At 29.3% G+C, this 72,089-nt stretch overlaps 1 protein-coding gene across 1 annotated transcript; it reads left to right on the top strand.

The window, feature by feature from the left end:
• The first annotated feature begins 16,408 nt into the window (after positions 1-16,408).
• LOC129959853 (homeobox protein HMX3-like) lies at positions 16,409-41,784 on the top strand. The gene is made up of 2 exons (XM_056072746.1): positions 16,409-16,772; positions 41,126-41,784. The coding sequence occupies exons 1-2, from the start codon at positions 16,409-16,411 to the stop codon at positions 41,782-41,784; spliced, it is 1,023 nt and encodes a 340-aa protein (XP_055928721.1).
• The last annotated feature ends 30,305 nt before the right edge of the window (positions 41,785-72,089 follow it).

The following is a 72,089-nucleotide window of genomic DNA, read 5'->3' as shown; positions in this document are numbered from 1 at the left end:
TTTTGGCTGAATATGTGTGTGCGCACAATTTCACTTTAAGCACGTTCATAAAATTATCTTCTACCCATTTTAATTCAAACTTGAAAATACTTCAATTTCTGGGTTGAAATAATTTCCCATTTACTTTCAGGATGAATTAACGATAATTTTAACTGTTTTAAACGTTTGCCCAGCAATTCTTTAGTTTCAGTAATAGTAATAAAGATCACAAATATCTCGTGGCAGATTTTGAGTTCAATAATCGTTTAACTCTACTTTAGCTATCATACGCTTGATATTAGGTGTGGCGACCACACCTGCTTTTTTGTCTACTGTCTTGCTACTTATTTTATATAATTAAATATTTAAAATATATCTATTGTATATATATTAAAATATTTGCAAAATGTTGCAAAAACGTCTCCGCAGATTTCTTGCAACTTGTTTACATCACAATGATTGAGCTCTGTGGAAGCCGATATGAAACTAGAAAAAAAAAATTAGAAGATATTAGTATAATATTCAAGATTTTTGCAAGCGTTTACAGAAATCCCGAATTACTTACATATTTACTGAAATATTTACCTATTAAAATATTTAAATGTGGAATAAGAAATAAAGAAGAAACCTGCGACTTTGCACCCGGCGTTTAAGAGATCGGATTTGTAGTTTCTGGCCTTTGACAGTGGATAACTGAAAAAAAAAAAAAAAAAAAAAAAAAAACTTCTTTCAATTTCACTCCTTTAAGGTCCAAGCTGATAGCTAAAAGGGCACGAAACCATGTCCAACTGGTTTCAAGGAGAAACACAGAATATATCTAAGCAATCTAAGAGATCATTCGTGCTTAACAAACAGTTCACGGAGTTTAAATCTAGAGATTTAAATATCATTGGATTTGTGTGGTGCAGAAACTCAGAGTGTGTAGAGTGCATTCTCAAGTGCTTCTCTTTGCCTGACTATAGATAAAACAAACCCATGCTCTGACTAAATCATGAAATTATAGTCTCAAGTCTAATAATACAAATATATACAATACAAATCCATTCCAATAAACATGAGGTACTGCAAAATATTTCAATTCGCTCTTTTTCCAAAATCGGAATACATGTTAGAAATAGAAACATCTCAAAAAAAAAAAAAAAAAAAAAAAAAAAAGAAAGAAAGAAAGAAAGAAAGAAAAGAAAAGAAAAAAGAAAGAAAGAAAAAAAATCTTTGAAATCCTTAATATAAGGAGTTTCATAAGAAAATTCCAAAACATCTCTTCAAAACCCTAGAGGATACAGCTAACTTCATCAAACACTTCGATCTCTAGATATAATCAATTCATTCAATAAAGGCTCCGAAACATTAAATTTCTTAAATAATTTCGGTAAATCTAATATTTATCCCATTAATAGACCCCTACCAAAAGAATATTTTAACAAAGCTCCCCCCTCCTCAAAAAAAAAAAAAAAAAAAGGATAGATAGAAAGAAAGGAAAAAAAAAAAAAAAAAACTCACAAACTTCGCTCTTCCTTCCGAGTCTCTTTAAGGAACGGATATTATTTCTGTTGCTAATGATCGGATCAAATTCAATTCTCTTTTGATCAGTTTATTATTAAATGGACTACAGTGCTGGGTCCTTTTATATTCTCATTAATTTTAGGTTTATGACAGATTCTAGAAAATATGGGCGAATGTAGACTGTTTACTTTGAAGACTTTTATTACGTTTTCTTTTATTCCCTTCATTATTATTTTTTTTTCCTTCTTCTTTTTCTTTTCGAATGCAAAAGCTCTTCCTATAAAAGTTGTTGTCCATCGGTATTTGAAATTGTTGACATGCAGTTTTCTTTATTTATGGATATACTAACATTGGGTACTCCTGGCACCACTTAATATTCCCAAGCGATCTAGAAGATTGTTGACGCCTAATGAAGAAGTAACAGTACTTAAATCTAGAAATTTAAATAACTTTATATTTAGTGATATAGAAATGCAGAGTGTATCCTCAAGTATTTCGCTTTGTCTGATTACGGATTAAAATTACGAATTTCGCGCCTAGTAGAATTTGAATAATTTTTAAAATGATTGAAATCGAACAAAGAAAATAAATTATTATTGTTATTTTTTATCATACACTTTTAAGGTGATTTATATCCAAAATAAATACCTATGAAATAAAATATTTCAATTCAAGCATGCTATCATTGCTATCTGCAGAAACATGGGGTTGGCAACTAGTGATGTGGAATTTAAATAAAAAGGAAGTTGGAAGTTTTTATTTGAAAATATAGCTTTACTAAATTAGGTACTGTCTTTTTTCTATTTTTTGGTAGTAAAAAACAAGATTCAATGAGATTTTTCATCATTAGCATCACCAAAAATTTTACCATTTAAGGAGTTTTGCATGGAATGAAATAAATGGAAATTTGAAGGTGCAACGTCAGAGCTATATGTTGGATATGACTAACCTAGCTCCAATAATTTTTTGGCGACTGACCAAATATGTGTGTGGGTTTGCATTATCATGTTGGAAAACACCTTTACGATTTGCAAATTCTGTCCGTTTTCTTGAACTGTATCGCTCAATTCGGTGGGTTGAACGTAGACATTTGAATTAAGCGTTTGGTTTCTTGGTAAAAGTTCAAAGTATAGAATTTCTTTATAATCCCACCAAACTGATCGCACTTTCTTGTGTGTGTGAATCTGAGCTTTTGATGTTCTCTGGACCGGTTCATCCTGATTCACTTAAGATCTTTTTCAATTAAAGTTGTTATAAACTATCCACTTTTCGCCGCCAGTAATCAGTCTTACAGAAATAGACCACTTCAATTGCGTTTTCGAAGCGAATTATAGATTCTATTGCTTTGCATCAAATGAATTTTCTTAAATTGATCAGGGACCCATAAATTGAGTTTCATACCGTAGTCAAGCTATTTCAATTCTTTTTGATGCATATATGAAATACATTGAGCTTTTCAGCAATCTCGTGTGTCGTGCTATGATGATCTGAATAGATAATGGTTTTCATATGACTCACATCAACTTTAATTAGATATTCAGATCGATCAATTTTGAATGAAAAATCACCAGAACGAAATTTGGAAAACCAATTTTGACACTGCTTTTCTTTCAAGACTTTATTCCCATATATGGCACATAATTTCTTATACTCTTTTGAGGCGTTCCTGCCTTTTCGGAAATAATACAATAAAATGTGCCTGAAATGCTCACTTTGTTTTTCTGTTTTTAAATTGGAATAAAAACGAAACTAAATAAAGAATCGGTATAATTTTTTTACGAATTAAAAATTAAAGCTGAAGCAAGGAAACCGTATAGATTATGTGCTTCAAATTCGTTGGCAAAGCAAAAGAATGTACTAAAATCATGATCCATAAAATCCGCAAACATTTAATTCCCAAATAGTATATTATTACTCACTTCTGCATTTGTAACATGAATTGAGAAGTATCGCATGAATAATTCTAAAGAAAAATTTTTGAAAGCTGTAATATTTCGGTAAGAATGCATGTTGATACTTGAGTTAGGTTTCTTTGGGTTAAATCTAGCGAGAGCTATTTCTGATTATTTGAGTGGCCTAGGGCACGTTAATTGGTTTAAAGCGATTCTGAGCTTTGATTAAATGGTCGTTTAGTAGCGGAAGTAAATGATTTAAGAGCCATTGTGCAGTGACTAAACCACTCAACTTCTTTCAAAAAGACTCAATTTCGGCTTCATTTGTTGTGTATTTTTAACCCCCCCACCACCACCACCAGGTCCCCTTTTTCCACAACCATCAAAACCTCATTCCTCGAACTTGGGCTTTTAAGCAAATGAATGCACACCCCTCCTCTATCCCAAACCCCTCTTCGAGGGTCCCCATCAGATTGAACTAAACGGTAAGCGAGATGTGATCATTGACTGGGGCTTACTGGAAAACCAACCAATTTTACGCCCCCGGGCAAGCTTCACTGTCCCCTCCCCATCATAAAGGCGAGGAGACAGTTTTAAGAGGAGAATACTTCCTTTTCATTCTTTTTTTCGTCACCAAATTTTTTTTGTTGACAAATTCTCTTTACAAAAGCTCTTCCTCTCGCCCGAAATCACACGAATCAGAAAATTTTGAGGCATCTAATCGCCCGCGAATGCTCTTTAAAGTGGTAAAAGTAAGATATCTCGATAAGAAACAGGGTGACAAAGATTAGTTCGACGACTCATTTTAGTTTGTCTTTTATCTTATTTTTTCTCTTCCCCTCCTTTCCCCCTTTTTCAAATGTTGTTGATGGACTAGTACTTGGACAATGCAGCCGTACTTTCGTAGCCCTCAGCGGTTTTTGTGTTATTGTAAGAGACGGGTAAATGGATCGGGTTGTTTTTTCTTTTGTGTCCCCCTCTTTCCCAAAGGGGAAAGGTTACGCACCTTCGAGCCTAGGTTAAAAGATGATTCAGTGTACAATGATATAAGTGCCCATCAGCACAGCCAGTTGATTCCAACTTAGACGTTTTAATAGGTTATTCTTATCGACGCATGCTCTGAGTTTTAAGAAAGGAAAGGCGGAAAAATAAAATAACCCTGCTACACCCAGGAACAGGAGATGGTTTTCAAATATTTAGAAAGGAGTTTCTCAAAATAAGAATAAGTACTTTTTCTTACAAACAAGAAAATAAAATATCAATAAAGAATTAATTAAAGAAAACTAAGAGAAATTTAGCTGAATATATTTATGAAATATATTTTAATGAAAATGGCAGTTTGATAATTTTAATATGTTCATAATGGAGAATCTATTAGAAAGAAATATTATCGGTATTTCCGGTTAGGTAACTTTTTTCTTGCTGCTTTCTTCTTTCCCCCAAAGGGGAAAGATTATGTATCTTCAAGCATAGTTTCAGTGAGTATTCGATATGCAACGATATAAATGCCCATCGGCAGAATCAGTCGATTCGAGCATAGATGCATTAAAAGACGCATTACAAGAATCAGCGTTTTTAAAAGTGGGAACTTAAAGCAACCCTGCTACACTTATGGAGCGGGTTGCTGGCCTCAATTATGTTATCGAGATTTTTAGAAACTCTTTAAAGCAGAGTTTGTTAAATTTATTCCACCAGAGACCCTTATTCAGTTTAAAAAAAAAATAATAATAATAAATAAAAGATTGTTTTTCGAACTCATGTGCACATTCAAGTAATCAGTGAGTCATTAGTCAATGAAAACGAAGGAAAATTTAATTTAATATAATTATTTCGTAAATTTTAATCAAAATTAGTTTTTGAAATTATTTTTTCATTTTAAATTAAAAAATCTGCTAGAAAATAGTGTTGTCAATGGTTTCACTACACCAGAATTCATTCACATGGTCCCACTTTGGTACGGACTCGGAATAAATAATCCCAATTTAAAATAGAAAATTATCTGCGCACCACTCTTTTTGGAAAGCAATTTTCCAGATGTTTTTGAAGCAAAGGGATAAAATATTGACCTTTGTTTGAATAGCATGCTAAGCTAATTGACAATAATTATACAAAATTGATTGACAAACAATTATACAGAAAATATGATAATTTAACTTATTTTTTGGTGCATTCTAAGAGAAAAAAATACTTGAGAAGGAAGAGTTTGACTATCACATGAATGGATGGAGAGCATGTCTCTTAAACTGGATGCACTAATTTTCAATAAGCAAAATACCTAACAGATAGAGCATGATTAAAGTTGCTAATTTTTACTTTTTCTGTGTGGTACGCAAACAGAAATTATTGTAATTGTCAAAAAATTTGAACTCAGGGTTTTGACAAATCTCCACATTTCAGACTTCCCTGACATTTTTGGAATTACACCTGACTATCTGAGAACGTGATATCTCAAAAATGCTTTGAGATAGATGAATGAAATTGGATATAGGATCTCTGTTTCAAATTTGTAAATATCTGTTAAATATCTTAAACGAAATCTATTCAGTGAAGGTATGTCTGTAAATTGAGAAGTAGTTCATTCCAAAGATCTATCAAAATTTGTGTGGAGGTACAGAGTTTTATCGTTTTTATGATGGATGTGTTGTGCTTATTAAAATTTGTTAATCTATCAACTTTTGCAATTTGCAGAAGTTTTGCAAGATCCATCACTAATGTTTCAAGAAAGCAATGCGACAAAAATGATTTTTTTTAAGTGAATCTCCTTAAAATTATTGATAAATTGTTAATAGTTAAAAATATGAATGCTCTGAAAAGAGTTGTAGTTATATGCTAAAATATCTTCGCTGCTCCGTTTTCAAATTTTTTTACCCTAAGTTTAATTCAGTATAAGAAATAAGCAAAATAAAAAAAATAAAAAAATGGAATTTGAAATATTTCAGAATTTCAAAATTGCTTCATCGCGATGATTAATTTGAGAAGAGGAAATGCACATCTTAGAGTTATTAACGTGAGATTGCCATTTCATATGATTTAAGAGAAATTCCATCAAGCCGGGAAATCTGACATTTTTTCATATGTGGAATAATATATAAAATATAATCCTGCTTTAAAAATATATGCAATGTAGAATTCATGCATTAAAAAATTCTTTTCCTACAATTTTATCCAGATTAAGAAATTTTTCTAATGATATTGAAAATAGTTTTTATCATAAAAATTCAGAAGTAAATGAATACAGGCAACTTTAAACTTAAAAATGTACGTAAGTTTACTATTAAAATATGTTATTAACTGTAAGATCCTTTATAAATACGTTTTCGTTATATGTAAGATTCGCTGACACTAGATTTAATATTAAAAATGGCCTAATTTTGCAGGCTAAAGATATATTACTCAATGTATCAGGGGAAATGTACATAATATCCAATAGATAGAGTGGTAAGATTTTCTGAAAGGTGGTAAATAATTGATACGGACTCCCTGTATCCGCTCCCACAATTTCAATCGCCGAAAAATAAGAAATAAAAAGCTAAATATTGAAGAAAGTTATTTGATAAGTCTGAAAACTCCGTGAACTTTCCGCGACATGATTTAAACTTTGATTTATAAGCCTTTCTAATCAGAGTAGAAAGTCCTCAGTAGTATTTTGACGCCTTACTTACTCGAATGCTCCCCACAGCGTCATTAGCAGCAATGAAACCCAAAAAGAGAAAGAAGGTATGCATTCCTGTCATTAGCTCATTACAAGCAATCAAGCGAAATAGGCTGGGGAAAAAAAGGCTCCTTCCTTTCCTATCAAGGCCGTGTTGTATTTCGGAAGGTTTCCCTTTCACCCTTTAATAAAAGAGCTGAAAATTAAAACTGGGCCATCTGTAAAATGGAGTCCCAGTCTTTCGATGTCTCACTTAACCGTTCACATTAGCGTATAACAATGTGATTGTGGAATATTAGGCCCTTTTTCATGAAAACTTCTAGGGCCATTATCTCTGGTTTCATAGGATAGGGTGGAACTAATCCTCTTTCATTTTCTCTCCCCCTCCTGCTTTTAAACATGCTTTATTGTACAGAGGTTGGATTGATTCTATCCCCCGGTCCCTTTTTGCCCTACCTCTTCTTGAATTCCCCGGTCCCTCACGGGTCCCATCCAGCCATGATGGATTCATTAATTACAATCGACACACAGGAACATCCAGGAGTCAGCCACCATTCAATACAAATCTTCTCCCTACTTCAGATAATCAATATACAGAAGTCAAATTTACCTTTTGGTTTGACTATGGAAGCTAAAATGATGTTTATATGTTACATTCGGGCTAATTCGAATGAGAAATAAACCATTTAAAACAAATATTTTGTCGACTCCAGATAATCAGTACACAGAAGCCAATTTTATCTCTTGGCCTGTCTGTGGACGAACACTGGAACGACCTTTAGACGCTACATTCGGACTAATTCAAATAACTGTTATACCACTAAAAATAATTCTTTTCTTTGCCCCGATTAATCAATATACAGAAGTTTACTTTTTCGCTTGTCACTGGATGTATGAATAACGATTAGCAGTTAAATTTGGGCTGGTCTGAATGACGAATGAATCACTCATTAAAGGACTGTCTCCTGATACAGAAGGAACAAAGCAAATTTGCCTTCTGGTATGTTTTGGGGCTTGGAAGGATTTTAAAACTTAGAGTTGGATTTATTCATTTGGATAATGGATGCACAAGTGTCTAGTGAATGAGTGAAGTTTATGAAATAAATTACTTTCACAGACTCTGTGTTAAATATTTAAAAATAAAGAAATTATAAATTTTAAATATCGTTCCATATCCAGAAATATGAATAGAGAAATTTTATTTACACAATTCAATTCAGTAATCATTTAATTGTTTGACTATCACCTAATTAGCAATTTTCTCTCACACTTTAAATTTATCGTTTTCTGTTCATTAACAAAATTTAAAGTCTAATAACATCGTAAAATATACATACTGGAGGCTAAAAACAAGAAATTGCATCCATTCATCAACATTGCATTTGCAAAGAGTTGCTACTTGTAAAGAATATATATATATATTTAAAAAAAATGTATAAAAGGTTAGATTTAATCCTATATTGTTTATTATAGCATTATTGCAGTTTATTTAAATTAATTTTATATAATTTAAAGATTGATTAATAAAATAAAATGATTATTACACTCCTAATTTGAAATATGGAAGTCTTTTATTGAAAAATTACAATCAAAAATTAAAATTCCTTGATTAATTAAAAAATTTTTAAAAAATGGTAGCTCAAAATAAATTTTTAAAACTGTTTGTCATATGTTTTTAACAGTCATTTATATGGATTTACTCAACGGCATTCAATAAATTGAAAATTACGCAACAAAAATTACATCATATTAAGTAAATATGGCGTTTCCGAAGCCCGTTGAAATTTAATCACTTCTACGTGCTTGTGTTTAAATTGCATACCTCAGCTACAAATGAGTACAATATTTCGCTCTTTTTTAATTGGCTAACTTGATGTAACTCTCCGTGAAGTTATTAGAATGATACTTTTTTAATCTTTTTTGATTTATTTGCTCATTCTGTAGTCTTTTCTCTTCTCACCCTTTTGCCCCTAATCCTTTTATTAAAGGGAAATCACGCACGCAGTCTGTTCTACTGCGGCAGTCCATGAGGTTATTAAATAATGTGTTTAACAGGTTAATAGGCACGCAGTAATTTACAGTGTAGGGTAAAATATATTGGATTTTGTTCCCTTCTTAATCTACTTCAAAATAATAATGGCGATACATTAGTAATGGAAAATAATCTTGTTTGAAGCCGACATTTTCCTTTCCATTTTCCCACTTCCTTCTTACTTTTCATTATGCCTTAACTTTTCCCCTCCTAAAATATATCTATATATACACAAATACAGACACCCTTTTTTTTTTTAATTCACACTTTAAATGGAGTGATTTGCATCTTCCCTACTGTGCCTTCTATACACAGCGCACCGGTTCCGCATGCTTCCTCCAGGACTTTCACATCCGAAGAGGTGAAAATTATCAGCTTTTTCTCCATCTCAGCTGTTTAATGTGGCCTCTATATTATCTTCAAGCAGATGTCTAAAAAAATCCTCCTATAAAGATCAAAGCTCGGAAATATGATCCGGTTTTCTACCGGCATCAATTCCATTGGATTTCTGATTCTTTTTCCCCTCATTCCTCCTTTGCGGAAGGGAAATTCCCCCTCACCCCATATTTAGGGTTAGTCAATGCTTGTCGATAAATTGAGCGCCGCTTGAAAGACCGACGGAAAAATCAGAAATGGGCTTCTAGTTCTGTATTTCAATGGATTTGAGACAAGTCGACAAAAAAAAAAGTGTTTTTTTTTTTTTTTTGACAAAATAACATATAAGTCCGCTATTAAAGTAGAGATACTGCTCATATTTCCAATATTGCGTTTCTTTTACTGGTGAAAGGGTTGATAAATTTCTTTATGAAGTTGAGAAAGTTTGAGTATTACTTTTTTTTACGTTACTGAACAAATTAATTATTGATTCAATAAGGAAGAAAAGTAATCTTCAGCCTTAGAGAAATTATTAGTTATAATACTTACATGTAGTAATAAATATTTGTAAAAACGATGTACAGCAAAAGAAAATGAACTATTAACTTTGAAAAGGATGAAATTTCACAGGAAAGAAAAATGTGCACACTTTTCAGATAAAGTTATATTAAAATGTCTTTTTCTTTAGAATTATTTCTGCTTATATTTATACATTCTAATCAAATGGTTGATAGCTTTCAGATCAATAGAACTTTGTTTGTCTGTGTTCATTTTGTTATATGTTACAGAGTTAAAGAAATATTTTTTTTTTTAAATAAAAATCATCCTTTGTAAAAATATGAATGATATTCACACTTTCCGATGCCAATAATTTATTTTTCATTTAGAAAAAAAAGGAGGGGGGGATCAAAAATTAGTTCAAAAATCCTCCTTTTTTTGGCGGAGGGAGGAGAAAAAAGTAAAATTAGAAAAAATTTTAAGTACAGTAACAAATGAAATATAAAGCCTTAAAATATTTCTGAAGGAGAATTGTATTTTGAAATGCAAAATAATCTGTGATCTCTTCGTTTCAATTAATGATGAAAATATATGAAGTGAAACCAGAAAATGTTTAATGCCCGCTTAAGATCTGAATTAAGACGTAATTTCCTTTTTTTCTCCGCGGTGATAATTAGCAAAAGCCAGCTTAAATTTTGTTGATGATAAATCATTTTTGGACTGATATCTGAAGAACCAGAGAAAATTCGAAGGAAAGGTATAACACTGAATTATGAGCACCTGAACGAGCTAATATACATTCATTCTCACTGACTAGTTGAGTTTTGATCAGATGAAAAGGAAGCCGCGTTAGTAGGCCCTCCACTCTCCATAATTCGGTACAACGTCAAACTTTCTTCATTGCAACTTCGCGATCCGTTATTCTCTGTCATGCATACAATCTTTCATTACATCTTCCCAATGTTCAAAAAGCATCTAATTCAAAGAGACTGATGGGGTTCTACTTCTAATTTTGATTGCATCGTTTTTTTTTTTTTTGATAATATTTATCTTGATCTCAATAATTTTTCTTAAATAATTATCCTAGTAATATTGATTTTCTTAAATTACTTATCCTTACAGCATCGACTTTCCTAAAATAATTGTTCTTATTAGTTGACTTGAACTAGAAGGACAAGCCTTTATACAAATATGTCGTTTTATTTCGAAAAAATATAATAAAAATATGAATAATGTAGCTTTGTGCCACCAACAATTTTTTAAATCGAAAAAATTGTTGGTGCTGTTTTTGCTGTTGCCATTAACAAAAAAAAAGTAAGTTCATAAGTAAAACAAAATGACCTCGGAATTTGTTGCTCGCTATGATAATAGTATATTGATAATAATAAGAAATGCAATAGTCAGTGAAAACTAATAAGGGGAAAAAAAAGCAATTCACATCAAGAAACATAAATAAACAAAATCACTCCTTTTTTACATTAGTTCTATATAAGTTATTTTCAAATATATTTATCCATAAAAAATGAATTTTTCTCCAATAATTATATAAAAACATTATTGAAGCGCCTTCATTATAATCTTATAGATTAATTACTAATTTTTTATAGTATTTTATTAAACACTAGATATAATAATTATTAATTTCCTTCCTTCAAACTCTCAGTATTAAAAAAAAATTCTTGGAGCAAACAAAACAAATATCATTTTTCTAAGAGGCGAGTTTGGAAATTTCTTTTCTTTGCCACCCTCTTCTCCATTAACGATTTTGTTTCGCACCTTCCACTGGATCTTTGTTTCATATCAGATCACAGAAAATTTTCTGTGATTGATATGTATGAAAAATGCAGACAAATCATTCATTTAGAAAAGGTAAATCAATTAACTGGATTCACGGTAAATCTTAGTGATTTTATACTTGTATGGCTATCAGTATATTATTTGATTAAATACAAATGAATAGAATCAGATGGGCGCATATACTCTCAAAGCTTTCAGGAAACCCGGCATTTTGATGTGGAACCTTTTATAAAGGTCTCGCAGTAAAACTTTACATTATGAAACCATGCTTGAATACTTAATAGAGCAAAACTAAGTTGTCTCATTTTTGAATGTGTATATATTAAAAGATATTCATAGAATCGATAAAAAAGATTAAGAATGATAGAAACAAGAAAAAAATTGTTACATCAGCATTATGTACATCACACTCATAGGCAAATATGACTGCGGTTGTCAAATACTATTCGACTGCATTATGACGTCATGTCATTTTTTTCCTCTCTGCAAGCTGCGTAATGGATTTCAAAATTATACAGGCCTAGTAGATTTGACTTGTATTACCTAAGCAAGAATTGATTTCATCACTTTTTAACTAAGCTGGTTCCCAAAAATTAAGAAAATTTTTTTTAAAATATTGTGATTGTAAAATTTTAATATGTTAAAATTGTAATGAATTTCGGCAAAGGAATTAGGGAAACTGTGTGTCATGAATTAAGCGTAACAGAAAAATGATTAGCATAGCTTTTGTTTTGAAAATGCATAAAATTGAAACATACCAAGCAAATGAAACATGAGTAAAATGCTTGATCGATATGAAAAGAAATAATCTCCTGTAGATACATAGACATGACATTAATGTTGATGTTAAAATATAAACGACGGTGTGTATTAATTCAGTTGGTAGTAAAGCCACTGCTATGTCACTGCAGTTCTAATACTTTGACGGGTTTCATCCAATTGTTAATTATTCGCGTCGGCCCTGGCAACCTAGAATGTGTAAGATTAAAGTGTAAGATGTGTTCAAGGAGAGACTCTGGAAGATTTTATGGTGTAAATTAAGCTCAGCAATAATATGCCTCACTACAACATCTCAGAGTTGTTCAATCAGAATAAAGTTAGAAGGACTTGCCGTCAACCCATATGTTTTATATTCCATCCCATATCCACACCTTTAAAACCTTAATTCTTCGCCAACCGGTCTCTGTGTGTCTATCATTAGTGTTTTGTAAGATGAAAGTTTTCCTCTGCAACTGTGCAAGGATGAACAGTTAGATTAAGAATATCATTTCTTTTTAACTGAACATTAAAGGTGCCATTTAGGACAATATAAAAGTCGGCGCGGCCATACAAAGAGATATTTGCCCACAAACATACATTGGACCAATAAAATCTATCTCATTTATAGATCTGACTAAGATGATAGCGAATTCTTGGTTTCCAATAGGATTTTGTTATTCACTGAAAATAGATAAAATTCCTGTTGCAAAAAAAAAAAAAAAAAAAAAAAAAGACCTCTATTAGTTTGCACTCTAAATGATGTTGGCTAAGAGTACCCAATTAAACTTAATATTTCGGTGGATTCTTGAGAGGAGTGCAAAAATTGTTAGATGTCTTACACACAATCTTACTTTCGTAAAATCTTTAGTATGCAATTGATCAGGATATTAGCCTACCAGTGGCTGTTAGTTCAAAAAGTCTGAGGTTTGTTGGGGAAAAATAAGAAGAATCACTTCCACAATTTATTCGAAGTTTAAAAAACCAAAACCCTGTATAATTTTGCATACATATTGCCGAAAATGCATCAGAAAATATTCAAGAATTTTGAATTGAAAAATTTATCATCTCTAATTATGAAATTATTGTTACTATATTTTGTTATGATAAATTATTGTTTTGATTAACCGTATCTAATCTTTGATGTTTAAAAATCGAAATTTTTTAGGAGCCATTGTTTGCGGAATTTTCTTTTAATATTCAGACAATTAAATCCTCCTGACTGATTTCAACAAATAAAAATTATTTTCAATTCTTCTTATAAATCTTTGTACAATAAAAGTTGATGCTCGTAAGTGAATTTATTAATTAATTTTATAATTTAACAGCTTCAAAATCTAACTAGTTAAATCGTTCTATGTTTGTATGTAAAAATGTCAACAACAATGTAACAAGTCAACAACAAAAATATTGTCCCTTAAGTGGTTATTTATGCCATCATATTAATTGAAACTTCTTGCTGTTACCTTAATTTTAACTTTAAATGTTAAAAAATGGAAGTAAATAACAAAATTATATTTTAACAAAAGCACAAACTAAATTTCTTAAGTAAATAAATGATTTACACTATGAATTTATAACATTAAATAAAAGAATCATATGGAAAAAGAAAAATCTTGCATAAGATAAAAACAAAATTAATTTCAAAAGCATCATTTAGTTAATTAAATAATTAACTAAAGTTAATTATTTAATTTTAATTAAGTTAATTAAAGTTAATTAATTATTAAATCGAGTTAATTTCTTTATTGTTTTTTCTGAATATTTTTAATTTGTAATGGGCAATTTTCAACTCCGTTAAACCTAATTTTTATTGATATTTTAGCTACTATTTTAACGAAATTTATTGTTGACTTGCCTACTTGTCATCTTCAGAGAGTATTGCGAAGATATTACTAGCAATATTTGTAAACATTAATGTATTCGAATAAAAAGGAGCTTACACATTTAACTTAACATTTAGTAATTAAACATTTCCAATTAATCAATATTTTTCTTTAACTAAACAAGATTTGCTCTAAAATTCGAACTTCCGCTCTTTATTAACCGAATTATTCTATTTCCAATTTTTGAACTCTATTTTCAGGCCATTATTTAAGTTTCGGCGCAGAATAAGCCCAGTAGATAGAAAAATACTCTTTTATTTAATAAAAATAATTTAGTTAATTCAATTAATAATTAAATATTTTAAATTTCTGCCTTTAGCTGATATTTACTGCTTTTTATCAGTACTGCATTATTCGTGTTCTTTTGAATACCGTCAGAAAAGAAAAAGTCATATTACGATTTAGCTTGATTTAAACGGTATGATTAAGTACAGTTCGATTAATAAAGGGTTAAGAACAATTTGAAACTGCGGAGATTCTTGGAATTTTGAAATCTTTAGATAATCTTAGTACAGGTTGGAAATAAAACTACCTTCCCTGATCGGAATCTGCTACAGTTATCGGTGATTTTATGCTTTTAATGTCATCTCCAGAATCCTATAAATTCCAGAACGTTCTATTCAAAAATATTTCTTCAAAAATTTAACGCTTTCAAAAGGTTCTACATATCTTTTTTTTAATTTCATTTGTAACCATGTATTACAAACTGATACACAATTCATCATTACTATTTATTTTTATTTTTCAGTTAAATTCGAATATCTTAATAGCAGACCAACACATTTATAAACTTGCTGTATTTTTGACTGGAATTTTATTTGCACAATTGATATTTTAATTAATTAAGTTTTCTTTAAAAAAGTAAGTTAAAAATTTTAATAGTTGCATTTCTTACACTCATTTGTAGATTTACACAATTTCTATTGAAAAATAAATTTAAAAAGAAATGTAGCATAGTTTTAATCTCTATTGTGTATAAAATAAAAGCAAAGCTAAAAGATGTCTCGACTTCATAGCCTCTTTTGAAATAATTATTCATGCTTAGTAATAGTGGTAAAATATTTGATTTTGTAAGCTTATAAAAACAGTAATCCAGGAAAAAAAAATCATGATTTTATTAATATATTTGAGGTTTCGACTTTATCTGACCTTGAATATTTTGTTTAGAGATTTGTCTCGATTTTGCTTTTAGACTATCCTTCACGAGCAATTAATATGCTTTGGTTGAAATAAAGAAAGCTCGAATATACAATAAACTATGAAAAATTTGAAAAACAAATTTACAGGAAGGAGAAGGAATAACAAATTATATTAAATCCGTTTAAATAATGAAAAAGGACTAGAGAGTTATAAAAAAGAAAATCAAAATGAATACGTGGTCCTTTCCTTTAATAAAAATTAATTCATTTACCAGTAAGTGCTAACTTTTCTTTGTTAAATAACCCCCAGAACACCGTTCGAAAAGTCAGCAAGCCGAGAAGTACGCGGCCTTTAATAATAACCCTATTAATTACGATTTTAAGCAAAATAAAAGATGATTCTAAAATATTACCGCTGAATTAGACCGCGGGGAATTGATTTAAAAGCCGAGGCGCACAAGATTTTTGTCGGAGAAATCATTACTATCTGTAAGAGAGAGCAACAAGCGGGCCAATTGGCGTCTGAAAGGGGCGGTACAGACGGCCCCTCTATCAGCCAATAGGGAGCGCCTACGGGGAGATACCGATCTGAGTTAAATGATGGAATAACAGTCTGTGAAGGCGGGGCGGATATTTTTGTTACTTTTCTCTCAAACTTGGAGCAACATCCTTTGTAAGTTTGGAACAGTTTGCGGTGGGACGTTGAGCTTAACGGTGTACAGTCCAACTCAGAGAAATCAATTTTTATCAACTTAAATGCTATTTAGTACCAGATAAACCAAAATTTAATATATATATATATAATTAAAAAAAAACGATAGCTTTCCTATTCACTTGTTAGGCATGAAAATTATTACAAACAAAAGCAAATTGTGATTGAAATTTGAAAAGACAACATCATGTCGATTCTAATGTCTGAGAACGGTGAAGAAAAGAATATTTGTTCTCCCAACAATTCGGATGCCAAACCACCTTTGGAGGAGATGAAACCCCCCTCTCTCATCCCGAGAAACTCTTTCTCCATAGCTAGTATTCTTAGCAGAGACGATCCTAAAAAAGAAGTACATCTCATACCTGGAGAAGTGAATGCTTGTATTGCAAGGAGGAGCTTTCAAAGTATAGCTTTTGAACCACGGTTGGCTCTGATGCGACATGCCCAAAACTTTTGCAATCATCAGCAGCATGCGTTTGTGAAACAAATGTATCCTCACTATGCGTGGAATCCTGTGACTTCTCGAGATGAAAATCGGAACAATAACTCAGGTAAAAATATTTAAACATTCATAGTAAATTCTCGGCATAAGATACAGGAAGTAACTGAAAGATGACTGCATTCTTTAGCCTATCCAATTAATATTGGATGAGCCAACAAAATTGCTGAACAAACATTTTTATTTGCCAATGTTTTAGGCTGGTGCCCAGTATTTTTATTTTGATCATTCCATGTCATTTATGACTTTTTTTTCTGCCTCATTTGGAAAGATATGTTCTAAATCCAAACTTCTTAATCTTTCTTTTACCCAATTTGGCTACAAAAATATTCTTAAGCAAAATTTTTTTCTCATCTCAGTATAAATGGAATAAAAAACGAAGATAAAACAATGATAACTATAAGACATTTTAATAAATATTCCAAAGCTTTAAGCAAACATTTAAACAATAATGGCTCACAGAATATTTTTTTCTTACTTCTGTTGAAAAAGCCGAGTGAATTTTCCAATGTTAGCATTGATATGAGGTTCATTAGCATTGAAATTAGGTTCATTAAACCTTTAATTGGTTATTTTCTCCACTGTCTAATTAAATGACAGCTACTATTTTGGGAATGTTTCATTGTTTTCATTCAAATGAGAATCTCTAGAATACACGAAATATTTATACATTCCACGTAATTCTTCTTTTGAATTATAAAATTTATGTGTCACTAAGTTTTTATTTAAGAGCATAAAAATGCGAAAAATCGATGCACGCGCAGCGTAAGGGCAAACAGGGCAAGGGGTTAATTAAATTAATAATTAATGAGAAATTCACTTTTCAGAACTTTTTCTGTAAGTGCGCTCACTACAAAGTAGGTCAAATTATTTATAGTTGCTTACTTTTATAGTTTCTGTGTGTATTTAAACAACTTGTCCTGCTTTCCATTGAAATACATTATTTTTAATATTGTTTCCATCTAATGAACTTAAATGAATAGCTAAAATATTTTTAATTGCCATTTAATTCTTCACTATTTCTGTATGAGAAAGCAATTTGTACTTTCTTTGTACCTCACAGAAAGAATAAAACAAAGTTATTTGATAAAATAATGAGATTGTTTAATTTTAGAGGATGTTTGATGGTTTAAAACATACACTATTTTTAAAATTTTAAGAAAAATATTTCTCGAAATATGAAAAAAGGAAATCATCTTAGATAACACTGAATTCCATTTACCAAAAATGTATTTTTTTCCAACTCTGAAACATCATATATGTTTCTTTTCAATCTTTGAATGAAACTGATTAAATAAAAGCTGAATGAAGCGAAGCCAATTATTAGAATTCTTGAAAACAGTGGGTCCACTTTTAAAAAACTATATTATACAATAATAAAAGAAACTCTGGGGAAACAAATAATGTATCATATTCGTGATTCTATAGTGATATATTTGCAAACAATTCTGAGGATATTCTTTTAGTCCTTACAAAAAATATTACAGATGGGTTTTCTTATATATTTCTCTTTAAAATGATTAATTTTCTATTAGAAAACACTGTGATAATTGAATGGAACTCATAATATTAAATTAAAATAAATATAGATAGATAAAACATTATTTTAATTCCAAGCAAAGCAATTTGTCTTTGAAATCAAACTTAAATAAATCTAGAACTTATTTAAGATCCTGTATAAAAATGCTGAGATGTTGAATGCGGTACAGAGTACCACGAATTTTCAAGACAGACAGTATTTTATATTGTGGATTTATTTTAAAAATTCATATGAATATAAGTTTTTTGATGAGATCTGAAAAACCTACACTAAGCGTTTTCCCAGATTGTTATTCGTTCGCGTGTCACTCGGAGGTACTTCATTTAAATTAAAAATAGAAGTAATAGTTTGTGTTTGAAATAATTGATTGTTAAAGTCAAATTTATGAAAGAGATTTTTTAAGTGTAATTTTAACTTTTTGAAAGTAATTTTTTACCTGCTAATTTGTTGATAATCCTTAAAAATGTTTGAAAGAAATCCTGTATTTTGCATCAAGTAGTATTATCAAGCAAATAATTTTTTCTAGTCTATAAAATTATTGGGCTTTATACCATGTGCTGAAGAGCTGGACTTAAAGTAATCAATCAATTTAAAGATGAAATGAATCCTTTTATATGAAGCGTTTACATTAAAGTTTATTTTTTGAGCGGCTTATAGTGAACTTTATCGCTATAAACCGCTGAATGGGGTATTCTATACTACATTCAACAAGAGGAAAGAGTGTGATATTTTGTTGCACATATTTTTTTTCCCTTCCTTTTTTTAAAGAAAAACTGGGTTACATTTCTGCAACACAGTAGAAAAATTACAGGCGTCCAGAAGTTGTCGTTTAGTATTTGAAAGATGCTAATAAAAAAAAAAAATGATTGAATTTGTAGCAAACTTTTTAACAGCAAATGTAAAACATTTTCTTTTTAGAAAAAATCGCACGTTTTTGATATTACCATAGTTATGCATTTCCTATGAAATAAAAGATTCACATTTAAAGAAAACATGAAAATATTTTTCAAAATGTGCTAAACTATTTATATAGAAAATAAATGTGAATTGTTTACGGGATCCAGAAGTTATCAAAATTAATCAAAAGGCACATTCATCGTTATATTGAAGATTGACTTTTAAAAAAATTGTATGAGTGCTAATTTCAACTTTTTCAATATTTTTGCATGAAATACCTTTTCAATGAAAGGGATATGAATTCAAAACAAATACCGCAAATAGTATTTTTTTATTCAATAATTTCAGGATTTATATTTATGATGAGCAGAAGTTTCTTTGGTCTATGTGATTTGAGTGGCATTGTAATTATTCATATCTCTTCTCAAATCACAAATTCTTTAAATCAGCGACATAAATTTTATTATATATTAAGAAATACAAACTTGCAGTTATTCTTTATAAAATATGCAAATGAGTCTTCAACTGACTCGTTTTTACATATTATGTGGATAAAATGCTATGCCCAAATAATGATAATAATTAAAAAGGACATTTAGTCTCTGTTACGTATTAATCAACTCAGACATCAATATAAGGCGAACAATTTGATGTTATGACTTACTTGAACAAATGATTCACAGTACTTTAAAGAGCAGTAAGTGCTTAAGTGAAATTTAAGATAATCACATAATTGCCGATTTTTTGAAAAATAGCACTTTTTTTTCTTTTTTTTAAATTTTGCTGATGTGCGTGACATTTTAGTTCGTTAATATTTGCATTTAAGGATGTCTATTGCCACTTGAATAATTTTCCTCGTTTTACTATTTTTATATAAAAGGCTGGCGTTTATTATCTCCACGATAATTAGATATATTTGATAACTTGGTGCGATTTAATAACTCACTCAATGTTTTACAATTTTCATGGAATGGATGTTTCATCACTTCTTAGTTTTATTCTGATACGTTATATTAATGTGCGATACTTAGAAGAATAAACAGGAAGTGACATTTGATTTCTTTGGAATACTTTATCTAAATTTTACCATCATATTTTTAAATAACTATGTTTAAAAAAACTTTAAAAGTTTAATGCATATAGAAATGCAGAATTTTTCTGCAAAATATTTGGTATTTTTTACACCTTTTTTTATGAGATATTTCAGCACTTTTTTAAAATTTCCTTTGTTAAGTTTTTTTTTTTTTTTTTTTTTTTTTTTTTGCTAAGAAAGCTTGGGAACCGAAATATTTTTCTACTTTTCATCTGAAACGCTAACATTTTATTAAACTTAAGTTAATTTCTCTAAATTGACGGAAATAAAATGTTTAATAGATGACTTTTCGAACAAATTAAAAAAGGGATTAATTCTGCTATCTTTACTTTATTGTTTTTTTTAACGGAGTTACTTATACAGGCAAGATATACAGCTTACAAAGCATAATCAAAATAATTTAAGGGCAGAGAAATCTATAAATTATATAATTCAATTAATCTAACAAAAAAGGGATTCAAAGTTTATAACGAATAAATCATTAAAATTTGTTTCGAATGGATATGATAACGACTCTTTCCTGGAAACGAATTCGACGGCATTAGTTTTTCAAAAATATGCTTTTTTTAATGCTATGCAAATAACCAAAACTCTTGAAATGCCATAATCTTCGAATGATTAAGATCAACCTGCAGCTTATTAAAATACAATTACTGTTGGAAATATTTCTGGTTTTTTTCACTTTTTAGGGAATATATAAGAAAGTTTTGTAAAAATAAATAAATAAAATGAAAAATAAAAAAAATACATAATAAAATAAATATAAATAAGCAAATAAAGATAAATGAGCAGATAAAATACATCAACAAATAAAATAAATAAATACAAATAAGTAAATAAACAAACGTTTAACTTCGTGCATGTCATGCAATAGCTTTTGGTCTACAATTCCTGATTACAAACAGAACATTTCTATGTTTGCATGAAAATACTTTAAATCGGTTGTTCTACAACCTATGAAAGTAGTAAAACCATTTTCTTTCCATACAAAGTCATCATTTTATTTTATTAATGCAAAAATTATCAATTTCAGAATAATAATTTTCTTAATTATAATTCATTTAGTTCTTTTTTTTTTAATCCAACTAATTATTTTTCTTTTCTCTCAATTCGACTTTGCCTATAAACGGAAATAATGTTCCAGCAGTCTAACTGCATGAAAACTTCTTCTGGACATTGATGAAGTAAATAGAAAAAGACGCATTAATATTTTGCGAAGGAAGAAGAGATTTTTCTAGAAGCAGCTTATTTTACTTAATGAGTATGCATTTTTTTTATACAAAAAGATTAAGAAATAACAGCTAAAAAAAAGTTTTTGATAAATGATATTGATGTGATTAATTAAAAGTTGCTTCATTAAACTATATCTGCTACCCTAATTATTTAAACTTTACAGTAACATTTAACTCAAATCTAGAATTTTTGCTTTATCGTGAAAGAATGGAGGATATAATTCCTTTCATTATTTAGAGACATATGTGGAATATTTCGAAATAAGAGCTGAAATGTTTTTGAAACTCTTCTACACTTTCGTAATATATAGAAAATAAAGTCTAATTTCATTTATGTTAAAAACAATTAAATCTCTTCAGAAGACATAAAAAAAAGAGAAGAGTTAAAGGAAAGTTAAAGGAAAAAAAATCATTGATCTGTTTCTTTTTCCTTTCTTTTAATCCATTAGCAACACGGTGTTTTTTTTGTTTTTGATTTTTCCTGCTTTCGCTGAAATTTTGAGATGGCAAAATAGCCGGTTGTGGGGGTCTTGAGTTAAAATCGCGGCTTGAGTTTAAGAGGGTAACAGGTTCGAGCTATGTTTTAATAGATAATCCACCGTGTACTAGTTCTAAAAACTATCACCCTATGCCTAACGTTCTCACGTTGATATGGCACGTAACTCTAAAAAGTGGGGTAGGAAAAATAATAACCTTAATTTGGTTTCTATAACCAAAAGATTTCGGTTCAATATATTTTAATTAAAATATTAATTCCAAATTTCTTATAATTTGGTTTATTTTCTTATATAAGTATAAATTTGTGCCATGAAATTCCTATATAAAATATATGTTTTGTACAATGGAACTGACCATGTCCACATGCAAAATCTAAAGTATACCAATTAACATGCATCATAATCACAGGAAAAGAGTCACTGCCCACGCCATCTAACGTCTAAGTATATACATTTTATGATATTTGTGATATCCCGACGTTTCTTCTATCATATATTATACAAAATTTAAGCTGATATAGCGAATTTGACGAATTAGATGTTAAATATGAATTCCTCTCCATTGCTCCATCTGTCCAAGCCTATGGTATTGATACTAAAGCGATTTCTTATACTAGTATATTTCGAATCTTAAACCTGAGTTTTTAGATGAAGTACACAGAAAATTTTATTTTTGATGTGAATTGTAGCAATATTTGTAAATCAGTTACTTATGTGACCATATCCTTTGATTTTTGTTTGCCTGTAAAATGAATATTAATCGAGCAAAGTGAAATTCAGACTTTCTCCCAGCAAATTGTTTTATGCATTTAAAATTTATTTAGTAACTAGGGTATTACACTCTGTGCTCGCTCCGTTCATCGACTCTAAAGAATCACGTTTCGATTTTTTTTCGCTTCTCTCGTTCGCCATATAGTTATGCATTTCTGTTTGTAATAAGAAATAACAAATACATTCATTGCTAAAAGTAAATTTAAATTATCTCGAATTCTATGAATTCTAATATTTTCTTATCGATTACTACACACTAAATCATCAATTTTTAAAATTGAAATTTTCTGGTAACAAAGAGAGAGGTATCTAACAATGTTAAGGTGTTTAAAAATAAAAATTGCGCCTACTTCTTTTTTTCTGTTTTGATAAAATGTGTGTGTATGTATGTATGTGTGTGTGTGTGTGTAGTGTGTGTGTTTTCCAAAATTGGTTGACATTGCAATAACATTGAAATAACTGCCAAAGACGGCAAGTAATAATAAAATTAATTTAGTCATGTCAGTTAACTTTGATGAATAAATTTTATCACAAAAAGATATAGTATTATTTTTATTATATTAAATTTTACTGGAGAAATAATAATAGAGCTTTCCGCATGATTGACGATGCTTTTGTAGTTCGGTAACTTCTATCTGAAAACTGATACGTATACACTTCTACTTTTTTTTATTTAGACTGGATATTTTTATGAATGATTCATCAGTACTTTCATATACCCTAATTTCTCACTGCCGACTATTTCGATTAAAATCAAAACTACTTGTTTTGCACTCATTTTTTTTTGTACTATCTAATTCCCAAAAATAGCATTGTCTCTGATTTTTTCGTCGTGACAAGCATGTAAACAACCTGAACTTGCGAGTTGTTATCAAATGACGTTTATCAAATTCGGCCTGATTTTACTTTCACATAAGCGTTTTATATATAGCGAGATATTTGCACTATATATTGGTTTCGTCTTTCAAAGACATTGATGTGAAATATCAAAACAACTTCTATCCGTGTCACATTCAAGAAAGAAACTTTCTTTTCTTTTTAAAAAATAATTGCAGTTCTTTGCTTGACAATTCTGTAAATAAAATAAAAATTTAATAAAAACATATTAAAATTTCTAGCAGGAAAATTTAAGAACAAATTTGTTGAAAATTATAGATTTTGAATATTTTAAGCTAATTGCGTAGTCTTAAGTCAAGCATTTAACTTTCATATTAGGGATTTTAACTGTTTTCTGATTTTTTTTAAGTATTATGAAGTAATTATTTATAAAATATTTCAAAATTTTGTATTGCTTTCAAATTAAAAGAAAGAAAAAGATAAGATTTTATATATTATTTTATTGATTTCATTTTCATTAAGTTATATAAAATAATCGAACTTTTCGTTACAATATAGTTACTAATATATCATAAAGGATTCTGATAAAAGAATAGCAGATTTTTCTTTCCCTAAACAATTGGAATATTAAATCTCAAATTCTCTAAACTTTTTTTCAAATTTCAATAATTTTAACATTTTTGCTTCAATTTTCGACTTTAATGGTCGAAAACAATTCACTTTTAACTTCATTAGCATGAAAATAAATTCCAAAATTCCTTTTATAAAAAAAATCCATATTCTTTAAAATATCAGTCGAACACGACAAGTAAAACTTTGTTGGCCGGAAAGTACCTTGGGGAAAAAATGAAAGAGGAGATAATTTCTTTGATAAGGAGCTGAGAATAAATTAGGTGAGAGTCAAATCAAAGGGAGGGAGACTGAAATCTTTTTTTTTTTTTAAATCAATGATAATGTATGTCATTAGCTTACAAGCAGTAGAAAACAACTTACGAGATTTGAAAAAGACGATTCAAGGGGATAAAACGGCAAATAACTGATTGGGTGGCGAATAATTGGGTTTCCCAAATCCTGTTAAAATGTTGATCCTTGAGTGTTTCGCCGCAATTAGGGAATTGATTTTCTTAGCGTGAAATGATACTTTATATCAAATTAGACAACAGTAATTGTGTAATAATAATCCGGGTTGAAGTAATTGTGAGGAGGAGTTATTTTTTAATTTGTTTTCTAAAATCTCTGTAAAACTTTGCTTAGCCTTAGCTCTTAATTTTGTTGAAAATGCAATAGGATTATGAGAATGTTACGGTTATGTATTTTTCTCGACAATATAATTCAAACAAAGAGAGCCAAGAGTAATCGCCACAAACTTTCTAACTTTCACACCACACTGATGCTTCTCTACATATCTAATAAAAATTATGATTTCACCTGACACAGCTGATCTTCAATCGAAAAAATCTAATCCTCTGTCTTCCCTTTCAATATTTACAATGACTAATTCCAGGGCACTGCATCCGCTATGTAATCCATTATCTTAGCTGAAGAAATTTTCTCTATATATCTCATTGTTCCATTTATAGAAAAATGCCTTGATTTTCTTCCCGATTTTATATACCAAATAGATTTCATTGTTTTTAACATAAACGGTCGATATACATTTTCCTACTCAGGATTAATCTTAAAAATTTTGCTAAAAAACACAAATTTAATTTTTTTTTATGATTATATTATGCAATGAGCTTATTTATTTTAAACGTGTATTAATTACAGTACAAAGTCATTTGAGTGAGGTTAATTATTACATCATAAGCTACATCAGGAATTTATAAGTAGGTTTATACCTCATATTGCAGTTTAACTGTTCTACTAAAGAATATATAAAAGAAACAGCCTCGAGGGATGGCGTCGTAATTTATCATATTTTATTACTAATTTTTGTAAGAAAATTTAGGAAATATTTTTACTAGTGAACTAACTCTAATGAAAACGTGAAGTAATTTTTTTTATTTGATTATTTCTCACTTTTTTGTTTGATTTTTATAGTTCATTATAGTAAAATTTACGGAATATTCTAATCAACATTTTACTGAAATCCGGTTCTTGCCATTGATATGGAATCAATATTTAACTAAATCAGTTAACTGATCAATAGTTAAATTCTTAAAAAAATACAGAATTTAATCGAGAATCTTTTAAGTATACAAAATTTCAAAACTCCAACTCCTCAGAAGAGAGAAAAATATAGCACACAAAATTCAATCTTTACAAACTTGTACAAATATTCAATTCGCTCGTGCATGTTAACATCTACTTTCTTAAAAACGAAAATTTATCAGTAGAAAATTAATTTCAAACTTCTTAGTAATTTCAAATGAGAATTATTCATTTGATTGAAATGGGTTCCAGCTTGCTTTCGTACATTTCTTTCATTTCAATGACTCTTTTTTTTTCAATCAAATAAATAAATAAATAAGATTTCAGGTGATGACAAGAGTGTGGATATATTGACGATAAAACAAGTTAATAACTCATTATTTAAAAATAAAATGATATATTAACATTATTTATTTGTTTTCTCACCCAAAATTTCAATTATTATATACTATGGGAAATATTTAACATTTTTCTAATAATTCTTTTTTTTTCTGCTAATTAGCATTATAAAATCACACCGAAGTACAGATTATCGAAATGTGTGAAAAGTTATCAACTTTCGCAACTTCAAGTATGCAGACACGTGACCTCGCCTGATTAGTAACTCATAGTTAAGGAAACTTTAAAGTTCAAAGTTTTAAAAAATATAAAATAATGAACTCTAAGTAAAGAATAGGAAATATATAATCAGGGATTTTTATCCACTTTTTGCTCAGAAAAACTCTGTTTGATTTTGCTTCGCGCTTTTCCAGCCAAAGGAATGATCTGAGATATGATAAATTGTAATCTTCTCGGTTAATAAATATTGACATCATAATAAAATTTCATTCAAAAAATTTTTTAAAAATATGCCCTTAAGTATTTTAGAATCCAAAATTTTACACTCCAATCCTGATAACTGCCATACAGCCTGCTCGACAAATGGCCATTTTTCCTGTTTTTATGTACATGCGATTCAAATTTGACGTAATTAACTTTCAAATACATATATAAAAGCAACGGTATCTCGGTGGTTTGATACTTCTATAGAAGTATCAGTATTTTTATCCATTGTGGAGTTAATAATTATATAGAATCAGGAAATCATTAAAAATAATTAGAGAAAAATCAGGATTATTCTTCTCCTGACTTCTTATACTTTCAGAATGTGGCTCGGTTTCTGTTCAGTTTTGTTGATTTTGAACAGAATCAAGTGCGCATTTTTGATTTTTCCGTTTACCGATTCTGCCCAATGTTTAACACAACCCTAATATTTTGGTTTAAAGACCACTTACGGAATCTCCTTTCTTCTAGTTCGTATCAATTTCGAGTTATCGTATTTGCATATGCACGTACAGACCGATAGACGGCAGTCTACATTCGATGAATTTGGTTCAAAATATGATGCAGATCAATAAGTTTAATTTTTTAAAAAAAAACAAGTTAATTTTCATCTACCTAGCTCAGTGATTACCATGCAGCAAGTGTTCTTTGTTAAATTTCGACTTCACAAGGAAATATTAAATTTTTACAATTTTGTATATTTTGAATTAAATTTTATAGATCGGGACATTGTTTCAGAATTCATATTCCAGCTTATCTCATAAACAGGAGTACTTTTAAAATAATAATATCGATACAATTTACTTGAATCCAGTGTCATTTAATGCCATTGTTTCAGCTATATTTACAGCTACAGACAAAGGAGATCTAAATCAATTGTCTTGTTTCGATTTATTAAAACAAAATTGAGCAGCGTCAAATGAACTGAGTTTTGATTGTTAATAAAGGACGAATATCAACTTTTAAGTGCTTATGTTCACAGAATTTTAATTTCATTTGCTGTTTCTCATTTGTACGAAGACGGGTTTTCGACAAGTTGCTGTCATAATGAGGAGATGGCACCACTTTAATACCACGAATTAAGAAAATGTGTAGTAATCAATAGACTCATCCACCCAACTGATTATTATATTTATTATACTTTCAATAAATTTGTGTTATAAAATGCATTTTATGTATGTTTATCTTAGCTATAGGAAAGCTATCAACTAATCTGCAAAAAGCATTTGCCGGTGTTTTATCAGTGGAAGCTCGTCTATTCAGAAGCGATCAGCGCTGCAACATTTTTTTTTTTCAAAAATGAATAAAATTTTTGAAATATAATTAAAATGAATTCTTAAAAAATTGCTTTATCTCAAAATAGTTAATTGTATTTTAGAAAATAATTGCCTTCCATATTTTGATGAGTGATTTCTAATAACTGAAAACGAATCCATATTGAGTTATAAGTTTCTATCTGAGCAACTTAAAAGTGAAACCAAAATCAAATAATAGCTAACGACAAAATGCAAAGAAAAATAGAAGAAAAAAGAAAGATTTGTGTTTGAGAATAAGTAAAAAAAAAAAAAAAAAAAGCTTCTTACAGTTGACCGTGCACCAAACACTGTCTGCACTCAGAGTAGCCCAACTACCTCTAAATTTATTGGAAGGAATCTTTCGTTTCCGCCTTTAGTTGTTGGGTAGTTTTTGCGAGGTGAGCGAATTTTGATGTCCGCTGGGATTGGTCTCATGCAGCCCCAACTTGAGTATTTTTTTACTCATTGAACAATTTCTTGTTTTCTTCTTTCGTTATTATTATTTGTTCTCTCCTTTTTCTTAACCGAACTCCTAATTCAGGAAAATAATTAAATAGGTTTATAAACGAAACAGGGCACTTTTGAAAAATTTGAATTCATCGATAGTGCTAAAAATCAGTAAGTTTTTAAACCACTTTACATTCTGGAATTATTTAATATATACCAGCACACAGACATAATACCAAAATTTTTCTGACTAAAGAAGTTCTAAAACTTGCAGATTAATCAAAACCTCGAGGCCAAATTCTGACGCTTATAATGATTTGCATTCATTTTGTAAGAAAAGGTAAAAATATATATCCAAGTAAAAATTCTTCAATTTTTTTCATAGCATAAATGTTGCATACTTCTTTTATTTAAAATGCTGTGTTGGTGATACATCTTTAGAATTTTGTAAGCGCATTGTCTGCAATTTTTTAAGACATTATACTAAAATTCTTTAAAGTGATTTAATCACACTTATGATATCATTTTGCTATGTGATTCAAAATTATAGAAGAATTGAAAAATCAAAGAAGGGGTAAAATAAAATTACGTTGATTTAAAGTTCTGCACTGTTTAATGAAAAACAGAAAGATTCAAAGAAACAAATAAAAAAAATGTTTACAACGAAAAGCAAAGTATATGGAATTATAATATCTGTGGGAAAGGATCTCACATCTTTACATCAATGATCAAGATAACGCTACATCATTTCCTACAAAGCATAAAAAAAAGTATTGTTACGGAGCTTCGTCGAATCATAAAATGAAAAGAAAATTCGCTTAAACACAAAGCTATACAAAAGATACTTATCTTATTTATAAAGTCAACATTCAGAACCAACTGCCATTCGATCTGGTAATAAAACTGCTGGCCAAAGAACGTATATCGTTTCCAATTTGTATGAGGGTGCTCGGAGGTTTATTCTATTTATCCATTGATGTCAACTGCGCAAGCTATTGTTCCTTTTCTTTTTGCTGTCTCTGCCCCCTCAGTTATTGAATCCCAAGAGGAAAACAGAATAGGATTTGACAGGACGGAGTCCAATGGCTCGACTTTTAACCTATCTTCTCCATTACGGCGCTGGGCAGATGTATCCACCGTCGGTTTCCTGCTATAATAGCGGTGGATTAGTATTGTGAGTTAACGTACCTGATCCCCGACTGCTGATGATAATGATGTCGGGATCTAACTGGTGCTTTCTTTCAGGCTATAGTGAGCAACACTGTCTTTGATTGAAAAGATACAGAAATTGAATTTGTACGTACCCCTTTTTGTAACATTTAAACCGAGTGGTAGGGTAACTTTTTTGGTGCATAAATGTATTGCCCAATGAGCCTTTTTAAATCGAAATATTCATGCCCTAAATGATTTCTACGAACAAAGAACTATGTGTTTCATAGCTATATGACATGGTTTAAACTATTTAAATTCTTAAACCAAGCTTTCAATAAAAGTAATTTTCTGACTTTTAATGTATATACAAATAGACAAATAAATAATAAACAAAAAAAATAACCATGCAATGCTATTATTTAGCAATTATTCATGGTAAATCAAAATATCGTTGCTGTTATATAAAAAAAAACCGTATGAAAAAATTATACACAGCAAAATATAAGAAATTTTGATGTCAGACTTTTATATCAAATATATGCTGATACCATTAGCATAGTTGGATATTTTATCACAAATGTGCTTTATGGCAAATTTGACATTTTTTTTTTGATGGAGAAGTGCCAATATGTGAAGTTAAAGAACATTATAATTTTCTTTTATGCCATCTGTAACCTGTTGAAGACAATTAATTAAAGATTTTTTAAAGATTTTTTTAAAAAACTTTTTTGACTAAATAAGTGAGCTTAAAATTGGTAGCAGTGATAAATAGAAATGATAGTGGCAATAATAAAACATATTTTCAGAACTATTTCATTTGAAATATATTAAGAATGTTATGAAGCTTACATTTATAAAATAAATCCCCTCTTTGCATTCGGTAGTTTCTATTCTCTGTATGATATAAATTCTTTTTCAAAATTACGAATGTAATTAAAATTAAGAAATTAAGAAAAAAAATTAAGAAATTATTCTTAAATCTAAAATATCATAGAAAAGTATGAAATAGCATAAAAATTCTTAAACACGTACATTTTTGAAATATCATCAACTATTTGCAAGTTGCTCGAACACATCCATAAGAGGTATTTTTAATGTTCTTTCCATTGATTTCGATTCGAATCCTAAAAAATGTCTTTAAAAATATGAATGATATGCTTGACGATGCCATGCAATGAAACATCAGAACCGATTCATTATTTTTAAAATGACTGGTAGAGATTTTTTTTTTCTTTTTTAAAAAATAAGTGCCTAATAATAATAAAAATAATACTTTTGCTAAGGACTTTTTGGATCCCTAATTGGCTAAAAGTGACAGTTGGAAACCGAAGCTCTGAGTGACAAAAAAGAAAACAATGCACATGGACTGGGAACACTAACATTTACAAAAAGGAGAGAGAGAGAACAGGGTAGGAGTTGAGCTCTTCAACATATTTAAATTTTCTTTTACAATGTGTAGTGAAGCATTAAAATAATACTAGCAATTTGAATGCGTAACGATGAACATTCAAACTATTCACCGAAGAAGAGGAAATTTCCTATGGAGTACAGATCATGAAACAACAGCTTTGGCTATCAAAAACTATTAAATAATCAATGAATTTCTGTTCAGTATTCAATGGCTGAATAAGCTTGATGTTCTATAAACCACTGCAAAATGTCGTATGAAAAAAGTCTTAGATTCGAGTACCTGTATTTCGAGGTACAAACTTGCACGCCTTTTATACATTATAAATGGCTTTCTTGTAGATATTTTATACCCCCTCTGTTTTAAAACGTTTTAGAAAGTTAATGTAAATTCAGATTTAATATAAAATGCATATATTTAACTGAAGAAAATAATATCTTGACTTACACTGAAGTAGGAAATAACGATTTATTTTCAAAAATAACTGGAAGATATACTTTTTTTTTTTTGTAATTAAATCACCACAAAGAAAAATGAATTATAAATCTGAAATTCGACAGAAAATCATATCATAAGGGTAAATAACCTTATATACTTTTATTAATTTGCCTGAATATTTTCTAAAATTTTAACCATTACTTTTATTTAAATAAATATTCTTGCATTTAGATGTAATATTTTCATTAAACAATTTTCCTCTTCAGCTTTTTCAAAAACAGGTATAATTGCAGCCAATTTGAGATTTTACTTAAAGTTTAACACAAAATACCCACTCTTCTTGTTACGTCTCTAAACGCGATGACCAATCTCTTATTTTGAAATAAAATAAAATAAGAGTCATAGAAAAGGAGTTTGAAATTCGAGATACCTGTAAAAAATTCGCTTGCGCAGCATTTCTGTATTTATCTATAAAAGAATGCATTGGCTTTTCCAACAATAATAATTTAATAAACTTCATATCATAGGCCTATAAAATGGTTTTAAACGTTTTGGAAAGTTCCTATTCTGTTACAGATATTGTGATTAATTTATTTCTGTAATAAGATGCAAATATTTTGGATATACAAAATGTAATAATATGTACAAAAATTTTTAACTAATTTTGAAAAATGTCTAAAAGTGACTTTCAACTTTGTAATTCTTAGAGATGGCTCAAAACTAAAAGCTTTCTAAACTTAGACATACATACAAAAGTAGCTTCACACATATAGGAGGGAAAACTTTCGAAAGAAAAACCGTTTCAGAATTTCTTCCAGTTTTCTGGGCATGAATTGATTTAAAGATGAAATTAAATGAATAATTTTGTGAAAATCAAAAGCTTTTAATTAATTAAAATATTCTCAACAACTCAAGAAGAAACAAATATATGCAATTCTATGAATTATTATATTAAAAATAATGTATAACGTATCAATTTTTTTGGGGGGGGGATCAAGTGGATTTTTTACCACTGCTATAAGTTATATATTAAATTTCGATCTTTAATATATTAAGCAAGAGCCATTCTTTTCTTTAACGCTTGAACATGAATTAAAAGTACGAATAAATTCGGTGAAATTAAATCAACAAAATAACGGTAACTAAAAAAACTAAAAAAAAACAATCAATTTTTCTGTATCGTTATTTTGAATACCGTACTTAAAACGGAACTCTACGCACGGCGTCACATTTCCCCTCCTGCCTTTTACAAGCATTTTCAATTCCGTCTGGTCTTTTGTATCCTTTAAACTTCAAATGGCAAACAATCGCGACTGCACTCAGCTGCAGAACCTCTTATTCTCTCTTCCGCGAATTCTCTATTAGAAGAGTCTTCCCTTTACCCGAATGGAACGATTCTCTTCGAACCTTACCGATGAGCAGTCGCACACAAAACAAATCAACGGAAGGTTTCGCATAGTATAGAAGATGTGCTTTTAGCGGCAAAGATTACACGTGAAGATTAGCATGGGGCTTTCAGCTAATGCTTTAATCTTGGCTTCCTCTCTTAACTGACTCCCGTGCCAACAGATTCGTGAGAAATGGGAGCTTTCTTTTCAAAAGCAATGCGTGGAAAATCATAAATGCTTTTTTTTTTTTTTTCGGTCGGTTCTCCCTCCGCCCCATTTCTCATTTCCTCGTCGAATCTTTTTTCTTTTCTTTTTTTAAGTCCTTGTTTGTTATGTCACTCTTCCACCCCCACCCCACCCCCTTTGTTTCAGATTGAGGGGTAAAAACATGCTTCTACATAGACCTTTTGTATGAGCACGCGATTCGTACTCCATCTTCAATAAAAAATCGTCTATCGATAGTTATAAGAGAGGCATGAATTGTGGTTAGCTTCGGCATATTATCTGGTTTGCAAACGACAGTACTTGGCTTTTTTAATGAATTTTACAAGCAGCTTCCACAAGTTTGTGTTTTTTTCATAAAGAATATAATGTTGCCTACACACATCACACCTACTTTCCAGAGCTGTTTGAATTCTACTATGGCTTATTTATTTTTATATTACAGAATTTTAGCGAAATTGTTTTGTTTTTATCAGCATAACGAAGTAAAAACTTTCCAGATCAACTTAAATTTGTCAATATTTTCATTCTAATCTCTCAGGAAGACTTTACAAGTATATTTCATCTCATTGCTTCGATGTCTCGATTGATTTGTATGGTATACGTCTGAAAATCCTGAAGCTGTGCCAAACAAAAAAGTTGCACTGGAAATTATAAGGACTATTGTTGTAAATCAAAATGGAATGTTATTGCGTATTTCCGAAAAAGTAAATTCCACTTTGACTATTTTCTTAGAGATTAACAAAAGTAATCGTTAAAAGCACTTCATTAAAACTTAATAATATTTATTTAATCAGAATAACGATAATGATAGATAGATAAATAAAGAATCATTCAATAGTTCTCGACGTATGTTATATATATTTATAACGAAATTTAAATAATGAAAAACATAACTTGGAGATTTAAATCTCTTTTTCAGAAATAAATATATATCACTCATTTCTTTTTGTAGTTTGTGTTTATAAGACCACATAGTAAAGGTGTAATATATTACAATTACAAAGTGTAAAGCATTATATTTTATGTTCTGATGAATATATGAATTGAGATTTACTACTAGTTAATATCGCACTTTTTTATTTTCTGTTTTTAAACGTATACATTCGTTTAAAAAAAATATTTTTTCGTATCGGGATTCAAAATATGGCTCAGAAATCCTAATTTAAATTACAAAAGTAATTTAAATTAAGACAGAATGTTTATCTATTATGTAATACTTTCATATTGAAAAAAGCAAAGATTTCCAGGAAACTCATGATTGCATTCGTATATTTTCATAGATTAAACAAAAAAGAATATATTCCAACTGTCATATATATAGTTGAGGATATCATTCTCTATACTAATTTGGTGAACGACATAAATAATTCTACGAGAGCTAAATATTAAGACATAATTATCTTCCTGTTATCCCTTTTACCACTAAATATCTTTCTTCGCCATTAAATGATTTACACCAGATTACCGAAGTACGGGCGGATACAGATTATCATTCTTGGGGGGGGGTTATACTCAGAATATAATCTGGGAGGACGCAAATTATTTGGAAGCGTTTAGGGATGAATAAAAAGATTAAAATCAGTCGAGAATAGGGCACTTTGGACTAAAACAATGTACAATTTTATCTTAAATGCAGAATTGAAGACGATATTTTCAAACTTTAAATAATTAATTTTGTTAGAAATAAAAGGAAGTATTACTTAATTCGTTACTTAAAACTTCCGTGATTGCCAGTCGTTTATACTAAATTCACACTAAGCCTCGCCCAAATAATATTCTATATATAATATATAAAGTATATATATAATATATAGAAAGTAAATTGCAACGTCTTTGATAATAAATAACACATAATATTTTTTTATAGCCATGCCGTCTTGATTCGACTGTATAAAATATATTGCGCTTAATGTTCATAAAAGTGACTTTACAGGAGAAAATTAATAAAACTGATTTAGGCTTTGAGATATTTTATTTTTCGGTTACATTGATAATTTTTAGTCGAGGGGTAGGTTTGATATTGGTATTTGAAATTATAGTGTTTAATGATGACATAATTTATTTTAACTCATTTCTCACATTCTTTCATACATAGTAATGAACTGAAGGAAATTCAGTGATATGAACGCTCATCTTTCTAAAAATATTTTGATCATAATTATTATTTTGTAAATTTTCCGGTCCAAAGAAAAGTAATTACTTTGAGTGATAGATGCCATTTTAGATAGATTTTTCAATAGTCAAAACTGAATTATTCCAATTTGTTTATATTTTATTTCATAACTATATACTGGGTTTGGTATTTAAAAATCTGAGCTATTTTAAAACAGGCTTTAAAAATTCATCCATCTAGTTCACTTATAACCTTGAGAGTTATCGTGAAAAAGTACTTTGCTGACAAATTCTGTTATTAGTAGTAATAGTAAAATCATTCAGATTTCAAAATGGTGTACAAAGATCAATAAGATATCATCATTACTTATTGGTACATTGCATAATTTTTTTTTTTATCTCTTTTGAGTATCTTTCTTCTTTTAGTTCTTCAGTGTCATACCTTTGATTTTTAAAACGGCTTGTTTCATACCTAAAAGCATATCATGCCAACAAAGTCTTTGAAATAATAGAAAACTACATTTTATATATTCATGATTTTTGAGATTATTATGTAATATCAATATTCTTAAAGCTTACTGAATCATTTTAATCAGTTTAACAGTCTTTGTATAAAGAAGTTCAATTCTTTATTTCTGTTCGTACTTTCATAAAATCTATCAAAATGGCATTAATTTAAATTTTCTTTTGAAAATGATTTCCAGGTTATTTGATATATACAAGTGAGACCTGCAACATATTGGAGAGCAGTGTAGTGCATAGGTAAAAATAGTATTGCTGCAATTAACATATTGTAACAAAATATTTTACACGGCATAATTAAATACATTACGCACAATATTACGAGCTCATATGTTTTAATTTACTTATTAAATATAATGCATACACTAATATAATTATGCAGTTTAAACATGAGTACTTGCAACTTCTACTGAAAATGAATAGTCAGAAATTTTATACACAAATTATTAACTTTATAATTACGATTTACGGTAAGAATTTTAGTTCATGTTCAAAAATTACAATAACATGAACCTATTTCTTGTAAAGATGACACATTCGTAATTGCACATTCTTAATATATGAAAGGAAAATAGCAAGCTTAAGATAATAAATTCTGTATCACTTTCACACTAAAATCAAGATCTTCAAATAATACAAGAGAAAAAATGAAGCCTGATTAATTGTATATAGCAAATGAGAAGGAAATTTATTGATATAAAAAGACTTTCCAGCGTCGAAATAGAAGTGAGAAAAAGAATCTTTTGAAACTGAATTCTCAGAATTTAATTGCATATTTTAACGTAAAGTGAAGGGGATTTTGAATTCTGTTCCTTGGACAAATATGTGTACAATAATTCCACAAATAAAAACATTAAAAAATTAACAACTGAACCAGTTATTTCCAAACACTGTAAGTCACTTAAGATTAGTTGTTAAGAAATCAACGAAAACTGCTTTTTCACTAACTACACATTTCACCTTCAAAAAGTTTGTTTTTGATTAAATTTCTTTTGTATGCCTAATTAATATTGACTCATGTAGGTATTCCATATCGACTAATTAATTAGTTATTAACTGGCTTTGACATATGAAATTTTTGCCTCTTATGAATTAAAAATGTGCCTGGGATAGTAAAATTATAGTAAAACAATTATTAAGAATAAAAAAAAGCCTCTTCGTTTATTTTTAAAACCGAATGAAGACATATCGTATCAATAATTAAGAAAAATAATTTATTTAAACAATCATCTTGATATTTGTCTTCTTATTGTGGAGCATTTGATGTTTTAGTTAGTCAATTAATGATATTGTTGTAAAAGAGTTAAAAATTTATCTGGAAAGTAATCTAACAGCTTCAGACGCTATCTATTTTGTTCTTGTTTTTGCAAGAAATTTATTTGAGTAGATCGGCGAACGAATAACTTTTATTTTTGTTTTTAATTTAAAATTTTGATTAATAATTGAATGAGGGAATGAAACGAAAATTAAAACATCAATGATCAACTTACACGATACTCATTAATCTGACTTAATGACGTTTTATCTCTAACTGCGTGTCTACTTCTAAAAAATCGATTCACACACACACGCACAAAAAAAAAAATCGAAAATAGTGACTAATGGGATTTCTAAAACAGCTACGAAAATTAATTAAATTGTGTTTTCTGCTTTTGTAACTAAAAATATATGAATTACGTTTTTAATTAAAAAGCCCCTTTTAATTATCCGTAATTGGAAAAATAAACGTCATTTTCTATTATTCTGCCGTTCTATTTTTTTATGCTATATGTTTATGTGCATAATTCTGTGTCAATAAAGATAGATTTGTTCTGAGAATGGATTTTAAAATGTCCGAATTCCTTTTAATGATATATTTTTAACCGTTAATTAAATTTACTGTTGTATTTAAATATAACATTAATTCTTTTTGCATTAACAAACATTAATTTTCTATTTATATTAACAATGAATCCAAATAATCGAATCATAGATTTAATTGACATGTCCGATAAGGTGAAGAAATAAACTCACGAGTTTGAGAAATAAAGTTTACAAACTTAAATCTGTAGTGATCAAAATAAGTTCGGAAAAATAAGATCATTCCGATACATGCGCATAAACTCTAGGTAACTAAGATATTTTCGTAACAAACTAATAAATTTCGATAAACAGAATATTTACATGAAATATGAAATAAGTATTACGATGTCAGATAATAGCACTAAAAAAGCACGTCGAAACAATTTCTTAATTTGGATAAAGGGGGTTTAATTTGCGAGAAAAAATAGATAAGGTAGTTTTCCTAAGTAAATATGGCGAATTCTTAAGAATAGAACATAGAAATGAAAAATTCTGTCATTATCTTTGTTCTTTGTCTTTTGTTGTAAACATATGAGACAAAAGTATCCCTTGATACTTATTTCTAAATTCTTCTCTCGTTCATTTAGTGTAGCCTAAAACAGGATAACTTGACAGTACGCAGAAATCTACCAAGAACAACTTTATCAATGAATGAAATGGTTCATTTCCTTCGCGTCTTAGGGCACTTTACGCCAATAACCAGAAGAACATTTATTAATAACTTCGAGTGCGCCAACTCTATTGGATGAGGTTTGCTCTCATAATATTAAGAGAAAGTTGTCAAGTGGGTCAATTATTTTTCTACATCTGCATTTTTACACTGCAGCTTATAATTTTTATATTATTCATCAAAAAATTGAAGTCTAAAAAACACCTATTTAAAGAGAAATAGGCACCGTTTTTAAAATTGGATATCACATGAAGTTTCACTCAGAATAAATTATTTTAATTGAATATATCAATCGTTTTTTTCCCCGTCATACTGTTATCTTGACATAAAGGATAAATACAAGCACAAAATGTTAGAATATCTAAAAGTAAAATATTACATAACCAGCGACATATATTATAAAATAAAGGTATTTGCTTTGAAAAATTGAAGAAATTAAATCTTGTATTTGAACTAAATTATAATAAATTTCGAACAATAATAAAAATTTTAAATTATACTGGCAGTAATATTTCGATTAGATGTAATTCGAATTCAATGAGCAGTTTGATGCTGTCTAGCTCTGACATATATATTTCTAATGCACAATTGTTAAGATTTTTTTTATTACTAAAGCGCTATGTGCGGTAAATATTTTTCATTGACATTATACACTACAATTTCAAGCATATTACAAATCTTAAAAAAATTTTAATTCCAAATTTCATGATTTAATGAGCTTACGGGGGAAATTTTGTTTCAGTTTGTCCATTATCTTTAAAGTTAACAGTATTTTACATTGAAATACATATTAAGTCAAACATAAGGAATTAAACAAGAATGTATGGTGTCACATTCTGGAAAACTTCCTATATATATATACTGTATATTAAAGTTAAAATTCTATATAATTAATTAAATGGCTTTGAGCTTCTTCCGCTTTTTACAACATATTTTTTAGCTTTATTTTGTTATACATAAATATGCAAAAATAGAAAAATAGATAAAAACTCTCAAACTCAGATCAATAAGTAATTTTAAAAGCTGTTATGTTCTAGCAGTTGATAAAATATAAAAAATAATAGTAAAATAAAAAGAATAAGCTTAGCCACAAAATATTAATAAATCCCAAATATGATTAGTATCTATAGATGTAAGTAGCTAAATATCAATTTCCAAGATCACGGACAAAAAAGACTTATTTTTCAAACTCAAAAAATCAAATTTCAATTTTTATAATGTCCTACAAAAGAAAAAAATTATCTACGGAATTAAATAAGATTAATTTTGCAGATTTTTCAGTACAGTACAGTAATTTTGAAGATTTTAATAATGCAGATTTTAATTACGTAAAACATCAATATTGGCATTTACTTTTGAAATATCATAAAAACATTTCAGAACTAATTGCCTAGATGGAATGACATGCTTCATTGCTCTGGTTGTCCTTTTAAGCTGTACTGTTTTAAAAAATAGGCTGAATACTGAAGTGAAAGGATAGAGTTCAAATAGCAATGATTTTAAATTTGATAAAATCAGCAAAAAAAAAAAAAAATCTTAGAGTCAAATCTATATTAAAGCATTTTCAAAATACTTGTGATCTAAAAATTAATTCATGTCTTTTCGTACGGTTCTTACGATTAAGAAATACCGTAAAAAAATTCTTAACATTAAAATGCATTGCATACTGTTATTCAAGGTGTGACTCAACAGGATTAAAAGGTATATTAAGTTTGATAATTGATTTTAAAATTTAATTTAGAAATAACTTAAATATTTTTTATTTGCTTCAATTTATTTTATCAAGACAACAAATTTGTCTTTTCGAACACCTAAGTGAAAAAATAATCCATTAGAGTATATCATTTGAAAGTATCTTCACTTCTGACCTTTCTCGAACAAAAAATAAATATAAGTATACTTGCACATTTGCATATGAAAATATTATAAGCAAATAAAGCATTAATTTAAAAATTCATTACTCGATTAATTTAATATGACATTTTTAACAAGTATTACTTTCGTAATTATTTTTGCTTACTTAGGAATCACGTCTGTTATCCGGTCAATGAACAACATAGGGTTAATCTGCATCATCTAATTAACTATTGAACTAACTAACTAACTTACTTAACTAATTAATAATTGTAACCTCAATTATATATATATTAACCTTTATTATAAATATATCAGATATGTTATGATTACACTTACCAAGTCCTATCGAATGTAATACAAAGGTTTCCGTAATTACACTTGTAAAACACAGTAATTAAAGAAAGGCTATCAAACATAAAATATTAACAATTACTTTGAAAAGCATCTAATGTACATCAGCAGAATTGCTAATATTGTTACATATTCATGTTCAAGTTAAAAAATGTCTTGTTCAGCATGTAGTTTGTTCTGATCTTATTTCTCATCTTCGTGCGTGTAAAACGTATTCTTATATTCGAAGAAAGATTCTTATTCGGAATCAAATAGGAGAAAAACAAATCAGTTATTATGAAAATTACTGAATATTTTACCAGAAAAAAGAGACAAAACACCAAGTGTTAATGGAAGCGAAGTTTTATTTATTCTTTTTAATTTGGAATCAAATCGCCCTTTTTTTTTCAAAGGCCGAAATATGCGCATTCAACAAATGAACACAGGGAAGACTATGTAGAAAAATTAAATTATTTAAATTAAAGTATTATTTGAAAAATTCCTTGTTAACGTTAAAATATTGCAAAATAAAAAAACATTAAGTAAAAATTTTCCATCAAAAAGTTAAATTGCAAGATATTTTCATTTGGTTAACATTAATTTTTACCGCAATCAAAGAAAAATTTTAAAATAAAAATGTATTGCACACGTATTAAAAATTTGAGTTCATGCTTAAAATTAGTCGAGTAGTCTTTCGATAAATATTTTAATGTATTTATACAAACTTAATTGCTAAATAACACAGGAATCTTTCCGTAATCTCTCGAAGGTTCCACTTTTATTTTGTTTTTAAGAACATTTTGCAAATAAACTTTCAAATAAATAAATGTAAGCCATTTCTTTTTCTTCCAAATTGAATTTTAATTTCTTTTTCAGAGAGTCCGCCACCATCACATCATACTTCCAGTTCTCCAACTTTCCATTCATCCTATCGTCTAGATTTGAACACTTCTAGCAGATCGCCGAGTCCTAACACTGCTTCAGCCTCTCAGCTTCGACCCGATTCCGGTGGTGAGGGCTCTGATTCAGAACACGAAACGGGATCCAAATCTCTTTGTTCTGGCGATGTATCCGGAAATGGTGATGACAAAAAATCCAAGACTCATCGACGCAAAAAGAAGACTAGAACTGTCTTCACAAGAAGCCAAGTGTACCAGCTTGAAGCTACTTTTGAAATGAAACGTTACCTATCCAGTTCTGAACGAGCTGGACTGGCTTCTTCTTTGCATTTGACTGAAACTCAAGTTAAAATTTGGTTTCAAAATCGTCGAAATAAATGGAAAAGACAAATGGCGGCCGATATGGAAGCAGCCAATCTTCATGCAGCTGCCACACAAAGATTGACTCGAGTACCCATATTATATCACGATCGAGGAGTTGCTTCCAGTGGAGGAGCATCTCCAATTCCAGGCAATGGTTTGCCTGTTGTAACAGCAGCTGGAACTGCATTTTCTAATTATCCGGCGCTGTTTTATCCGCCATATGCTACTGTCCAGCCCACAGCTGTTCGTCCGACTCTTTCTGGCATGGGGTAGTGAACAGTCGCCTGTAGATTTCTTGTACAGCAATTATTATAACTAATATATAGATGTGTATATAGAATGTGTGTGGTATCTACTTCGTGCACTTTGGAATAGTCATTGATGGGGAAAAAAATTTGTAAGTTAAAAAAAGCTTAGGTTTTTAGTTTAGAATTTCATCGATGAAATATTATAAATTTTATTCTTCCAGCAGGGCTTCTTAAACTATTGGTCATGAGCCTGAATGGGCTAACGAGAATTTTTGCAGTTCCATCTTCTTTCAATTTTTCCTTTTTGGGAAGTAAAAATAGACAAGAAAATCAATCTAGCTTAAAATATTTCGTTAAATTCTAAATTTAGTTTCGTTTATTTAGCCTTAATAAATAATACATTTAAAAATTATTTCACAATTTTGGTGTTGGAAAATTAAAAAAGTTTCGGGATCCTGGATGTAGATATTAAGATAACTTTATTACATTATTTCGAATACCTAAATTTAGAAAAGGAAATAAAATATTCACAATTTTAGACTGTGAATGGATTTTATATACATTCGTAGTTAAGTTACAAATCATTAGTAATTTTTTTCAAGTTAAAAGAACAAAGATTTTATCCATTAAAATATATGAATTCCGTTTAAATATACTTTACAGTATCTACTAAATTAAAATAGTACTATTAGAACTCCTTATAGTTAACGACTAAACAGTCTATTTTTATAAGAGTACAATAATTCTTTTCCAAGTCAAGACATTGAAATTCATAATCAAATCCATTTTGTCTTTAAAGCTGTTATATGAAAGATAATTTTAAAATATACTAAATGATACGACTGAAGGTCACTAAGAGTTTTAATCATTTTAAACTTGCTAAGATTTAAATGGATTTTAAGACATATGAAACAAAAGCATATGAAAATAAATATGAAACAGGGACACACAAAAAAAAAAAGATATAAAATTTTCTTTTTAATCAATGAAATTTAGTCACTTCTTAAGGATAAAATAACAAACTTTGTGAATGAAAAACCACTATTCACACTTGGTGATACCATCAAATCAAGTAATGTGTTACATTTTTTTTAACTATATGAAACCCTAAGAGAGAATATAATTATTAAAAATATTCCCCACGAATTCTTCTTTTGAAAAGAGTATTTGTACATTATTTCCTTGATTTGACATTTCATACTTTTTAATTATTAAATAAAAATTTCAAACGTCTGTTTAAGTTGTTGATTAAAAACTTGTCGATCATATTTTTATTGAAAAACAGTGAACACCAAAGATTTTGATTTCCACATTTGTGTACTATGAAGGTAGATGTTACGTTATTTTTCTTATAATGTAGAAACATTTTGTAAAAGTATTTATGTAAGAGTAATTGTGTATTTGGATGTCACATATTTAAGTATATACATTTTGTAGTATAATGCAATTTTACATATGAAGTATATTTATTATATTTAATTAAGCTGAAAAGACAGTTGTGTAAATGTAAATACAGCAAAAAGATGAACAGTATTCTTTCTCAGTATATAACCACATGTTTTTAAAAGAATACGGAACTGTACTTACAATTTGTAAAAGCTAATAAAATGACTGGGTATTAAAAATGGTCGACTTTTCTTAATATCCGAATTTTGTTTCAGAAATAAAAAAAAAAACATTTATTATTAATCATAATAAATATGTTAAGTGATGAATACGATAGTTATGGATGAAATGTGTGATTACAATTATTATTAATCATAATTTGTTCATATTTTTGTCATATCATGTATACTTATTTATCAATATAAGAATGCCGATTATTATGGCACAATCTCATATAACAGATAATAAAATATATAATGTATATTAGTATTGTTATTTTTCATTTTTACTGATTTTTTTGGGAGGGGGGAATTGTTCACATTTAATATTTTACAATCAACTATTTCTGCTACCATATTTTTTAATGGCAGCAAAAGTAAGCCATTAATTTTTTTATTCAAGTATTTTTATTGTATCCTCTCGCTGAAAATATTTTCTAAAATACAGTATACTGAAATAACAGCACAAAATATTTAAATTCCTTTTCCGGCTATAATTAATATTTATTTACACACAAAAAAAATATCAACGATGTATTTTTTTTTTCAAAGAAGGAAACTATTTAATTTTTTTTTAAAAAAACTAACAGTAGGAGAAATAACCCTTTGCTGTACTACCAAAGGTAAAAGAGATATTTTTAAGGCATGACAAAAAGCCTATTTCTTTAGAACATCCCTCAGTATTTAAATACAAAAGCTGACGAAAAGAAGTTTGTAAAAAGAAATAATTTATTAAATATTTCGATATTAGCTCTTATATTTCATTATTAACGATGTTTGTTATAGCTTATTGTTGTAGAAGAGGTTTAACAGTCAATTACAAAATCTTTTATGGATGTTCATATTGATTAAAAAAGGACATTCCAAGAAATTTCAAGTTAAAAGTATTCAAAGATGACTAATGATAGACTAATTGTAAAATATTTATAAAATATTAATTTCGTACATCGTGTTTACGCAGTTTCAAGAAATTGGGAGATTTATTTTAGTTTTAATTTATTGTTTAACTTCCTTCCTTTCTTTTAAAAGTTATAATGAAATTCAAAATCTATTCTAAAGTTAGTATAAAAAGCTCATTAAACAAAATATTATTAAGATAAAATCAAAATAAATGTGGAAAAGTATCTATCAATGCAATCCATTCATGCAGCGTCGTAGTATAAGTTGAAGGCAAAGTGCATGTCATCTAACTGCAAGTTGTAAGCGAGCTAAGGCGTCACATCCTATGCCCTCATTAAGATGTAAAATGAGTTAAAATTAATTAATTGGCTTAGTGAAATAGGGGGAATAACATAAATAAGCCAACTGCCTAGAGGACATGAAGCACCAAAGATTTTTGTGATGCTTTCAGAATAATTTAATTTTGTGGATATATTTAATTGACATGGTCCATATACTTGCTAGTATTCAAACTAAAATCAAGTCTTGTTTAAATTTTGGAAAATCATTTTCAAAACACTTCCAATCGTCTGTTGTAAGTTTAATGTCGCTTTATTTTATGATTATAAAAATGTGTCGTCTTATAATTAAACAATATTAAATCCGTTAGTTAAATAGTATTTAGATTATGTTAAAAGTTCTGCAGTTTTTTACTATTTAATTTGTTATTATTATTAAATTTTAATTTTGAGATTTTTTATCCGCGAGATATTGAAAAAATATTCTTAAAAGTAACCCACAATTAAATGTTTTATTACATTTAATTAAAGTTTCAGATTTAAAAATTGCTTGACACGGATTAAATTAAATCGATAAAAAACACCTTTCAGATGCTGGAGTGTCAGGGGGGCATGTTTGCATTGCCTAAGGGTCCCTAGAGGAATTAATCAGGCCTCTAGGTGAAGTTGAGGTAATTTTGTTTTGTATTGAAAGAACTTTAACGCAGCATTAAACTTAATTTTTTTACTTTAAATAAGAAAGCTGGATTTTCTATTCATAAATTATATTTTATCTTAATTTAGAATTCATTATTTATTTTTCTTAATAAAAGTTGTTTATGGACTACTATATAATATTTTAAAATATTTTCTTTGAAAATGATGTGCTAGTTCAATTAAAGTGAAAGGAAAATGATTAGAAATGCTTTTATACGCAATCTGTTACAGATTTCAAGAGCTGGAATTTTTTAAAAAAATATTTAAGCACACATTTATGTCTAACGTATTCACAAGCAGCCAATTAAATAAATCTATTTCATTCTGAGATATATAAAAGCTGTTTTCGCTGTTTTTATATAGCATTAAAATGTAAATAAAACTTCCTTGAAAAAGTTAAATTAATCTAATTTTCGATAAGGGTGAATACTTTCCCCTATCATTTCATGTATCTTTATGTATCGACTGAGATTTAAAATAAAAAATTCTTGTACTCAGCAGACGTTTCTCCAATCTCAATGTACGTTACTAATGCACATGAGTACATCTCAATTTGCATAAATGCCTGATGATAAATTTTTACCCAGAGACGGAGAAATCGCCATTCTCATTTATTTCCCCATATAAATGTTTTCAATTTATTAGCATTTTATGCAATAATTAAAGTTTTAACGAAAATTTATTTTACTGAAACAATTGCTTAAAAACACATGCAATAAGCAATTCCATGATAGAATATATAATTAACTTATTTTATTTTCATTTATGTATTATTATTAGAATTACTTTTATTCATTCATTATCATTTAGCAAAGAAGTCCAAAACATTTCATTCAAGGAAAGTAAACAATTTTTTCATCTAATCCAATTTATTTTTACCCTCCTATAATATGCACAATAAAAAAATTTAATGAAAACCCTTGTTTAAAAAATAGGAACTGTCCTATTTACTAAAAAAAGGAACAACAAATTAAATGTCATTAAATAAATCTAATAATATGATAATTTTCGTAATTTTTATAAATTTCATTCGTCGAGACTCAACATATTATTTTCTCATCGTTAAAAGAAAGGTACCTTCTTTAAAAAAGTAAAGAGAGTTCGTTCAATAGGTTTTACTGCCAATACTTTTATTGAAAAATTAATTTGTTAATATCATTAGCTGCAAAATTTTTTATTTGCATCCCCACCCTTTGGATCTTCAGGATAATGCCACAGTGAAGCATCCAAGAAATAGAAAGTTGAATAATTAAACAAAATCTTTAATTCACATAAGAAGAAAGGAGTATATCTAACATGAATTCTTAACTAAATAACAATATGATTATAACTTTAACTTATAACATGAATCACTTATAACACGTTAGCTTTAATATAAGCAAAAGTCATTCTGGTTAAGCATACTATCGACAACTCTTTCTAAACAAGCTTTGCAAACTCATTTAACACAAGAAAAAGCACACTGTTTACTTTTTACAGTTCAAAAGTTAATTAAATAAGCAATTAATTCGAAATCAATCGAAATTCCCCAGAGATATTGTTCTTATAATTAAATTTTCCTTTATTCTGTAAGTGAGCCTATATTCATTTTAAAATTTTATTATCAGAACAGTATATTTGTATTATTTTCATCAAAAATTATTTGCAAAACGTCAGAAAGCAATAAAGTCTCTGAATAATTGTTCTTACAAATGGTTTAGTTAAACATTTCGCATAAATATCATGTCAACTTTTTAATTCTAAACTTCTTCATTGAAGACAAAAGAAATATTTTGAAAATTTTTGTTTTATCTGTAACTTACAATAGAAATTATTTTTTTTAAAAATCTCATTGTATTTCAGTTTCTGAACAAACTGCAATTTCTTTCTTTTGTATCCTACGCTTCTATACTCCATGTCTGACTATAATAACTGAAGAATTAATCGGTTCTAAGAGCATTCTTCTAGAAAATAAAATATGTGATAATCGTCAAATAGATATTAAAGTGAGCAGATTGATGAAACGTTAGCGAATAAACGAAAATGGCCTTGCTTTACTGTTGGGTATAGTAATGGTTTGGGACTACTTCGATGACGGATCGTACTTCTATTAATATTTTTTTATTAGCACACTTGCATTTAAACAAAACAGGGTCAACTCTTCTGCTGTCAAATTGACTGAGTTTCGGAATGTAGAATTTTAATATTTTAAACTAGTCGATGACTACTTCGGGGAAACGAAGACCCCGAGACCCCTGATTGAATGATTTTTCTAGAGACCTGTTGAAAGGGTTCTTAGATCCTTCGAAAACAGTAATATTAAAAACTTTATAATGAGGTTAGTTTTTGGTTATAGATGGGTAAAACGGTTTTTTTCCCCTTATTTATTTAATTTTTTTCTTCTTTTTTGGTTCAAAATGTTAGTGTTTCAAAAATATTTTACTATATAGGACTAATAGGATCAGAGAACTGTTTTTTATACATTTAGATTTTGTAATATTTTTTTCAATAAAACGATTATTAATTAAAAACATTTAATAAAATTCTTTGCGTTATTTAAGCCTTTTTCTTCCTGAAAATCATATGACTATCTTTAATGGATCAGAAATTAGTTATTGAATCATGGTTAGATTGTCCATTCTGCATATTAATTATTTATTGAGAGCAGAGTCACAGTTTATCTTTTTCTGATATTACATTTGATTTCCAAATCCTCAACAACATTTTAAGCTAATCCTTGCATTTTGATACGGAGGAAAGTATCACAACTCAGAATTGCGAAGTTTATCAATACATCCTAGTGTAGTTTCGAAACCTTGGCGTATAATCAAACAAATCCATAAAAATCTTCATTTTCTACTCATTGCACATTTGCATCTAACGATACAAATTCTCGTTAGATGTAATCTAGCTGATAATTACTTAAATTCACTGCATATGAAATAACATTAACTGTTGCATATTTTCAAAACTTCTTTAAAGCATTGGCAATCCCGCATTTAAAGGTAAGATCTCTTTTATGGAGGAAAAATTAAGCTATTTCTCTTAAAAACTCTTTTCTCATTCCTTTTTTTTTTTTTTTTTTTTTTCCTTTAGCAAAATGAAAACTTTTTTAATGTTTCATCGACGTAAAAGTGAAACTTCGTTGAAATATGATCATGAACCACGGGTCGCACAAAAAAAAAAAAAAAAAAAAAAAAGGGAAAAAAGTCTGGGGAAGAAAATGACGACATGCCAAAAAGTCAAATATTAGATGAAGTATGACATTCCCAGCATAGCAAAACTACTTAAGGGACTTGGAGACACTTCTTGTGTTTAATCTGAGATGTTTTAAGGCGCACAAAAAATGATCATGGGTTGATAAATGAAAAAATATAGCCTCACCGAGAGATGAGACGTTTTTTATTTTATTTATTTATTTTTTTTATTCCTAAAGGCGAAAGATAGGTAAAATTAGTGAACAGCTTTTAGGGTCTAAGGTCACAAAGTACAAAGCATCGCGATTTCACCTATAAATTTATATTTATTGTTGTTTCTTTATGGCAGAGGTTGTTTAAAAACTTTTAATGCACTGCAACCTTTAAAAGGGAGATAGAGTTGGCTTATGCATCATACTTCCGACTGTACAACCAGGTGCTATAAAAGACGTTTTCTATTTCACATAATTGGTTGTAACTTTGTTATTTAGCTTGAAAAAGATAAGAAAAGGGTAGCTAATGCATAAATCATCATCGCTCGAGTATATTCTGTGCTTCCTTCTTGAAAAAGTTAATGGTTTCTTATATCCACAAGGATTTAAAAGAGGAGCTCTCAAATCATTTAAGGTTCAAGCAAAAATCAGGACATTGGAATTAAATTTAGAGTATGGAAATAACAGTAAATAGTATGTATGATGCAAATACTAATTATTTATATTAGTGTACCAGTCTATGCATGTAATTTTTGCTATTTTCATAATATTTTTCAATACAGAAAATTTCTATTCTGGATTTTTCTACTAAAATTCGTCATTTTCACAAATGTTAAAATGCATTTACTGATCGAAATATAGTCAAACATGCATATGCATCCTGTAGAAATTAACGCATAGAATATACTATGTAAACACTATTTGTATTGACCTGAATTTTTGGTATTGCTAGAATAGGAACTATTTTACTATTATTTATGGAATTTTTTGGTCATATTTTGTCTTTTCTGCAAACACAAAAATGTATTTACTCAATTAAAAGTTGAATAACATTGAGCATCAAAATACATTCTGCTTTGAATATCATTTAATCTGGAACGGGTTTTTATTATTATGTGGAACGTGAAAATGCTTCCTACTTCCGCTAAATTAAGATTTTTAAAAAAATAGAATGTGTATTTTTATTTCACCCACAATAGCAGAAAAATTATTTTGTGAAATCATGCGAAGCTTCATAGACCTTAACTTTAATTTTTAGGATATACTTTGTTTCTCTATCTAATTGCATAATAAAGATATTAATTTGTATCACTTATAAGTTGTATGATTAAATATTGTTTTCATTGAGCTTGAAGCAATATTTATGGGCCCTATTTATAGAGACGTTGCGTTCACCTATTCGCGATGTTGATGCCAAATAAAAAATAAAGGTGGTTATAACCAGATTTCGGTAAGAATCTGATTATGTTATTGTAACACCATAACACCTAAGCAAAATAATTAAAAATTAAAAAATGCACGCCTTTTTTACCTGTGCGGGCTTATAAATTCAAATGCTTAACCAAACAAAACAAAGTCAAGTGTAAACTCGTTTAACATAAAAACAAATAACTGGGTTTTTTAAATAAACAAAACATTTAAATTTCTCAAAAAGTAAAACAATTTTCAATAAAAATTCAGTATCTTGCATCTTAAACTCTAATTATTCATTAAAATATTTAACAATGCATCTACAGTCAAATGCATGCTGCACTTCAATATTTACTATAAGGGATCCTAATACGATAAACAAATTAAAAAACAGATAGATTATTCGATTAATTATTAAGTTGGCGGCGGTTCTCTAAAACTTTTCCCATAACACTCTTCTTTTTTCTTTAAGTTAATTGATATTCAAAATTAAACTTCGCATTTAAAGCAACAATGTTCAGGGGTAAACACTACTTTGACACATACTCACATATACTTTTTTTGACATCAATACTGACTTCAGTTTGCAATTCCGTTAATTAAGCTGCTCACGTTACACATCATAATACTACATATGGAGATTTTTAGTTTTTCTGTGCTTGTCTTACTAGAGTAGTGACTATAAGAATCCTCCCAAATTTTTGAAGGAAGGATAGTTATATCTAGATGCCTTTATAAAATTGAAAGAATCCTAATGCATTGAAAGTTATGGACTAGAATATTATTTATCACGAATTAGTTGTTTACCTTTCGATGCTTTAAGAAGAAAGCAGGAAAGAAAACAAAGAATTCCCTCTTCCCATGTTGTCGAATTTTAACATTGAGAAGGATTTGGCAGAGATTATTTAACTGGTCGATAAACGCAATTTATTTCTTAATTCTTTATTTCTTCCCATGCATTCCAATTTCATTGAAGATATTTCAGGTTTTTCGACGTGGAAAGGATTCGAGTAAATTTATTTGCTTTATTTTAATAATTTCACTTGCGTTGCTGTTTCTGGCAGAAGAGATCCATTCAAGGCGAGAGGAGGTTCAGTAAAGAGGCGTATTACTAGCTAAAGTAATGTCGACAGCAATTAGAAAACTTTAGATGCACAAATCAACAAAGAATTTGATTCTTTAGAAATTAACTTTGATTTTTACTTTATTGTAATTGTTGTGTTGACAATCTGATAAGTCGTTTTCAACATTTAAAAAGTTGTTATTGTTTGTCAAATAATAATAACTATGCTTAGTTTAATTTAGACTTCTAAATTAATACATCAATCTAAAAGGAGTTCAAAATGTATTTTGTTCTAAAAATTATTATGTCTTTTTTTTTTAACTTAAATTTAAAAATATATAATTAAAGGATTGACATTGTTAGATCTGATTTAAAATATTTAACAAAATGAAAAACGAGCTTTGGTAAATTGTTTGTGCATTTAGTGAGAATTAAACATATCGTTACATGTTGGTTGTTTAAAAAGAATATATATTGCTTCTACTTATGTTGCTCTGTAGATCTTATTTTTATTTCATAAATGGACATGTTTGATTTTTCTGAGTTAAAATAGTTTTTCGATATGTTGGTAGATTGTGTCTGTCACTGAGCAGTACCCAATTTTCACCGGATCCAATTCTTGGAATATAGTAAGGGCCGACGAATTTTCAATTGTGAGGTAGAATTTTATAGAACTTTTTGATGACATCAAATGCTTCGGTCAGAACTCTTGTCCAATAGATGGTCATCTTCGAGCTCATGTATTTTTTCGAGGGCTGGCAGTGGATCCTGTGAAAAGGAATTTCTGAAGGTGACTGCTGACTGACGAATAAGCAGAAAAGAAGAATGTAGGGTCTCGAAGAAGAGGAAATGTTCAGCTTGCACCTATGCCCTGCACGGGCAGCACGGAGATAAGAAAAATGCAAGGAGAAAGCCACTCCTTGAGTTGAAGAAAATCCACTACCTATACCCGATTGTCATTTACTCAATTTCTGAGATTTTTCCTATAATGGAAGATGTCTTTTCGAATTACTTTGATTTTGAAGCTCCATTTGTGATGAAGGGCACCTGAAATCCAGTTCTATCTAGACCCTCTTGATGGTTCCTAGCTCTGTATATGAAGTCCGACTAATGATAAAAAAACACTCAGATATATGATCCACATCACCTACCTGTGTTTCCTAGGAAAAAAACTTTTTTTTTTTGTATGTTCTTTTATGTATCGAGTCTATTTCCGACACAAAACCTGTGAACTCGATCTCCCTCTGAAGATGAAGAAAAGTTAAAGTTTTCTTTTCTCTAAATATATACATAAAGATACTTGATAGATGGCAACATATTTCTTTTGAATTTTTAACTTGAAGTTAGTGTTAAGATGTTTTTCTTAAATCATTGATTCTGAACAAAAACTTACATTTTATTGAGAAACAGTTGATACAGTAACTAACTATTTCTTTATATTTGTGTCAAATAATCAAAATATCTAATATAAATATATGCATTTATTATATTTCCGAACTAAAAATTATTAAAAAACATTGTGTGGTAACTGATGTTTAATTAAAAAACCGCATAGCATAATTAGATTCATCAGTGTGAAATTATAAATTTTAAACATATGGACAAGCTAAAATGGCAATCCACTATTTATTTTTTTATCAGGATTTTATTTCATTTTTGAGTGCCCATTCTTCTATCCGAGCCGATTTTATTTGCAAATTGCTTGTCGTTCTTTTTGAGTGCCTATTCTTTGACTTAAACTACTATTATTTGCAAATATTCACTTGTTTCCTTCGAAAAATTGTACTTACAATATGTGAAACTGGTAGCCTAAATGAGTAACCCAACGAAGAATAGCGATAAAATAAAAGAAAAGTTTATATGATTAATTGCCCACTAAATTTTCATTCATTAAGTAAATATTATTTCACAAACCTACTTTATTTACTTTTATTCGCTTTAATTTAAAGAATGGATTTTTTTAAATGCCACTAACTCATAAACTATATTTTGTTTCTCTTCCGCTCGTTTCTTTTCGGCTATTTTTATGTTCCAGCTCAAAGGGCTTTCGAAAAGCAGTGACCATTAACTCGAACATGTGTCACAGAGTTGAAAGGGACATCCGGAATATTTGAGTTCCCTCCATTTCACACAGATCAAGTCTATTTTGAAAGTGTGGATGTACATCAACAGGGAACAAAACGGTGCAAAAGTGTTCCTTAAGTCCATTTTGCGCCTAGAGACAAGCAAGATCTGTGCTTTTGCACCTCTCTTACTTCTTTTTTCTTTTCCCCTCTCCTCTTTTGTGTATAGAGTCCGCTATCTGTGACATTTAGGACATAAAAGCACTATCAGGCACAGTTGGCAATGCATGCGATGGACACTGTTTTTTTTTTTTTTTTTTTTCCGTGTGTGCGAAAAATCTAAAAGCGGCTTTTTATCTAGCCTCCCGGACTTTGTTAGAAAGACATGCTTTCCAAGATCGCATTTTATTTAGCTCCAGGAGATTTTCGAAATAGCCATCTTGGTTAAAAATGAATCCAGAACTCCATCAGATAAACTAGATTTATGTAACTTTAAAAGGCGCTATTCAATTTAAATAACGAGATTTGAAATAAGATCAAAAAAGATTTTTAGTATTGAAATGACATTAATATATTATTTAAATCAAATAATGAAACAAAGATGGTCCTTTTGACAAGTGCATTAGCATTTAATTAAAGCTTGATTAAGAATTAACGCGATAAAATTTGTCAAGTTTATGAACATCTTCAGGAAATACAGTTTAATTCTGAAATTATAATTAAAATATGTGCTATGATTAAAGGAAATGCTAATTTATTTCAAGATATCTTCCTTAGTAATAATTTAATTTTCGACTGAAAGCATAAAATGTTATACCATAATTAAAATCATAAAATATTATCTATTTTAATATTTGAAAAGCTACAGATTTTTCTTTGTCACGATAATCAAGAATTTTTGCAGTTATATTAAAACATCTGATATCAAAAACTACACTTCATAAAATGTACAAAAAATTTGATGCAACAATAATGGCATATAACAATTTGTGACAACATATAGCTGAAGTCAATATAAAGTCAGTATATTTTTTAATTATGTGAATAGGCTTCTTTTTCTATTCAAGTTAAATGCCTCTAGTGTATTAAATTTATTTGTTTACAAATTAGCCCCAGCCAGGAGCTTCTAAAACAATGGGTCTCGTCACAAAATTTAAGCATGCGAAAACTTCCAAAGAGGTATCTTCTTTCAGATTACATATATTCAGATTATTATTATTTCTATAAAAATATTATTCAGAAAATCAATTTGACTTGAAGGATTTCATTGTAATTTGTTTATTCGCTTTCCCCTAAGCTAAGACTGATTAATCTTTGTCTTTTTATTTATTTTTGAATTTTAAGGTTGAGGCGAAATTTTTTTTGCTGAAATTAAATCTATATTTTTTTTTTACTGTTTAAGACAGCAGCAAGGGGGGGGGGATTTTGGAAGATTTTTTTATAGTCAAATAAAACTATCAAAGGAACAATTCAAGTGCCTCTTTAAACACTCAGATTTGACAACCCTGCCGAAGATCTCCATCCCATCACATATTTGGTGTCAACCTGTAACCCTTCCTATGAGCATCATTAATAACGCTTATCTGCCCCCTCACCAAAAAGCATTCACTTATTCCCCACTGAATGCCATCTGCCACGTGACTACCCCCCTCCCCTCATAGGAGGGGCTTTTTATTAAAAGGATAGGATTGGCTAGAACAGTCGCAATAGATATCGCTCTGCTATAGTGATAATGGTTTTGAATTCTAATAGAACGTAATGTTTTGGAAGAAGCTTTGAAGTCGCGTGGCATTAGTAACTCCACGAAGAGCACTTTTAGCACCTACGTTTAAGCACAATAGCACTGATCGTTTCTATAGAGAGGGGGAAGAAAGTTGTTATTTCAGCGCAAGTTAATCCTTTTATCTTACATTATGTGACTCAATTAATGCTTTTTAAAGAGAAATTCCATAATAAATTCGATTTATAAAGAGAAATTCTAGCATTCAAAAAGTGAAAAAGTATTGAATAACTTATCAATTTATGTTGCGTTTTTCAGTGCGGAAATTTGTTTTAAATGCATTACATTAATAAATATTTTTATGAGCTTTAATTAGATAAGCACATTTGCAACAGATTTTAAAAACATCTTAATGTATTAGAAAACCAATTTGACTTGAAGGATTTCATTATAATTTGTTTATTCACTTTCTCCTAAGCTAGGACTTACTAATCTTTGTCTTTTTATTTATTTTTGAATTTTAAGGTTAACATTCAATAAAATCAAATAAAAATATTTTAAAGCAGTAATATAATTACCATACATAGAAAATTGTTATTAATAAGTTTTTTCCATTTTAAAATTGCATTAAATACATTACATTAATTAATATTTTTATGGGCTTTCATTAGAGTGGTACATTTGAAGTACAGTGTACATCTAATACATGTGGACTTTACAATGTCATTACGCATCAGACGTAGAAGAAAATATTTTAAAACAATAATATAGCTTCCATAGATTAAGAACTGTTATTAATTAGATTTCTTTTTCATTTTGGAATTTATGCTTCGTGGACTTTTATGCATATCAACGATGATATACATTTTTATTGTGATCATCTAAATTATTTACGGTACTGGATTGATATGACGATACATAATGTCATCCAGAGATTACTTTATCTGTTTTAAATTCTGTTTCAAAATTATTTTAATATTTTTGATTTATTTACAAAAATACATTTCACAGTATCATAATTAGTAAATATTGATTATTCATTAAAAAATTTTTTTTCAACTTTCAAAAACATAAAAATTAAACAGCTAAAAAAATTGATTAGACATCTTAATACTAGGTTCACGAAATAAAACAGCAAACTTTCATACGAATACAATACTAAAAACATAAAATCACATTCATGCACACTGGAGAAGGGGAAAAACCCATAAAAAATCATATATTATTTACTTATGAATAATTTTAAACTAATATTTATTTTTAATTGATAAATTGCCATGAAACTCCAAAAACATGAAAATAATTTAGCTTTATTTAAATATCTTCTCGCAAGAAAGAACAAATAAAATGATAGAGTTAATAGCAATAATAATACTAATTATTATTATTATTATTATTATTAAATAAATAGATTGCTTTATTTTTAGAAAACAAACAAACAAACAAAAAACTTGGAAGCTAATCTGTGATTTCAGCAACTCATCCATTAAAACTTTAATTTTTAATATTATTAACACTTTTCAATAATTAAAGCATTAATGTTGAAGTGGAAAAATTATATTACTGAATGTCAATTCACCTGTTGAATATTATCGTTCTCAGCAAAATTTGCCCAGTAAATCTTTATTGACATCATTCAGTATCTGTGGAAGCAGGTCTATCAGTGAATCTGAAACTAGTAACCGCCCACTTTCATGAGAATGTATTGCCAGCATTCTACCACTAGCCATAATGCGTAATTGCAGGTAGTTTGAAATTCAGGTCAGTTGAATTCCGTTCTGTATTAAGATTAACAAACCGCTAGGCTAAATGGGAAGCGCGCACTTAACGAACATCAGTACGATGCTCCATATATTGTGAAATTAATACGGTTTGAGATTCAACCAATGTCATGCTATTTCCATCAAGATTATCACCTGACACTGTGAATTGAGTGTAGTCCGTTACGATAAAATCATGTATGAAAGCTGTAATGCATGCAAACAAATGCTTTAAATAGATTTCATCTGCAGATATAGGCTTAGAGCAAATATTCGTGTTAGTTCTGTACTAATACCATATGGATCTTCCAATTAGCCGCTTTAATCAAGGAGAGTAATGGAATAAATTGTCATTTATGTTGATACGAGATAAATTACTCTGATATCTACCATTTTAAGAACGAATTCGAATATTCTTGAATTATTTTCTACATAAAACACGAGTACTTTTTAAACATTTTATGAAGTGAAAAATTTCACAAAAGTGTAGAAAAGTAATTTTTTGCATTCGGCATTTCAAATAATGAAATAATAATATATACGAAGTATTATTAAAAGTACTCGAAGTTTTTGATTCTTCACAAAATATTTCAAACATATTTTTTTTCTGTGTGTAAGGTGGTAAGGGAATTGATGGTTTTGGGCAGTGATTTTCAGCACTTCCTTCTCCAAGAATGATTGAAGTGGAAACTATGAGCAACTTGATAAAAGGATTTGGACCTAATTTTTGTGGTGTCTTAAATTTAATAACTATAAATAGAGTGCTGCTTATTTTAAACAATTAATTCAGAATTAAGAAATAGAAATGAAATATTAAGTTATAATAAATGTATCAATGCTTGTTTTAATGCATTAAACTCATATAGAATAGGTTTGTTGTAATGAGGATATCCAGGTCAAATTTGAATTGCAAAATAAAAATTGTTTCATTTGGAATGAAGCTTAAATCTAATTGCTTTTTATTCAATAATTGCCATTCTTCTGTCTGTATAGATATTCCACAATCTACCTCTAAGCTAGAAAGCTTGAAATATTCAGATTAAAATTTAAATTAAAAGTTTGATTTCAACCAATGAATAGTAAAAGAACGGCAAAAGGATCGTAACAAAAAAAAAAAAAAATGATTTTCAGAAATTCATTACTATTACTTTATTTGAAGTAAAATATAAATTATGATGCAATGTTCTAATTTATTTTAAATTTAAAAAAATTGTATACTAAAGCATAACAAAACTTCTGACAAAAATTAATTCACAGTTAACTGAAATGTATGTTAAAAGAATATTTAACTCCTTAAGAGGCAATAGATTTGATTAAAAACGGAAGTTAAAAACTCATGATACTATGAAATTTTATAGAATATAAGTGGTGGAAATATGTACCACGTGATTTGAAAGAGAGAAACAGTAAATTATTTAGGTTTTCTAGTTGCATGATTTTCATATACATGCACAGTTGGTACGATGAAATATTCACTGAATAGTGAGATTGCTTTTAAATAAGGGTTCAATAAGGGTATTATTCAATAGCAATAATTTAAATAATTTCTGAGAAAAGAAATAAAAACCTCATATTTTTAGGACTGTTTCTTTGTTTTCAGACTCATGTTTTTTGAAAAGAGAGACACTTAAAAATTGTAGAAAATGAATAAATTATACTATAATAATTATTACAATCTACAGCATAGCAATTTGTACTTATTATGCATAAAGATCTGTAATAAATCATTATAAACCTAACAAAAGAATTTGCACAGGCTTTCTAAAGCAAATTATTTGAAATTAGAAACCCGACCCCAAGTATATGAGTGTCAAGTACATGAAAGTAATGCGAATGAGTATGAGATCACAAAAATAGCGAAAGCATCATTGGTAATATATTAAACAAAATGGCATTAAGAGTGTCATGTTATTGATAACATGATTTTGCTTCAACGAAATGCCACTAATACAGAAATGATATCAAACAATTAATCAAACAATTGATTCATGGCAATGGATTCGAATGTCAGTCCAGATCTTCAAACCAAGCAATCAAAAGCTTTCGTTATTTCTCAAATCTTCAAACTTTCAGGAAAATGTACACATTCCTAATTTCCAGTTACAAACATGTTTAGCACCATTTTTTTCTCTCAGAGTTTCATTTTCATCATATGTTCGCGGCAAAAAATATTACCAGCTTGAACATTTTAAAACAGAAATATTTCTTTCATTATTTAAAAATAAAATTTCATAATACTGTGAAACTTTTGGGATCCAACGTTTTTCAATTTCTTTATTATTACCAGAATAATAGTTTAAAAAAGGCAGCCTGATTTCAAAGAATTAAATAAAGTTTCCTAATCAAACATTTTTAATTGAAATGTTTCATTTATTAATCAATAAATTAATGGTGCATTAATTTATTAACTAATGTGCCATTTTATTATCCATTTTCCAATCTTGTGGTAAAGCCAAAAATGTTTGGATGAAATTGAGGCAGATGTGAGAAAATATTAAATAATCTTTATCTAGGTGTTAATAAATAATTACGTTGTGATTGTTATTTCTGCTAGAATGCTGTTTACATTGTTTTGGCTAATTGAGAATGATATTTCTACTGAAGATTCAATCGACATTGACGAACAACAGTCTCGACTATTTTGAATGCCATTCCAGGTTAGTGTCCTTCGACTCTTATCATCATCACTAGCTATGTGGCAAATCTCAATGCTTCTAGAAAATAATTAATTGAATCATACATTAAAAAAAAAACACTTTGAATTGCGACATTATTTATTATCATTCAAAAAATCTTTTCTAAAAGAAACGTAAACCAAATGTAGTTAGTTTACTTTATTTTCAACACTAAAAAGAGATAACATTATTATTGATGTTTTTCCATTGTTTTGTTTATTATAAATGATACTTTGAAGCAAATGAGGAGAAGAGCAAGATGGTCAGTCAAGTTTGGTAAACATCTGATACCTGACGGCGGTTTCAAATATCATCTGTAAGTTACATCTTCAGCAGAAGAACGCATTCACATTTATATCATTTGATTATGTGTTTGGCAAATCTTCCAGATTTTATGAAATTTTTAGTAGAATCCTCAATGTTTTTTTTTTTTTTTTTAATTTTGAACTGTACGATTCCGTATCACCTCTATGAGCAGTCTCAAAAATTTTAAACAATTATAATTTGCATATTTTATTTACATTAAGCAAGTTGATTTTAAGTTGAATATGCTGTATTACATATTATATTGATGTTTACATTTCTTCATCTTACTACAAATGGCACTTTTGTGCAATAGAGTGGCAGCCCACGGTGATCAGTTAAATTTGACAAACAGCTGATTCCTAGCGGTGGTTTCGAGTGTCATCCCTTCCCTATATGCTAAGCAGCGGAAAGTATTGTTCCTTTCTATCGCTGTCATTATCTGTTCGGCAAATCTTCACGCTTTTAGGGAACAGTTAGTCGAATCCACGCTGTACATTATTCAGGTGAAAAGCCGCTCTTGACAGATCCATAGAGAAAAACTTAATCCTATAGTGAAGTACAATCTGACCGCCGACGTAGCGTACCCTCAAGGGAAGACCCATCCTAATAGCGAGTTAATGGTCTGGGGAAAGAGCTATACCCCAAAGAGGGAAAGGGGGCAAAACCTTTATTAATACACTCTAGTGTACTAGAGAGGCGCACATCCACTTGAATAGAGGGATGTTATACTATAGGGTGCATCTGTCAACGGGAGTCAATAGTACTGAAAAATTATTGGGTTCTGTATGAGAGGATTCAAGGGAACGTTAAGTGTTCATTCACTCGGCTCTCTATGTTTGACGCAGGAGCCTCAAGTTTTTAGGGGTGTGAAGTCACTTTTTTTATTATTGGGTTTTTATTTTGGCAATGTTACTTGATGGGAGTGTAAGTAATGCGAGAGGGGATGAAGTTATTTAATGGACTCTCGCTCGCATTAAATTATGCGTAAAACATGTTAATGATTCTTGATGGATCCAAATTTTCTTTGATGTATAGGCGCCAAAAATTGATTTATAACGTTGAAGCTGAGTGGATATTTAATTTGTATAATTATTTTAGTAGAAAAAGGAGTTTTTAGTTGCCAGTTGATGAAAATGTAATTAGCTTACCGTGCTTGTACTTTTCTTTTGACTTTGAAATATTCAGAATGTTTAATATGACCAATTTTGTGTTAAAGTTTTTTATTTTTTATTTTTAAATAATAATTTTTATTTATTATTTTTTAGTCAAACGATGATACTTAAAGTTATCATATTTATGTCATCATTTGTAAACCCTTTTTTTAGTGTCAAATGGAAGTATGGGATAATAAGCGATGTAATATTCTCATTTATAAAACTGAATTTTATAAAATCAAAACAAAACGAAAAATTCTGATAATTTTCAAATAATTAGAAGTGAAAATATTTTAAAGGCTTTAAAAATTCATGAGTGACTTTTACACTCCTGTCATAATTTATTTAAAAATTTGTTGCTTTAACTTGAAGATTGCATAGATTAAAACCCAAACTTTATTTAATGGGAAATGATGCAATAAAAAATGGTACATATAGTTTCATTTCTGATTGAAAAAAATAGTAAATAAAGAAATAACATTGTATTTTGAATTTTATTAGAACTTTAAGATATTGATATTTTCATTCTTAACAAAAAAAGATATATTCAGCTAATCGTTGATTATTGTATCATAATATAAATATTGACTTAGAAAACTTTCTCTTCTTTCAAATTTTAAACAGAACTTCAAAAAGTAAAGTAACTGGAATTTTTCTCCGTAGCAAATATCCTTACAAATAAATTTATCAAATAATATTTTGAATATTCTTTGGCCTTTTATGATATTATTATTATTCTAGAAAACATGACAGAATTTTGGAACCAAAAAAAAATATTCTAAAGCAATGAAACGATTTTCATAATATAAGTCCATAGACATCTAAATGTTTTGAGCCTCCACCTCACCTACTCAAATTCATGAATTCTCTATCGGCTTAGCACTACGATGTACATCAAATAAATTTTTACCTATATTCATCACAAGAATAGGTCTCAAGGCATAAAGCGAGCCCTCTAGCACCTGTGCGTAGATCCGCCACTGTTCTTAACAGCTCTTGCAATAACATGAGCAACAATTTTGTTACAGAGCTGAACAATTTTTTAATCGTTGAAAACTTGATTATATACTAGACTCGACTTTCAGGTTTTAATCTATATTCATCACACGCAAGATGATAAAAATAACTCATAGCGGTTTTACAGACTGTTGAATTTTATTTAAAAGACTCCTTACAACTTATTTATGGCTAGTTATTAATCAATATACAATAAAATTTTCCAAACTACTTAAATATTATTATAAGTGAAAATATAGCAGGAAATATTGAAACAATTTAAATAGACTTGAAGCTTCTTATGAACTGATGCAAAAATACTTTTAAAAAAAGAAAAGAAAAGCACTCCATTCCTCCTACCATCAAAAAAAAAAAAAAAAAGGAAAGAAAAAAAAATGGTGATTTTTTTTTTTTTTTTAGTTATTGATATAAATCTGAAAATACAATACTCTTTATTGAATTGAATTTCCATACACCACATGTAAAGCGATAAAAATAATTTATACCGGCTTTATAAATTCTTGAATTTTATTTGAAGGATTCCTTACGACTCATTTACAGCCATCGATTATGAATCAATGTGATTTAAATGCGCCTTATTTTTATTCGAATCTGCTTCAATGACCTCCATTAAAAACAGTTCTTAATAAGGGTTAAACCGTTCTACTTCATATTCCGCTCATAAAAAGAATTTTTTCATTCGATGATATCCCAACGATTACCCTGGCGTGCTCGCGATCTCCACGACTTAATCGCCGATGAGAAGAAGAATAAAAAACTAATTTCCCGTGATTTAAAGTTATTTTCCAAATAAGATTACCCAGTAGCGCGATTCCGACGCTTTTAAACCTCAAATGAAGGCTCTCCAATTCCAGTGTATGTTTTTTCCCCTTCTTTATTCCTAGCGGTGCGTTTTAAATACCTTTTCAGCATAGAGGGTAATTTAGCGAAAATTTACGACCAAGACTGATTGCTCGAGTCTGCTGTTTTAACAAATTTTCTGTTGGATTCTAGATTGAACGATATTAAATAGAAGTTGCCCCTCAAAACGCGTTTAACATACCATCTCTCGCTTCGCTATGTGGCATTGCAAATGGCAAAACCGTGCCACCCATGCAGTTTCGTCTCCACCGGTGCCAGGTCTCTCTACTGCGACTTAATTAAGCTATATTTCACGGAAATGTTGCTGAAATTGTTAGCGTTCACGCGCGATTTCAACACAGTCCATTAGACCGTTATTAATGGTACGACCGTTTCTGAATTAATGGTCGTTTTAAATTAATGCTCGTCGAAAGAGGGTGTTACAGTTAAGCGTTGCCACACACGCGAGCAATAACCGCTGTGTAAATGGAAATGGTTTTATGGTCCCGCAATATACATATATTTGAAGGGACTTCCTACTATATCAATGCATCAAGGAGGTGTCGCCCAAATAAAAATTTCAAAAGGAGTCTTGCACGGAGTTTTTAAATTTCTCCACTTGCGTCGCCAGACTGTCGGAGAGTTAAAGTGGATCTGACTTAAAGGTTGGCTCACACTTAATTACAAACATTCTGCATGAAAGTTGAAGTAAAACGAAGATATTCAAAAGCAGAAACTATTTCTATCTATTTAGAGTTGAAAACAATGACCCCCTTCTCTGAAAACTGAAACCAAAAATTGTGATTAAATTCGTGGTTTTTATTTCAGTTGGGAAAAACAAAAAATCTTTCTCTTTCATCCTCTTTTTTTTTTAAAGCAAAATATCTTTTTTACAAATATATTGCATTTTTATAATGCTATAAGGTTGGATCTTTTATTTTTTTTCTATTCGTTTTCCCATTTAGAGCAATCTCAGTCTTTGTCGGAAGTTTCCTGGTGAGAAAAATAATTCGAAAAGAATATTTTTAATATAGAAATCTTTCCAATATAAAAGTTTTTAATAAACTATATTTATTAAGAAAAATATTTTTGTATGAAAATTTCTAAAATAAAAATGATTTTACATGAAAATTTTTAATGGTACTTGAATGTACATATAAACATGAAAAACAAACAAGTAAAAGAAAATAAGGAATTTATAATGAACAGAACAACGATTAACTCACAAAAATTGTCTAGAAAATTTTAACAAAATTATTCAGATATTGGTGGTTTTATTAATAATTTTATGTAACTTCTATTAAAAAATCTGACATATGAATAAAATTTCAAAATTTTGATAAAAAAATTCAACTACGATAAAAAAGTTATTTGCGACTCCAATGGTATGGTATGGTATGGTATTTTGATATTTAGTGGCGCAAGAGCCAAATATGGCTATACTGCGCCAAACAAATGGTAAAAATGTATCTAGTACAATTCAGTCATACAATTTAAAATTAAAAATATGATCATATGGAAGACAAATAATGTATAGTAACAGCGGTCTTAAAAATGCAAATTACATCCCAGAAAGGAAATTTTCCAAAAATGTCAAAAGATTAAAATATCAATGAAATTTAAAAAGGTAAAAGTGCAACTCTCATAATAAAAAGACAGGTACAAAAAAACACGGAAAGAAGTGAAAAAAATCATTGTAACCTTTTAATTCGATGTTTCTTCAAGTATTTCTTGTGAATAGGTGTATTTGAAGGTTGACTGTAAAATTTTTTTGGGTCAACCCATTCAACCATACTTTTTTGAAACCTTTGTCTAAAAACAGTTTTGTCCACTGTGGTGGAATCGGTAGAATGTTCCGGTGCAGGCGGTGTTTCATCAATTGTTTCATGAGGATTATATACTATTGCATTATCCGATTCTATTTCGCTATCAGTGTTTTGGTTGGGTTTATCTGTGGACATAGTTTCAATAATGGAGTTGGCTTCATCCATTTTATCATCTATTTTGGATTTAATATTCGAAGAGCTAGAATTAGCGACTGACATAGATTGGGAGACTTCTCGAGGTGAAGTCTTCCAGAATTTAGAACTGGATACATTTTCAGAATTTTGCTTATGGTTTTTATATTTTTTCTTATATGTAACGGTTTTAAATTCATGAAGGTCCTGTGGCATTTCATTGGATGGGACATTAGAAGTTTTACATTCATGACCAGTTGGCTGAGAAACAATTTTACTATTTAGAGCAACTGGCAATGACGTTACAACAGTGGATAGTTTTAATTTTAGAGATTTGTCAGGTTTTGATTTCTTTTGCTTTTTATCTGGCTTTCCAGAGTCAGAAATAATGTTTATTGATTCTTCTGTATCAGAATCCGATGATTTTTGGGGTTTTATCTGCATTACCTTCTTAGTACAGTTTCCACAACTGCAGTTTTCACAAAAATTTTTCTGGGTCACGGATGAATAGCTTACACCAGGTAACGGTGTCTGTGAAAGTACTTTCTTTCGTGCTTCGGGATATGAGAGTTCCTCTTTAATTTTTGTAGTGGTAATTTGTTTTTCAAGTTTCCAGCGTGGGCATAACCGAGAGAAAGAAGTATGCTCACCTTTGCAGTTTACGCACTTCTCTGGTGCAGAACATTGTTGGCTTTCATGCCCTTTTTCAGAGCAACGGGCGCACGTAACAGTTCCGCGGCAATTAGCTTTAGAGTGCCCAAAACGCTGGCACTTGAAACATCTAAGTGGGTTTGGGATATATGGTCGGACAGGTAGCTTGATATAACCTGCATATATGAAATCTGGCAGTTTTGGCGACTTAAAAGTGAGGATGTGATGTTTAGTTTCCAGTATTTGTCCTTCTCGCCGGATGGTAATACGGCGAACTTTTATTACACCTTGTGGTTTTAATTCCTCTTGAATGTAGTCTAAAGGGAGGTTAAATATTTCACCGCAAGTAATGACGCCTTGAGATGTGTTTAATGATGAGTGGGAGCTGATATTAACAGGAATCGTGGCCAGAGCTTTCACTTTTTGAATATTCTGGGCTTGCTTTCGAGTACTAACCTCTACAAGCAAGTCACCAGATCTCATTTTTTTAACAGATGCAACTTCCCCAACTGTTGCGGAGATAGATTTCTGCACTAAGAAAGGAGATACTGTATCAAAAGATTCGTTTTCATTAGATATACGTTTAATTATAAAATATCGGTCAAAATGGTGTTCAGAATTGGAAGTAATTTGTACTTTATGACGCCCACTAAAGGGACCACGTTTGGAGGAGCCCATACGATATGACAATTGATTCGGGTCCGACGGCACCGCCCACCACGGAGCCCAACAAGGGAAGGCAGCCACCGGCTCTGGCCATTCCCAGCCTCGGCGCTTACCTTGGTGCTAGCCGGAACCTATACGCTCGGAGTTACCCCCGGGGACAGTGACCACCCTTAACGCCAAGCCCAAGGAGTAACCCCTTCGCTTGATCCCTAGCAGACTAGCCACTAAGATGACTACCTACCAGCCGATTGATGCACAGGGGACCACAGTGCACTACCCGTCTTTCTAATGGGTCGCCACGCACGGCCAACACGTGGGGTTTTGGCTGTCCATGAGAAGCAAGAAGCAAACAGAGCGGCGACAGCTTCTCATGGAGAGCTCCCTCGCTTGCCGTCGAGGGAACGAAAAAACAGCAGAAAGCAGAAGGTGTAGAGGAGAACGAACCGAAAGGGAGTAAAGATCCCTGGGTACCTCGGGATTGGGACACCCGTACTCACCTATAGTAGGTGAGCCCCTGAGGGGATTGCGACTCCAATCCCGTTACGAACTGTAGGATAAGAATTTTTACAGTTGTATCTTCTCATATTCACGTAAAAAAAAATCCAGCAGTTTAAAAATAAAAAAAAAATTTAACCTCCTTCAAATAATTCAGGAATATCTTTTGAAAACAGGTGTTTTTAATCGCTATAAATTGAAAAAAATATTTGAAATTCTTAAAAATATAAAGTGTGTTTGAGATGGAAATTTTGAAATAGTTAAAAGAATTACAGTTCAGAACAGTTAATCAAACATTTTCAAAAAACTTATACAAACCAATTTGAAAGGTTAAATTTTCGGTGTCACATTTGACAAAACTTGATTTATAATTATTTAGAATAATGTCAAGAGGTATTACCTATTTTTGTAGGAGATGTTTAGAGGTGAATTCTAAAACACGCATTTCCATGAACGAGAATTTGATCTACGCTTATTGACAATATCTGAGTAAACATATTATTGAAATAATAATTTGCTTTATTTAGCATACAAAGCTCAATTACATAATGTATGGTGCATTTTACTCACCCTTTACTTACTCAATTTTCAAGTAAGTATATAAAACCATGATGATTCAGTTTTATAAAAAAATCAAATTGCAAATACAAATAAAAAATAACCCATTAAAAAAGCAATTACTGAACTAAAATTCTGTCAGAATTAAGCAATGGGACGATTGCGGAAATAAAATTTGGATAAAAATTTTTCTCTTTTGAGAAATTTTTATAACAATGTTTTTGCTGTTGTTGTTGTTTGGGGGAAACTTACATTTATTTATAACTTCAATGTTCTGAATTTTAACTCCTTTAAAAGGGGCTGCAATCTAAAAATATACCTTTTAATCCTTTCATCAACACATAAAAATTCTTTTATTATTTTACATAATGACTCAAAAAATGTGACCGCTGAGATTTGCTACTTTAAAATACAATGAAAAAAATTCTCATCCCTTAGAGGTGGATTGATAAGTGATTTGTTGTTATAGAACCACCCTTCTTATAGAACACGAAATCACTTAATTTTTTAAATATTTATTTTAATGCAAAATAGCTTCTGCATCGATCATTATTAATTTCTATATTGCTTAAAAACAATTTTAAAAGGGAATTTATGAAAACAAAAATTTTTCTTTATATCAATACATGCATGTTATTTATTTTGATAATCTGAATTTTCTCCTTTAAGGTAACTAAATTAAAAAAAAAAATACTCGAGAAATTTTATGAAACATTTCTGTTTATTTCCCAATGAACAGTTTTAATGTGTCACAATTATCATTGAGTTAATATCGTCTTATCTCTGTATTTTCCAATATCATTTTTATTATCTGGACTTCATAAGTCTTCAGAAATTTACTGAAGTGTACAGCTCATATCTAATTCTTCATTCCATATAGGTTAACCACTATACATAAGATTGTTCCTTATCTTATAGAAATTCTTCATAATAATACAAAGCTTCCCGTGCATGTAGGTGTTCGCGAATCATTTTTAACTCTTTCATGAATGGTGATTTATTTCCTGAACTATATATATATATATCAAAATGGTTTATTACAGCTTTTGAATTCCTTCCATTCGTGGCCTTTTTTTCTGACATAGAAAGAAAATTTTTATATAGAAAAACAGAAGAGCTTATGAAAAAATTTAAATTTCATTGAGCTCAATGTTATTTAATGTAGTTCCACTAAAAGTCTCAGCCGAAAAGTATAATATAAAAAAAAACCTACCTTTGTCTAATCTACAGTAAAAAAAAAAAATTCAGTATCGGAATTCAATTTGAATTTCCTGAAAACTGAAAGACCTTATTTTGGAATGGCATGAACTGTTTGGATAGTTTTGTGCTGCCCTAGTTGTTCTCCTTGTCCTATATGGCCAAAATCTACGATGTATGTTCCATTTAACGCTCTTGAAGTATCGAATCGAGGCATTCATTCGTTTAAATAAACTATCTTGCCGGCGTCCTTGCATAGGGGTAGCGCATCTTCCCCGTGATTTGGGCGTCCCGGCCTCGAATCCCGGTTCGGCCATGGTTGTTCTTCATCTGTGTTCTATCTGTGAGGTGTGTGAATGTGTCCCCCTGTAAAAAGAGGTTGTGCAAGCGAATGTGTGAGTTTCATCTTCATATGAGCTAGAAGTCAGACTTCTGCCCTCGGGTGCTCAGGGGTCTTTACCCTCAGATGCTACTGCACCCCCTTTCCGTGCTAAAGCGGACACGGTATCATTATCCTCGTCATCACTAAGTTATCTTAAACATAAAAATAAAATTCTGAAAAATATCTTTCTCTTCTGAAAAATATTGTGGATTTTTTAAATTGATATTTGTAAACAAAAAGGATTTTTAAAAAAATTCAGCATTCTAAGCCTATAAACCCATGAAAACTATCTCTAGACTATGTTTAGACTCTGCAAGAGAAACAAAAGTTATTTACAATGAAGAAACAATACCTTCCAACGAAAAAAGAGATCTGTCACTTAACCCAATTTAAAGGTGATATTAGGAGTTTTAAAAGTAATACATACCTGAAACCCTACGGGAAATCGGAATTCGAAAAGACCCTTAAATACACGTTTTAAAGTACTAAGGTTAGAAAAAAATTTACCTAGTGGAAAAAAAATGTGGGCAACCACGAATTGATTTCATCAAGTTCTTACATGAGCAATTTTTTTACAGCCTTTTAAGGAAAAGAAATGGTCCACAAACGCATTACACTTCGCTTACCTGCATTTTTTAATACTGTTTTTTATTGTAAGAGAGATAAAAAAATATTCTATTTGCAGAAAAAACATGATAGAAAAAAAATAAAGAAAAAAACACGGTTAAAAAACTTTGTTGGATACTTTAATGAAACTGTCGTGTCCTTTGAGAGACGGATAGTTTCGATTTCTGAGAGAATTAGTGACAGAAGTACTTAAAGAATGTTTAAAGAGTTGGTTACTTACTCTAAGGAATTGCAAACGACAAATTGCACTTATTTCTTGACTTCTTTTATTTGGGAGTCGTTTTTTTTTTTGTGTGTGTGTGTGTGTACGGAGGGGTGGATTACCTGTCTGAGCTTCCCCTGCAGGAAAGAGACTCGATATTTTATAACAACTAAAAAAATATATCTGAGAATATTTTGTACGAATATGTAGTTTTTAGTGGCAAATTTAAGAAATTAGTGTTTATATTCAAAGTAATTTTTAAAAATTTGTTCCTGATCAATTTTTTAACAATTTAAATGCTTCAGTTTCAAAATTTTCATTTGTATCGATCTTCTTACTTATTTAAAATAAATAATGCCTTGAAAAATTTGCAAACATTTTATTCTAATGTGTTAATTGCATTCAACACTTTTAATTATTTTTTAGTTCGACGAATAAAATTTAAAATGACAAAATAAAAGATGTTTTTCATAGAGCATAAACAAAAAACATTTTTAAAGCCTCAAAATTCACAAAAAAGGAGTGTCCTATCTTCTTGTAATTTTCCACTTTTGTATCACCGCTGACAATTATATCTTAGAAGTTCTTCAGTGGCGGTTTGCCACACAGGAGACTCTGGAAAGCTTTAAAATCTAATCGATATGGAACACATTGCCATGAAGGTATCACAGTCTTGCTCAAGAGGTAATACCTTTCTTCCCGAATCTTCTCCCCCTTCTTTCTCTTTAAAATAATAAACAAATTAAGGATAATTGCCAAAATAAATGCTGGTGAAAATCCCCTTAAATAATATTAATGCATTATTACTTATTGCAAAGCGGAAGGCCATAGTATTCGTTTGACGATACAAACATTGTATCCAGGAGGCAAAGGTAGTTATAATTGCTTTCACACTAAAATCCCTACGAAGCTGTTTACATTACGAAGAGGTCTTTATTATCATGCTTTGTTCCAGACGAGGTGGCTAAGAAAAACTTTACTGGTCTTATTCTCCAAATTAAACATTATTGAAGGTTGTATTATGAAGCAATTATAAACCTGTGTTCACCTCTCAGACTTTATGTTTAAGAAGAAGATTTTTAAAAAATGATTGCAGTCAGAAGCTACCTAATAGCAAATTGGTAGGTTATTTAGCACATTAAACGCAGTATAACACTCGTATTTCACCAACAAAAAAAAAGAATAAGCTTATACGCTTCCCATTGCAGAAGTTGTTAAAACGTAACACATGGCATTTTTACAATTATAAAGAGGGGCTTGGGTAGATGCAGAATAATTTGGAAATGGCATTTTGCAATTTCTTGAGAAGGGAATACAACAAAATACAAAAGAATACCAATACAAAAACTAGTGAGTACCTACTTGCTTGCATATTTATCTTCTAAAACTTGAAAATTACTTGTGTAATGACAAATGGTTTTGTAGATGTTTACCAATCCATACTGTGTAAAAGTCACAAAGGTTGTATTAAAGGTAAAACAATTCTCATCTGAATATTAATTATTTATCTTATTTTCCGCGATCAAGAGTGCATATAATATGCTAAATTACAGGACAAATGTTCTCATTTATTTAAATATGAACTTCTTTTATATAATGTATGTTAATTAATATGAAGTATCTTCGATATGTTGAAATATATTAATTGTTTTAATTCTTAATAAGAAAAAAAAACAATTCTTTAAAATTTTTTCTTTTATAAATATTCTTCTTACTAAGAAAATTACTGATAAATGGGATATTATCTCAAGTCATTTCATTACATCAATGAAAAAGGAAATGTGACAAATCTTATTAATATGTATAATTAAAAAGATTGTTGATAGTATATTTGTGTGTTTTTGTAATCTCTTACTTTTCCAATAAGTAATGTGAGAAGAAAGAGGCAGGTTTCTATTCCAAAATGGATTTAAAACTATTTTCGGATTATTATGGGTCGACCGTACTTCATAATCTCTAACTCTGATTATTGGAAATGACAGGAAGGAAATTATAAACATATGAAAAAATTTTAGACACACAAATTCTCAAAATTAAAAGTAAGAAACGAGACATTTAAGATTTTGATGTATTTCAATATATCGTTAAATTTTTCTTTTATATCTCTTTTCGTCGTTCATTATCATTATTTCCTTCATTGCCATTTCAAAAACAACATTTTAAGCCATTTAAAATGTATTTCCTTTCCCCTTCCAAACCTTAATTTAATTTTTGCTATAATTTAGTTCTTTTATTTATTTTATTATTATTATATTTAATTTTATTTTCTATATAAGAAAATATGCGAATAAAGATGTTAGATTTCAAATTTCTTATATCTGATATATATCAAAAACATTTTTGTTTTAATTTACGATTCTTATGATCTTTTTTAAGAACTGGACGTTTTACAAGAAACAATAAAAACATTGTTAATGATTAAGTTAATTAAACTGTCCGATATGTTTTAAGGAAATCTTAATTTATCCTTACTATCTCAAAATGTTAATGTTTAAAAAAAAATTTCGAAAACAATTTTATCACGCTGCTTTTTCCCTCCATATTGTTAACACAACGTATCATACAGTTCTTTAGAAAAAACAATTGGTCACTGCTTATTCCAACTCGAAGTTCAGACGGTATATAAAATGTAAACGTTATAATATTCTGTTAATAGTAAAATTCGTTATAGTTCATTTATAAGTTGATGATTAATGAGACCATTTTCTTTCTTTTTTTTTAGTTGTATAAGCTCCCTTTTTAAACTGAATATGAATGAAAAGAAAACTATATATTTGTTAAAATTGTTTTTAAATTTTTGTTCTCGCTTAATATACATTTTTAATGGTTGGGTAGTATTATATCCAACCTAAAGACCGAAAAAATCACTTTCACTTTATTCTTTATATTATAAAAAGAAAATTCTGCTTAGAATGAAATAATAAAATAAAAAGCAGCAA

Source organism: Argiope bruennichi, chromosome X2 (genome assembly GCF_947563725.1).
Source record: "Argiope bruennichi chromosome X2, qqArgBrue1.1, whole genome shotgun sequence".
Taxonomy (NCBI): domain Eukaryota; kingdom Metazoa; phylum Arthropoda; class Arachnida; order Araneae; family Araneidae; genus Argiope; species Argiope bruennichi.
Note: the sequence above shows the minus strand (reverse complement) of the source record. Positions and strands in the feature narration are given on the sequence as shown.

Bases quoted from the DNA above. Each gene is read 5' to 3' on its own strand.
- LOC129959853 (XM_056072746.1), top strand. From the start codon at position 16,409: ATGTCGATTCTAATGTCTGAGAACGGTGAAGAAAAGAATATTTGTTCT. The intron at 16,773-41,125 runs GTAAAAATATTT...TTTCTTTTTCAG, and splicing joins AAATCGGAACAATAACTCAG to AGAGTCCGCCACCATCACAT.